Here is a 61286-nt window from a genome sequence, read left to right as displayed (position 1 = left end):
AAAATCTGGTGATAACATATTCACATGATGCCCCAGACCGTATATGCTATGTTCACAGCTCGCAAACCATCCACACCACGGGAAGTCAATAAATGGATGAAAGAAACTCGTACCTTTATAGTGTTGTTGTTGTAACCAAGGGTTTTTTGTGTACTCATCGAATGTAGTGCCTTATTTAGTAGCAACAACTGAAATTCATGTAACCAGAGATTTGAAACCTTGATGACATTGGGACTCAAAGTGCAGATTGTTGCGTCAGTAGAGTATTTTCCCCACAAGGGTGACTTGAGGGTTATATCGAACTCTCAGGAAATTGAGTAAAGAGTTATGTCTCTTTCTCTTCTTCTAACAATCCTGCAAAGTAAAATAAAGCCTTGTGTCCTCAACTCCACCGTGTGGTTGTCAAGCACAAAGTTTCTTATTAGTAATAGTAAACAAAAGTAGTAACACAAGTAAAGTAAACTAGACAAGGAAAATAAACTAAGTAAAATCAGTAAAGGAATGATTGTTTTTGGGTTTTGTGTGTGACTAAGAGAACTAAATATTTTTGTATTTTCAGATTAAAATAGTGCTGCAAATAGAAAGTAAGATAAATGCAATGTACATGTGTTTCTTATAATTAAAATTGGACCGAGATTAATGGGTTCACTTGTCTACTCTCGCTTTTAAGTTGTAGTGGATAATAATAATTCATCAATGGGATAATAAGAATAGAACTTCAATATGTGTAAGATACGCATTCATATGGGCATCATGTTCTAACATAGAGATGATGCAACACATCTCTCTTATACTCCACAAGAAAAATAAAACTCCATGCAATCTTGTATTAAGAATTAGCAGAGCATAGCCACAAGTACTTTGACATGATGTTTAAATATCAAATATGCTACCTTGACCAAATAAGATCATCACTTTTGTCACGTGACGAGCATAGCACATGCATTCACTTTATCCCTAGTGAGGTAGCAAAAGAAAAGGCAAAGCCATAATAAATCATGAATTTGTTGTCACTATCCAATCACTAAAACCTTGCTACTCCATCTAACACACACATCTCACCACACATGTTCTTGCATACAAGTTGGATCAGAACCAATACTTAAGAACGTGGTACATAATATGCATCTATCAATACATCTTGCACAAAATAGAGTCAAGTCTCATATCACAATATCATAGAATAAAGATCAACCACATAGGAATTACATATATGACCAAAATCATGTTAGGCAGCTCATATGATACTAAGATCTATGAAGAACAAGAGAGAAATATATCAAGCTACTGCCACAAAACCGTAGTCCAGAGGTGGAGTACTCCCCCTTGATCATGGTGTTGATGAGGAAGTCATTGGAGAAGGTGGAGATCCCTCCGGCGGCTGCTCCGACAGAGCTTCCCCCTCCAATCTTCACTGTTGCAGCCTCTGTTTTCGTGTTTATGTCTCTCTGCGGTCCTCTCCTCCAGAGAACCCTTGGGGGGAGGGTCATATATATAGGGTTTTTAGGTCAAAAGAAGTCGGTTCGCGAAAGAATCAAGTGAATCGGACGATCGATGACGAAAAGAGGGCAGGTGGCGCCCCCTGCTGGGCGCGCCACCTGGTCTCTTTTGGGCCTCAAGGCTCTCCAGGTCTGGTCCAAGTTCCCATGCTTCTTCTCTTGATGAAAAGATGACGTCCCCGAAAATCTTGCTCAATTTAACTCTGTATAGTTCTCTGAAAGTGAAAAATACACAAAATAGGGGTTTATTGTTCTGATGAGTTATAACCCAAATAAAGATGATCATTGGTAAATTACTATAAATCAATATAAAACATGGAAATAACATCATCTATGTTGCAAATATGTGAGAAAATGTGTTAATAAAGTACAAATTTCATGTATGCACACTTACATGCATCATACATGCAGAGCAAAACTTGAATTAATGGAACCATGTAGAGAGATGTGATGATGTCATGTGTGGGACAGTTCGACTATGATGATCTTCATGGACAAGATTCTTGCATATCTGCTCCTCGAAGCTCATCATCAGAATTAAAAGTTATCAGTCTTCTGCACGAAAGATCGATTGTTTGGCATGGACCGACATGAGCTTCACGAGACCACCATGGAAGCGGCCGTGTTCCATGATGGATGGTGAGTGAGGGTGTGTATAGATTTTAGACCCGTTTTTCGGCTAATTTGACATATGTGTGTCTCGTAAAGGTGGAGTATTCATTCAGTGGGAGGCGATGTTCCCGTCGACAGCGAGGCACCTGTGGTGACTTCGTCAATTTCAAGATCCAATTCGCTGGCTCAGTCTTCTGAGGTGCTCAGGGCATCTCCAACGGGGCGACGCAAATCGGATGCCAAAATCGACCAACTGAGTTCGTTTGCGTCGGTTCGCGGACACTGAAATGGTCGTCAGGCCAAGATTGTCCGTTTGCATCGGGAGCAGCCCTAGCGGGCCGACGCATTTCGTCCGGCGAGGCCGGCATGTTCTCTATTTCTAGGTACAGAGAAAAAAATGTTCACCATGGTATTTCTAGGTAGAATCGGAGGTTCATACGGGTGAGTGTATAAGCGTTACGTTTATAGTGTGTTTTTTTTTAAATTAAAACTAAATAAAAGGATGCGATATAGCCTGCCAGTTTTGTCAAAAATATTCAATCGGAAAGGCGTGGTCGCCCGTGCATCGATATTTCAAATTTGGTGCGTCCCGTTTGTTCCCGTGACACGAGACCACGGTACAGGCACACCCTACATGCTCGCACGGCCGCACACACCATGAGCGCCGCTCCCCTCCCCGTACTCCCACCACCGTGGCTTTTGGCGAAGGCGCCGGTGATGGCGGTGCGGGTGGCGGGCGCTCGCTCCTCCTCCTCCTCCTCCTCCCCCACACACTCCATGCCCCCAGTGCCAAAAATAGATGGGATTCGCCTCGCCTCTGGTTCGCGCCCCACCACGCTCCCCCCTCCGGCTCCGGCTCGCCGCCCTCCGCCCGCGCGCTGGCTTCTGGTGCCGGCATTGCGCGCCTCCCCGCACGCGCGCGCGCGCACCGTCGATCGGGGCGTAACGCGCCGGGCTCGGGCTGTTCCACGCTGCCGCGAGGCGATCGGCGAGCGGCCCAAGGCAAGGAGACACCGCCGCCGCCCCGCCTCCGGCCGCCGCCGACACCGGAGAGGACGATTCGGTTCTTCACCACCGATCGTGCATGATCCGGCTCTCCCGTGCGTGACCCCATGGTGAGCTTGTATATGCCCTGTTGCTGTGTATGCCCTGTTGTTGTAGGATTGTTGCAAAATTTATTTTATGGAAATGTGAAAATGTAGTTACAGGGCTGCATCCCCTTGATTTGTTGGGATTTTTTTTGGTTGGTTTGGTGCTATGCGCGGTGCATGCGCCTCGCTATCCGCAGTTTGCCTGGTCGGACATGTTTATTGGGCTGGAATTCAGGAATTGTGTGGTGTTGGTGCGTGGAAAACTCAGGTGCACGCTGATCAGTTTCGCGGCTTCTGCCTCACAAGAGGGGCAAAGGGTTCCGGTTCGCAGGTTTGCCTAGTGTACTAGTGTGTACTCGGTGAATGGAACGATTTTGTGTTGTTTTTTAGGATAACTAAAGTGTTTGATATGCGGGGAACAGTTCAAAGCTGCAGGAAGCAGAGTTGTTTGCTGAAATGCACTTCTGGCTGATCAACGCTCAGTTCCCTTTGCTCGTACAGAAAGTGTATTATGTTGCCAGGCTCAACTTAAGCACGTTGGACAGAGTTTTAGCTGAAATCCAGTTTGGTGAATTGATGATATAGTTCGTATGGTCTTGCAAACAAGTAGCACTGGGCAAGATAAATGTTGCAGAAATAATTAAAGAACTGAGTGCTACTGTCTTCTGTTGCTGACTATGCTGTTAGTGTTAGTGTTAGTGTACTGGACAGTTCCAGATTGAATGCGTTGGTTCAGTCTCATCATTTGACAGGTCATTGTTAGGTTTACTGCACAAAGGATGCCAATTCAATAATGACCCGCCTCATGCTATTTTGTTTTTCATATGCAATCCGTGTCTCTAATGGTGTTTTGAGATTTTCTTTTGCAATGCCAACTTAGACAAATACACATCCATCTTACCTTTGAACTAGTTGATTTTTTTCTGACCCTACCTGCCACATGTGCAGGCTGGCGCATTAAACATTGTTGTAGGTTCCCATATATGGCTGGAGGATAAAGATTTAGCTTGGATTGCTGGCGAGGTCTTCCGAATTGAAGGTCGAAATGCCCATGTCCGCACTACCAACGGAAAGACGGTATGTGTGAGCGTGAGGTTGATGTCAGTTATTACCTATCTTCTCCAGTAATGATTCTCTCTCTGTGCTGCCCAAATGTGCCCTTTTCTTGTTCATAATGGACTACATTTCTAGTTTTTTTTCACCTCAGGCACTCATCATTTTTATGTATTATAGATTTTAGCCTTTTAGGTATCCTTATACAACACTTATATACCTGTGGTGTATATTTGCCCACAGCCTATGTACAGATATCTATCGTAACTATTGTAGCAGCTACAACGTACCTAAAATACTTAATGCATATCTATAATGTGCCCTTTGTATTGCGGTTTCATATTATGATTTATATTGATATGCTTCTAGTCCTGAAAGCTTCAATTTTCTGAGACCAGGTTACCGCGAACATATCAGACATTCATCCAAAGGACACAGAAGTTGTACCTGATGGAATTGATGACATGACACGACTATCATACTTGCATGAGCCTGGTGTTTTAGACAATCTCGCTGTGCGATATGCCAAAAATATAATTTATGTGAGTGTTTGCTATTCATCACTTGTATAACCAGAGAAATGTTCAAATTGAAAACGGGTTTACTTTTTCTAATGCAATATTTTTTTGAGTTCCAGACCTATACTGGTAATATTTTGATTGCAATAAATCCATTCCAAAGTCTGCCTCATATTGCTGAACCCCGTACTATGGAGAAATACAAAGGTGCAAATTTTGGTGAGCTTGATCCTCATGTATTTGCAATTGCGGATGTTTCTTACAGGTGAATGCCTATAACAATATTGATGGATAGTTTCTTTACATAAATACTGCACGGGCAGTACCAATATTGATGGTACCTCTTGTGACATTGTTTTGAATAAGGAAACAGGCAGATGATTAATGAAGGAAAGAGCAACTCCATTTTGGTGAGTGGTGAAAGTGGTGCTGGTAAAACTGAAACCACAAAGTTGCTTATGAGATATCTTGCATTTTTGGGTGGACGATCTAAAACTGGAGCGAGGACAGTTGAACAACAAGTTCTAGAAGTAAGTTACATATCATAATATTCCTTACAGTTCTTTTTTTTTTGTTCACGGAAAAATTATGTCTGTTCAAAAATGCAGTGAAGGGAGTAAAGTTATATGCCATATGTAGTACTTTCAACTGCAACTAATCTCTTGCATCTAATTTTGCCTTATTGCAGTCTAATCCAGTCCTTGAAGCATTTGGCAATGCAAAAACTGTTCGGAACAACAACTCAAGGTATTTTTTATACACAGACAGTTCATTAAGAGCTATCCAGGTAGCATATTTAAGTCTATAAGCAAGGAATATAGCTAATTCTTCCTTATTTCCTCCTCAACATTTCTCATGGACATAAATGGAATGTAACCAATGCATCATTTTTGCCCCTTTTCACTCATACTATATGCTTACTGACCTGTTTACATTTTTTATAACATGGTAAAGTCGATTTGGAAAATTTGTTGAAATCCAATTCGACAAGAGCGGGAAGATATCTGGTGCAGCCATTAGGACATATTTGCTTGAGAGATCTCGCGTTTGCCAAATCAATAGCCCGGAGAGAAATTATCATTGTTTTTACTTCCTATGTTCAGCACCATCAGAGGTATTTTTCCTAACTCAATGTGATTGATCAGCTGAGTCTCCACATCATTTCTTGATAAACAAACCCTAATGACAGGATATTAAAAGGTATAAGCTGAGTGATCCTTCATCATTTCACTATCTCAACCAATCCGCTTGCATTAAAGTTGACGGAATTAGTGATGCTGAGGAGTATCTTGCGACAAGAAGTGCCATGAATACAGTTGGCATAACTGAGCAGGAACAGGTTTTTGGCCTTCAGTTTATAAACCTTTCAATTATTGATATTCTATGTGGATATCTATGTAACATTTTCATGTAACATATAACGCAGGAGGCTACATTTCGGGTTGTTGCTGTTGTACTTCACCTTGGCAACATAAATTTTGTTAAAGGGAGAGATGTGGATTCATCTGTATTAAAGGATGAGAAAGCTAGGTTCCATCTGAATGCAGCAGCAGAGCTCTTGATGTATGCTTAATGTCTGCCCTGCTGTTTTTTATAATTATTATTCCCAATATTCTGTTTGAATGTTCATACTGTATACATTGTGGAATTCTTACTGCAGGTGTGACTGTGAGAAGCTGGAGAATGCACTGATAAAGAGGAAAATAAATACACCGGAAGGAGTGATTACCACAACAGTTGATCCTAATTCTGCTACTGTTAGTAGGGATGGCTTAGCAAAACAAATATACTGTAGACTATTTGACTGGTAATGAATATGGCGCTGTATTTCATTTCCCAGTTACATGTCGGTCTTTGTAAGTATATATGGTTGTACCTTGTGCAGGCTTGTAAACAGGCTAAATGCATCAATAGGACAAGATGCAAGCTCAGAACATTTAATTGGGGTGCTTGACATATATGGTTTTGAAAGTTTCAAGACTAACAGGTAAAGTTCTTAAAGTAAAATCCAATATCCATTGAACACCGTTTATAGAAGTTTCATACTCTCATGTCTTTATAATAATTCTCTTGATGGAAACAGCTTTGAACAATTATGCATCAATTTCACCAACGAAAAACTTCAACAGCATTTTAATCAGGTACATGTGTAACACTTGCTTGGTAGTCTATGATATTGCATTTATCTTTGCTTGTGTTTGGTAAATTAGGTAATGTTATGTTTGCAGAATGTCTTCAAAATGGAGCAGGAAGAGTATAATAGAGAGCAGATCGACTGGAGTTACATAGAATTTGTTGACAACCAAGATGTGCTGGACTTGATCGAGCGGGTATGTGGACATATGGAATTTATTTTATCTAGGGTGCTTAACTAGCCTGTATATGTGTTGCAGTCTTGCAATGGTCGTGTCAGTAAGCCAAAATACTGGGTTTTAAGATTTATTCGTCGCGGTATTCTGATACTAGTTGACTTATATATTGACCATTTGTTGTTTCTTGAATGTAAAGTGGGAATAAACATATAATTTTCTCACTGAGTGTCAGTCGAAGTACCAAATAGGTGTAGTGTAATACATTGTGCACTATTTCTCTTCAAACACTGCTACTGCACTTTGATTTTGAGGCTGCTAATGTGCTCTGATTTCAAGGCTTGGAGCTGCTGCTGGTTGTAGTATGTCAGAGTTTCTAACTTATTATGATCAGCTTCTTATCATAAGAACCAGTAGTCTTGTGCAAGATAAGTGGTTTAGGAATAGCCGTGGTGTGTAGAGTCACTGGGCAACGTATTTGTGTATGCTTGATAGTTGTGTGTCATCATCTTTTTTCAATTAACTCAATGATATTTTCTTTTCAGAAACCTGGTGGGATTATTGCACTTCTTGATGAAGCTTGGTGAGTTTGCTGTATTCTTTATTGCACTACATGCAACCAGAAACTTGTAAATAGTTGATTTCTTGTTATGATCAACATTACTTGTTTCTATATCTGATTTATGCAAATAAATATCTGAATTGATGCTTCTAACAATGGTTCTTTTGTTTCTCTATCCTGTATGCATCAGTATGTTCCCGAAATGCACGCATGAATCATTTTGTCAGAAGCTGTATGAGAAGTTCAAGAACAACAAAAGGTTTAGCAAACCAAAGCTTTCTCGTACTGCATTTACAATCCAACATTACGCGGGAGATGTAAGCATTTGTTGGAATGAATCATTCTTTGCTTCTGCATTAATTTGAATAAACTCCTTTCAACCTTATGGTTTTCTTTACAGGTAACATATCAGTCTGATCATTTCCTGGACAAAAACAGAGATTATGTGGTGGTAGAACATGAAGAATTGCTTAATGCTTCCAAGTGTTCCTTTGTGTCAGGGTTATTCCCATCAGTACCAGAGGAGAACACGAAATCCTCAAAGTCATCAATTGCTAATCGCTTTAAGGTATCATTCTGCTAGCTGTTTCTTATGTATATGTTTCCTCATTGTTCTTTAGACACCAAGTTTAGCTAAATTCCTATTTTAGTCCTTGAGGTTTTATGCACGTAACTTTTTGATAGATTTTTAGGGCGTGTTTGGTGGCTCGGGCCAACCGAGAAATTCCCATCCCACCCGAGATATTCAGGGGAGAAGTTGTTTGTTAGACTGGCCCGGGTCTTCTCAGCAGTGCTCCACTCATACGAAAAACGCTCCAGAGCCTGGTTGAGGAGGGAAGTCCAAATCGAGCTTCTCTCCTCATCCCGGGCGAGCTCATCCCGCAAAGTACTGTAGCCCACTAGCCCGTGACCCCCAGACCCTACCCGGCTGGCTCATTCCTCCCACCCCACGCTCTCATCTCTCTTCGCTCCTCATCCCGTGCAGCGCCTCCTCGCGCCTCCATGGCCGCCCACCTCGTCGTCGACCGGCCGCCCACCTCCTTCGACCTCCCGCCTCCGGTCGACCGGCCGCTAAAAGCTCCGCCCACACACGAAGCTCCGCCGGCCACGGGATGCGCCGCCGCGGCCTAGCTCCGCCGGCCACGGGATGCGCCGCCGCGGCCTAGCACCGCCACGGAATCGCGCCGCCACGGCCTCAGCACGCGCGGAGCAGGACTGGAGGAGGGCCTCGAACTTCCGGCGGCCGCTTCTCTCGCCGGCGGCCGCTCCTCTCGCCGGCGGAAGCTTCTCAGGGACCCGATTGCTTTTTTATTTTTCCTTTTAGGGACCTGATTGGTTTTTCGTTTTGGCTGTCAGGGACCTGGTTGCTTTTTCGTTTTGTATGGCATGGCTGAAGTCATACGTGGGAACCAAACAGCTTCTCAGCTGAGAAACTCTGAACAAGAAATGGCTGCCAAACATGCAAAATATCTCAACTCAACATAGTTGAGGGGAGCATAGCTGAGGGGAGAAGGAGATGTTGAGGAGAGCCGACCTACCAAACAGGCCCTTACACTCCCTATGCAGAATGTACAATTGGGGCATACTAGCGCAAATTCGTAGCTAGGGCAATCATGTAACTACCTTGGTTCTCTTCGCGCATTAAATCAACATGCAAATATTGACTTGATTATGATTTAGCCGCAGGTAGAAAGAATATTCATGTCATCTGAGTTTTTGCAACAAGTTGAATAACCAATGTATTGAGTATAATGGCAAACACATACATGTCTCCAAAAAGGATGAAGTACATTTTAGGATGTGAACGAATATTACTTGATACATACTAAAGTGATCATGACCATTGCTCGATCATGCTTCTATCTTCATGTAAATGTTTGGTATGATTGCAATGTGTAATTATTCCATTTAATTCTCAGGGGCAACTCCACGAACTAATGGAGACTTTGAGTTCTACAGAACCTCACTACATTAGATGTGTTAAGCCCAATAATCTTCTCAAGCCTGCTACTTTTGAGAACATCAACGTTCTGCAGCAACTTCGATGTTCGGTAAGGAACATGATTCATCACAAAGTTTCACAGAAGCTCGGTACCACTGTATATCCCTAACGATCCTTCACCCTTTCAGGGTGTTCTTGAAGCTATCAGAATCAGCTGTGCTGGATACCCTACACGAAAATTATTTCATGATTTTCTTCACCGGTTTCACATCCTTGCGCCTGAACTTTCGAAAGGAAGGTGTGTAAACTATTTGATATAAAAAAAAGCCATAATGCCTGCTAACTATCACCTTTGACCTGCGTCTATAACTGTTTTCATGATATATGATAGAACCGATGAAAAAGTAATCTGCCAAAAGATTTTGGACAAAATGGGACTCCAGGGTTATCAGGTGAAGCATGTTTTTACCAGAATGAATCCTTATTTATGTATGCGGTGCATCACATTTTTATTTATTCTGCATCTTGTAAAATAGACAGGGAACTGAAAAAGAGATGCTTGTTCTTATTGAATAGTTTAGCATTTGTGACCGAGGAGATAAATGATGGGGGAATGTCGGTGAAAACATACCATCATGTATTAAACTTAAAACCTTTTTTTAAATATGAGAGCATAACTCAGCTTTCTGGGAAAAGAACATGTAGATCTAGACCACTTGGCACTCAAACTTATGAATTACTCGATTTGTTTTTAGATTTTCACTAGATTACTTCCATGCATGGCGAGAATAAACAGATACAACATAAATGACTATTTTTCACATTCTTTTGGATCATGATCTGTTTTCCTGATATTGCATGGAAAGATTATATGCATGCATCATACCGAGAGGATATTTCAGACACTGTTTAGTCATGATCTTTGTCAAAATATTTCAAATAATTTCTGTTTGGCAGATAGGAAGAACTAAGGTTTTCTTGAGAGCTGGTCAGATGGCTGAACTGGATGCTAGAAGAACTGAAGTCCGAAGCAAAGCAGCTAGAGCTGTTCAGAGTAGATTTCGCACTCATGTTGCTCGTCAGAGATTCCTTATAGTGCGCAACAAATCTGTAGATATGCAATCTATTGTTAGAGGTAAGATCGCACTATATGATGTCTCTATTGGGAGACAGTGCTTGCAGCAGTATAGCACTGGTGAATATGTGGAGCACTACTTACAAAGAGTTCCATTCTCATTTGCAGCATTATTGGCTTTTAAGCAACGTGTATTCCTGAGAAAGCAAGCTTCGGCCGTGACAGTACAGAAAAGTGTCCGCTGCTATTTTGCTTTGAAGTCTTATTCTGAATTGCGACGTTCAGCCATTACGTTGCAGACAGGATTGAGGGCTTTTGGTGCTTACAAGGAATATGTTCTCAAAAAACAGGAGAAAGCTTCTATCAATATCCAGGTAGACTATTGATTCATTCTCTTTCTGTTTTACTTACTCTGTCCCACAATCTGAGGGAGAATCATTTAAGCATATTTACACATCTATCTTATGATGGATGATTTCATAATCAGTCCTTAGTAAGGAAAAAAATTAAAAAATCAGTCTTCTGAAACTCTATAAACTTTTTCTGTTTGTCTTTTGGCTGTAATAACATCACTCTGTACACTGACAATTGTTGTCTGCAGGCTCGATGGCGTTGTCACAGAGATAATTCAAATTATCTTAAACTGAAGAGATCAGTATTGATTTATCAGTGTGCATGGCGAAGACGTGTCGCTAGAGCAGAACTCAGAAAGCTCAAAATGGTACATAAGCATTCATGCTACTTTTGTTAATTTATGTTGGTTATTACTTATGCGGCCTTTTATTTTCTGTTGCATCTTTTTCGTAGGCTGCAAGAGATACAGAAGCTCTGAAGGTGGAGAAGGAGAAACTTGAGGAACAGGTGGAAGAGCTAACAAACCGTTTAGGTTTGGAAAAGAAACTACGGGTAAATAGCGTCTCTTGAATTAAGGCATATTTAGATAAGAAAATATGATGCTGACTTGCTGAGTTATCTGGTCACGCTTTATTGATGCACATATGTCTATTTTCAGACTGATTTAGAGAAGAACAAAGCAGGAGAAATTGCCAAATTACAGGCTGCCCTGTGTGAGATGGAGCATCGAGTAGAAGAAGCCACCTCAATGCAGGAAAGAGAATCGGCCAAAAGGGCTGTTGAAGAAGCTCTAGCTCAAGAAAGAGAAAAAATCAGTATATTGACTAATGAAGTTGAAGAGATGAAGGTACGTCCCCCATGCTCAACTTATGTATCATTGGAAGTTTGGAACAGTACAAAATTGGATGGGTTTAAGGATTGCATCATTCATTGTTTACGTTAAATTAAATATGTATGGCTATAAATTTTTTTAATCTTGCTCAAAAAAAATTTGTTAACAAAGTATGACCAAAGTATTTCCCCTTTTTTTTGCGGGGAAGTATTTACCTGATTCAACAGAGACTGTTATAATTAACTTATTTTTTTGCGGGTAATAATTAACTTATTTAGTTATGTCATGATATTTGATTGGCCGATGATTGGGCCTTTGACAGGGACTACTATCAAGAGAGCGAGAAGAAAACATTGCAGCAAAGAGTGAACTTTCCATCGCTCAGGAAAGATGTGAAGACCTGAATAGGAAAATCGAGGTTGCGGATGAAAACATCAAGCAGCTTCGAGATACTGGCAAAAGGTTAGTTGCTGGGTGACTAGATCTTAGTAGACTAAGTTCCAGGTGCTTTTGGTTCCAACCAAAGCTGGTTGAAACGGAAAGCAACGTGCATATGATCGATACCCATGGATGGATGGTGATGCCCTAATATGCTTCATGGAGCTGTAAAAGACATTTTTCTCCCACAATTATTATTATTTTTACGCGCTGGCATTTGATACCTTTTTTAATGTACAAAATTATATTTCATGCCACAGGAAGTGACCATAAGTCTAATCAAGTAAATCCACTTACATTCAGTCCTATTGTTTGGAATAAGAGCTTACTCCATTTCTGTTCCATACAGATTTGAAGAGAATGTGACAGAACTGGAGTCATCACTGATGATGGAGAAGCAACATAACGAAGCAACCAGAAGGGAACTTGGTGAAGCACACCAGAGAATTGAAGAACTACTGGGACAAGTTGTAGATGCTAATGGAAAATCCGCAGTGCTTCAGACTACCGTGCAAAGGTCATTTTCGTTTTGCAAGACATAACAATCCTCGTCCAACAGACAATCTTATAACTGGCCAACTTTTTAGTACTCCCTCTACCCCGAAAACGATGTCGCAGATTGTTCTAAATTTGGATGTATTTATACACTAAATCGTGTCTAGATACATCCAAATTTAGACAAATCTGCGACATCCTTTTCAGGACGGAAGGAGTACTATTATTGGTGTGATATTTCTTGGCTACCAGGTTGTTAATTTATTTCATTATCTTATTGTTGTGGTATTTTCTTCTTCATGGGCACAGGCTGGAAGAAAGTCTAACTGAGAGAGAGGGCACTCTGCTTTTGGAAAGGCAAGAAAGCGAGGCAATCAAGAAATTACTTACCGAAGCTCGTGGAGAAAATGAGGAATTGGTCCATAATATTGAAGTTGCTGAAAGGAACATTGCTAAGTTTCAAAACAATATTGAAAGGTCTATTGCCGGATGCCCTGCATTAGCTTTTGCTATGCTTCGATGGCATTGCTAGTCATCCAAGTTTTCATCCATTATTGACTATCGTAATCTTAGGGATGGAAAATGCTGATTATTCTTCTCAACTGGCAATTTGACAGATTTGAAGAAACTACAAGAACATTGGAGACTTCATTGCTAGCTGAAAAGCAACACAGTACTGGAATCATGTCCCAATTAGCTGAAACAAAGGAGGAAATTGGAGAACTGCAAACGAAGTTTACAGATGCCAGTAGGACAAATGATATGCTTCAAGATTCTTTGAAGAGGTTTAGCTCTCATGCCGCATTAATTACTCAATGTAATCATACTTCTACTACTGATATGAGTATCATTTTGATGTTCCAGTTAGCAATATATATCACCCACATTCATCCAAGCTCTAATCTTTATGTTTCTTTCTGCCAATATATGTTCTTTTGGGCGAACATTATGGTGTTCTTCGTTTCATTCCAATTAACATCGGGTGTTATTTGTGTATAAACTACCAATGACTTTCATCTGCAATACCTCTTTGGGAATAAATGCATAAAATTAAGACATGGTTGTAAAGATGCAAAAGAATAGTCATGGCACTGAATCCTTGGTTTGTACCTGTTTGTTTAGGACATCCGTCGGATTGGTCATTGCTTGGGATAGGGTGCTATGTCTATGCAACTTTTTTCTTATCAGCTCTTTGGCAATGTGGCATCAGTCATTGTTTATACCTTTACTCCTGTCCTCAATACTCGAGCTAACCAGTGTTAACATTTTCTTCACTGGATATAGATTTGAAGAAAATGCAACCACAAAGGATGCCTTGTACGTAGCAGAAAAGCAAGAGCATGATCAAACCAAACAGGCACTTTCTAACTATCAGGAGAAAAACTGGGAATTGCTTAAGAAAGTCGACGAATCTGAGAAAAGTATAAATAAGCTGCTGGAGAATGTTCAGAGGTTCTGGTCTCACTTCCATCATTAGCTTTCTGAAAACTCTAGAGCCACTCGCCTTTTCGAATTTATGAGCTAACACACTTCTTTTCTTCAATCAATTTAGACTTGAGAAACATGCAACATCAAGGGAGTCATTGCTACTGAAGACCAAGCAAAATCAGGACTGCACCACAAAAGCACTAGCTGAAGCTGAAAAGAGAAACCGAGAGTTAATGAAAAGCTTTGAAGATTCAGATAAGAAAATCAGTCTGCTTGAGGATTCAGTTAACAGGTTTGATTTTATTGCCTTACAAATGTTTATAACCTTTAAACAGCTTAGCAACTAATTTTTGTCCAACTGGAGTTTTCTGCCCGTTTCTCCGACTACCTCTTATTGAGTGACTCCGACGATAATGTTTCTTTTTCTTATGCATAGACTAGAAGAATGCACCGCAGAGAAAGACTCTCAATTGATAATAGAAAGACAAGAAAACAGTGCTACCAAGGAAGAACTAGCCAATGCCCAAAAAAGGATAAAAGAATTAGTAAACGAGTTACAACATTGCCAAGAAACCAGAAAACAACTCGAAGATATCATTAAGAGGTCTGACACTTCTCAGTGGATACAGTGTCCCATATTTTCTCAACGTTTTATTACAATGTGATATTGAATTCTCATTTAATGATCTCAGACTTGAACAAGATGCTACTACCAGAGATGCTTTATTGGTATCAGAAAAACAAACACATGAGGCGACCAAGAACACTCTGACTGAAACTTTGGGGAGAAATGAAGAGTTAATCAAGAAAATTCAGGATTCTGATAAGCATAATCTTCAGCTTCAGCTAACTGTTGAGAGGTTGATAATCATTCTTGGCAGTATGTTCTTATTTAAGAAACTTTCTGAGATCCTATCAAGTAAATCATTCATATGCTCTATCCCTCTTTATCAACTTTCTCTGCCATGATTACAGACTTCAAGAAAATGCATCTACAAAGGAAGCTTTACTGTTGAGGGAACGAGAGCAAAACAATGCAACAGTGAAGGCACAAGAAGAAAGTCAAGAAAGAAATTCTCAGTTAATAAAGAAATTTGAGGACGTTGACAAGAAAATCGATCTTCTTCAAGGCACCATACAAAGGTACTTTATGCACCCATGTGTCTGTTTGCATGTGTTGATGCTTAATACATCTTCACATCTGTAGATGCAAATTCTAATAATGACATTTCTTTCTTATTTTAATTCAGGCTTGGTGATCATACAGAGAAAGACACTTTGCTGCTATCTGAGAGACGAGAGAAGGATGAATTGAAGAAAGCACTCACTGAGACTGAACACAAAAATGAAGATTTAATGATAAAGATTGGTGAAACCAACAAAAAGACTGAGCATCTGCAGAACACTATACATATGTATGTAACTTTGACAAAGGGTTTGCGATACAAGCTCATTATCTCTTATGTTTACGTTCCAGTTTGATTTCTTTTCATTTCTTGAAGAAAACATAAATGCGGAGTTCTGCAATACATTGTGACCTTAAGTGCAGTTCTGCAGAACTATTTCTTAATTATTTAGTCTGCCATAGTTTATAGTACAACATGTGTATATTTTTGAATTTAACTCTATTGGTTGTCAAACCCATGAAATTTAACAGTTGCCTCTGTCAAAAAAAAAAAACAGGCTTGAACAAGACATAGCAGCAAAAGTTGCTTCTTTGGAAGCTGAAAAACAAGAAAATGATTCAATCAGGAAATCTCTTGTTGAAGCTCAGGAGAGAAATGATGAGCTATTTAAGAAAGTTAGAGACAGTGAATACAAGGCCCACCAGCTTCAAGATACTGTGCAAAAGTTGGTATTTTAACTTCCTTTCCGGCTTTGTACAGTTTTTTGCACTAAGTACAATACCATTGTTATCTATCATCATTTTCTCCTTTTGGAGACTAACGCCTTCACCAATTAGGCTTCAAGTAGATGCCATATCAAGACTGTCTTCCTTTGTACTGGAGAAACAAGAAAGTGATGCTGTGAAGAAAGCGCTCAATGAGGCTCGTGGAAGAAATGAAGATCTGATAAAGAGAAATGAAGACCTCCTCGATAGAAATGATGACCTTATCACAAAAATGGAAGATTCCGCTAGAACTGTTACTCAGCTTCAGGAGACCGTACAAAGGTATTCATTTAGAATAATCCAGCTTTATTAATTCATCTGTCCAAATCATGCCCTTTATCGTGCTTAACTGTTCATTGAACAACTGTAACTCAACACAGGTTAGAAGGAAAAGCAGCTAACTTAGAGGCTGAAAATCACGCTCTTCGTCAGCAATCGATTGCGACGACTCCATCTACTGCCAAATCTCAAGCTGCATACTCAGCCGCGACTCCATCTACCGCCAAATCTCAAGCTGCATACTCAAAAATCAGTATGATCCATGTAATGTGTCTTCAATAGAGCTTACATTTGCATGACTATTGAATGTTCTCATCTGAATTATTAGATGCATTTCAACAGAGAAGTCCAGAAAATGGTCATATTTTAAATGGCACCATACCATATGCTGAAACCAAGTCGTCGATTGGTCCAGCAGAATCAAGACCCTATATGGTAGTTTAACCAAGCATATGGCTGCATATCAATTCTTATTTTCGTATATAGTTTGATCAAGCTTTCATGACTTTGACCAAAACAATATGGCAGGGCTCTGCCCCTGATTTGACTACCTACAAGGACTATGATAATGGGGAGAAAATGCAAAGGGTACTCAGTGAAGCATATCAGGTAGGCTGGTTGATACTTGCTTAATTTACGTACCACTCCCTCCATATTAGCTGAAATGTTTTCTAACTCTTCTCAGCGTCAGCAGCCCCAGGATGATCAGAAGTTATTACTTAAGTACATTACCCAACATCTTGGGTTCTCCGGGAGCAAACCTGTTGCTGCTCTTCTTATATACCAATATCTTCTTCAGTCGAGATCGTTTGAAGTTGCAAAAACAGGTGTCTTTGACAGTATCCTACAAGCTATAAACTCAGCAACAGAGGTTTGTAGCACTCTGTTGATTTGTTTTTCCTTTTTAAACTTTATATTGTCGTGGACTCGTGGTACTTGAGAAGCATATTTCCCGAACCTTGTAACATGATAGATGACAGCTTTATGCAGCCAACTTTTCAATAGCTGAAATCCAAAATCACTGCATTGTTCTTATATTAACTCACATTCTTCTTTACTTCAAGGTTCAACATGATACAAGAAGCTTGGCCTATTGGTTATCAAACTTGTCAACGTTATCAGTTCTCCTGCAGCGCTCTTTCAGAACCACTAGGGCGGCAACCTCAACTCCATACAGACGGAAAATTTCGTACGACAGGATTTTTCAAGCTAGTCAAGCGTCAAATAGTGGGCTTGCTTATTTCAGTGGTCAATCGTTGGATGAACCTAGTGGAGCTCATCAAATTGATGCAAAATATCCGGCTCTGCTCTTCAAGCAGCAGCTCGTGGATCTGATTGAAAAGGTGTATGGCTTGATAAGTGACAAACTGAAGAAGGAACTAAATCCATTACTTGAGCTGTGCATTCAGGTAAATCCTCTCTCAACGAAAAGTAATCATCAGATGTGAAACTTACCCTGTAAATGTCGTAATATTTAGGATCCAAGAACTTCCCAAGCAAAGGCCTCAACTGCTAGTGGCTTGGGCCAACACAACCAACTTACACATTGGCTGGGCATCGTGAAAATCCTCAACAACTACTTGTATCTGCTAATAGCTAACCATGTAAGTACTGCATGAATACAACCATCAGTACATTATCCACTTGCAAAGTTATGAAATTTGAGTGCAAGTCCAATCTGTAAATTTGAAGGTCCCAACAATTTTGGTCCACAAGTTGCTAACCCAAATATTTTCTATGGTGAACGTGCAGTTATTTAACAGGTAAACATATTTGTGCCCTCTACTGGCATTTTTTCAAACTTCTAAGTGTATGATGTTCTAATTTATTTTTCTCTTATTTTGGAAACAGACTCCTTTTACGACGTGAGTGCTGTTCATTTACCAACGGTGAACATATAAGAGCTGGATTAGCTCAATTAAAACATTGGTGCAATGATGTTGCTCAAGAGGTTGTCCATTGTCCTTTTCTTATTATGGAAGCTATTTTCAGATTCTATCAGCTTATGTTTTAGTACAGCTTGCAGATTCAGCCTGGGAAGCACTGAGGCATATAAGACAAGCGGCTGATTTCCTGGTTCGTATTTCCATCTTTCCCATTAGAAAAAGCAACCTTGGTGGCCCTTATAGTGAAATTAAATCGCAGGTAACTTAATTTTCTGACATTTTTGTTTGTTCTTTTCATTCATCAGGTCATTTCCCTCAAACCAATAAGGACATGGAGAGAGATACGCAATGATGTTTGTCCGGTAAGTGTTGTTTGCTCTGACCAAGGATCTTGTTTTGCTAATGCTCGATTTTGCGTCCCTAATCGTTTTACCATATGTGCAGGCTCTTAGCTTACAGCAGCTAGAAAGAATAGTTGGTATGTACTGGGACGACATGAACGGCACAAACATAATCTCGGCAGAGGTGTGTTGATAGGCTGAAACGGTGTAATCAATACTGTTTACACACTTACATAATTTGATTTTCTGCTCCCGTCTGAAGTGTAAATTTCAGCGTTATTTCCTTAATGTTTGTAGTTCACATCAAGCATGAGAGCAACGATGCATGAAGAATCTAAAAGCCTCTCCAGCTTTTCAGTCCTGCTGGATGATGATTCCAGGTCTGTACCATGCCAAAGAAAGGAAAATGTGCATCCATTGTTCCTGCCTCATTTGAACAACAGTTGCTCCTTTTCTCACCTCTTGTTTCATTTCTCTTTGCAGCATACCCTTTTCGCTTGATGACATCGCTAAGTCGATGCCGAACATTGAGGAGACGGTGGAGAGTGATCTGCTGCCCTTTATTCATGAAAACCAAATCCTTTCATTTATATTGCAAAGGAGGGAATGAGTAGCTCTCTCACCGCCAAGCCTTACCGGGAATGAGTAGTTCTCTCTTTGTGGAGCTCCTCCGGAAATGAGTAGGAGTGTATCTGCTGTAGGCTGTACATATTCTTTGTATATTCTAGTTGTATAGTAGATAGGAAGCTATGCAATGTAAGAGAATTCTCACCTCTAAAGTTGGTTAAGCAGTTGCGCTTCTCCTCCCTAGGTATCTTTGCCTACACCAATCACTTCTGCATTCTTTGAGTGGTATAAGCTAATATAGACAGTTTGTTAGGTAGCAACAATTGATACGAAGGTTTAATTCAGGAAGGTGATACGAGTACGTTAATCTTAGTGCCATACTAGGAAACTTTAAGCACTTGTCACTTGGCTCTTTACAGGTCAGCTTCACATCTTGTACAGGCAAAGCACTGAACATGTCAGGGCTGAAGACTGAAGCCGTCTAGAGAATATTTTGACCACATGAATGCAAAATGGGGATACAATTAATCATAACCCCTAGGTTGAAAATACATCTACCATATACATGTACAATTCTTGGAACCCAACAAAAAAATGTGGGTCAAGTCTCTAGACAAAGATAAGGGTCCAGGTGTATTTAAGCAATGTTAGGAATTGTTCTTGGCTTTTCTCCGTGGTTTCAAGTCAACCACAATTACACTGATATTATCCTGACTTCCTTTCTTCAGTGCGAGCCTTGCAAGGTAATCAGCAGCTGCTTGGGCAGCAGGATCAGTAGATCCATCACCTCCATCTGATGATGATGTCGTAACACTGTTATTTTTGTGCCACTGCTGGATTTGCCGACGTGCAACTTTGCATGCCTCTTCATTCGACACGACATCCCACAGCCCATCACTGGCCAGAATGAGACAGTCATCATCTTTAGCCCGAGCAACAACTGCAACTTCTGGTTTCGGGATGATGTACGGCTTCAAGTATCGGTCACCTGCAGCATCAGCAATTTTTGGTTCAAGTTAGCAGGGATCGCAACTGGTTTGGACAAATGTTTACCCAATTGACAGAGAAAACAGCTGACTATCATTGGTTTAACAAAATTTTCAGTTGATATTGGAGGAACAATGTTATACAAGTGTTAATTATGCATCAGATTTGAATGCCACAAGAGATGTGAACAGATGGTCCAAGCTGCAAGCGCCACTTGCATTAAGGTACCTGTGTTGCTTCGATAAAAGATGGCTTTTCTACGTTGGCAGGCGACTTCTTTTCTTAATCACATCTAGGCATCTTCTTTTCTTAATCACATCTTCATACTTGATTCTATCACAGCTACATCTAACCTCATTTTGCAAGTTTAACAGCAAGATTAGTGGAAACATCCAGGCAGTCAACAAGTAACATGATTGCATAAGAGTTAAGCCCGGCATGGTTTATATCCAGATACTGTCAAACTAAAACTGCCGATGCTTTGAAGTGATCTTTTTTTCATACATATATAACCTAATAAAACGAGAAAAAGGAAATATCTACCGTACAAATAAAGCAAATGTTAATATAGCATTAAAAATAACCTACTAGTACAGAATTTCAAGAATAATACAAGGGTCTTTTGGGGCATGTCAACATAAACAGTGAAACGTTTTGTTGCTTATAGTGGTCGATATGAGATTCTTTAGGTCTATATGAGACAGCCATTTGACTTCCATATGCTTTCCTAAATGATCGAAACTACGACAAGCTACACCCAAGAAATGGGGACGGCAGGCTCCATAAATGAGGAATCTAGAAATGGTAATAACGGTATCAAGAATCAGATCCCAAGACACTCTACGGATTTCCTGGATTTCAAAAGGAAGCACAAACGCGCCAAGAAGTTCGCCTCTAACACGCTGGGCCAATTAATTCTGCATCACACTCTCCGGTTGCTACGACCACAATTTCAAACTCCAGGCATAGGTGTTTGTATGACACGTATCGTATAATTCATTCTAAAAAACAGTGGCATGTGCTTCAAGATAAGGCACGTACCAATTGATCGAGACATAGCTAGTATGCCGGACACCCGGTGACCGTTCCACTGGATGACCTTGCCTCCGGCAGCCTCGATCCTCGCGCGCTCATCCTTCCTGTCAGGCTGAAACAAACAAGGCATGATGAGATTAACCCCAAACCATCAGATCATGCACCATGAATGAAGCTCATCATAAAAACGTTGTGTACCTTCTGATCAATGGAGAGCGGCACGGGCTCCTTCCCGCGCGAGAGCACGATGCGCGAGTCCCCGCAGTTGGCCACGATCACGTGGGAGGAGCACACGAGCACGGCGACCGCCGTGGAGCCCACGTTCTCGGCCGTGATGGGCTCGAGCCGGGGCTCCCCGTCGACGAGCCTGGTGGAGAGCCCTGAGACCTCGTCGTCGACGAGCTGGAAGCACCGGGCGAAGAGGTCCTCCCAGTGCTCCTTCATGTCCACGTCGCTCATCTCGCCGAGTTCTGTAGTGGGCCGCCTCAGCTCCTTGCTCAGGAGGACGTGGAGCCTCTCCCGGCAGTAGTTGGACACCTGCAAGACAGGGCAAAAAAAGGTCAGATCACGAGGGCGGGCTAGGCTTCACATCGTGGTAGGAATTCTGATGGTGGTTTTTGTTGGGAGATCCGTGCGTGCGTGCGTTAGCGTACCTCGGCCCCGCCGTGTCCGTCGAATACGGCGAAGAGGTGCGAGGGCAGGCGTAGCGCGTCGGCGTCGATGCCGAGGCCGTCGAGGTCGCGGCGCCTGGCGAGGAGGCGCACGGGCACGTCGGCGAAGCGCGGCAGCGCGGCGCAGGCGTCCTCCATCTCCCCGCCGCGGCCGGGCGTGGCGACGCAGCCCCAGACGGGCTCGCAGTCCATGAGGTAGACGCTCCGCTTCCCGCCCGCCACCAGCGCCGCCCGCCCGTCGCCGAGATCCAGCCGCTCGATCCCGCCGCCCGCCGCGGCCGTTTCCGCGCATTCGGCCGCCGGGTCCCCGCGCGGGGCCGGCTCGTCCTCGCCGCAGATCGCCTCCGCCGCCGCCATCAAGAGAAGAGGAGAAGAAAGAACACCTCCGCCCGTCCGCCCGCCGGAACCGAAACGGCTCGTCGGGCCAAGAAACGCAGCACGGAAGCAGCTGGCGAGACGCACCGCCACAGGAGTAGCTGCGGCGGCGTGGAGGTATGGGGCTAGGTTGGGGAGGAGTGGTGGGTGGGGGAAGGGAAGAAGGAAGGAAGGAAGAGGATGATGGTGTGGTGCGCGTGTCCGGGAGGGGAAAGGAAAGGAGGAGGGAGGAGGGGATTGGAGGGGCGCGCCGTATGGGACAGGTCTTCTTCCTCTTCCCCGTCTCTGCTCTGCTGTGCTGTGCTGCGGGAGGGGTCCGCGTGGCCACCCTTGTGAGTTGTGATTAATTTCTTTCTCCTTCTTGTCGTCCCGGGGATGGTTTCTGCTACCCACACGCCACCCCCGGTGTACACTTGTTGAGCGGCGGTGCTCTCCGTGGCACGCACACTCCTGCTGATTTGTCACTTGGTTTTTGGTGGTCGAGAAATTGGTGGTTTTATGGAAGAGAAATGCATGGAGTACGAGTAGCCAGAAAAGCTATGTATCTCCATGGCTTCTTTATCCTCCCCGCACACCACCTCGCCAGAGCCGGCGATGGCGCGGCGGAGAAGACGACTGCGAGCCTGGACCGAGATGGCGCCGCGCAAGAAACTTAGGATTTGGGAGGAGGGGGTGTTTGTTGATACACAGGGAAGAAATTAGGGTTTTCGAGGAAGGGTTGTTGTCGGTACAAGGAGAAGAAATTAGGGGTTTCGAGGAAGGGGGTGTTGTCGATATGCGGAGAAGAGAAATGCATGGAGTACAAGTAGCCTAGCGATCTCTCAGTCGGTCCTCGCGCAACACCTTGCTAGCCCCCGTGATGGCGACGGAAAAGACGTCGGCTAGCCTGGAGCTAGCAAGGTGACGCCGAGCAAGAAACTTAGGGTTTGGAGGAGGAGGGGTGTCGATACGTATATAAGAAATTAGGGTTTTGCATGCGCGGAGGAGGGGTGTTGTCGGTACGTGGAAAAGAAATTAGGGTTTCGGAGGACGAGGGGTGTTGTCGACATGCGGAGAAGGAACTAGGGTTTCAGAGGAGGAGTGGTGTTGTCGGTACGCGGAGAAGAAATTAGGGTTTTGGAGGAGAAGGGGGAGCCTTGTGGAAGGGCGGGGACGCTAGGTGCGCATATAGAAAGGTAGACAGTTCAACCAATGACGGTTGGCAGGGAGAGCAGGTGGAGTCGAGGAAGAAGACACCGAAGTCCGGGAAAAGGTAGGGTTAGGGAATGGCAGCGCCTTTGTCGCCTTGCTGTCTTAAACGACGCCATGCTCGCTAACTAGCAATCGGCACAAATAGCGCATACATGGAGCGGAGAATGCCTCGCTACGCGTGTCATCATAAAATCTCACGGCAAATACAACGCCGTGTCGCTAACAAGGTAACAAGCGTCAACTATGGAAAGGCGATAGTATCGCCCTCTAGTATTTAGTAGCCGAGACAAAAACGGAAAAAAAAAATTTCTAAATAAGCAGTCATGTTCAAAACTAGCATTTTAATATGTCGCACCTAGAGTTTTTTTCTTCTCCGTTTTGCAATTCAAATGCAACCTAGAAAATTTAGCAGATTGATGATCAATCTTGCGGAGTTGCTGGCACATAATGGCGTGCAGTGCTTACCCATGCTTGTTCTATCGCAAACGTACACGGCCATCATACACTTACAACATACGCTCTCAATCAATCATTCAAACACTACAATAATACATCCGATATAGATCTTCCTATAATTTCCTACGTAAACTGAAAAAAATCTCAATCGTATCTTGCGATCGATGCTGATGAGACGACCCTTTCCGGGATGGGCGACACGAACACACTAAATAATTCTCCTAGAGCTAACAGACAAGAGGAAATTAACGAGTTAAGAAGAAGAGTGTGCTGCCGGGAGGGACCATGTGTCGTGTCCATCGAGGGTCCATTCCAACAGGTGTTCGTTGCGTTTTCCTCCCAAACTTGCCATCCTTTCTTCCCTTTCTCTTTCTGGGGGGCCCACCGTGAGGGACACGTCGCCGCGTTTGGGTGTCGGAGCTCGTGGCCTTTCTCGGATCTGGGCCCGGGGCGTGCGCCAGCCAATGGGATCGCGCCACCTGACGAGCGCAGGACAGAGAGATGTATAGCTACAGGAGATACCGTCTGGGCGGGCGCGTGCCAAGTGTCGCGCGCTTTGTGCAAAGCTCCGAGGATAGCATTTGCGTGTCCCAGGTCGCACGTAGCCGGTCGCTAGCCTAGCCAAGCTAGAGAGTAGAGACCATATGCGTGCGTTTGGTTTTGATTTCTCACAAAACGAGGGATGAAATGTGGTATTCCATTTCCTTGCTTCTTCCTTCTTGTATCACATTTCCTTATTTTCACTTTTTTCTCTAGTGGCAGTCGTCCTTTTTTTTTACAAAGAGCATATATATCGATATCGTGAAGATACTAATTACATTAAAGTTCTGCAATAACGCGTTGTCCTATTGACATTACCGTCCATTTAATGATATTGTTTGGTTGTAGCTGAGGTGGATGACCATCAGAGGAGAATGTTCTTTGGAAAACACGGATCAACCAATATGTGTAAATTGGCCAGCCCTCTTGTCTACATTTTGCTAATCGAGTGGACTCCTCCTAATCTCTCGCAAAAGAATATGTCGACGACTGTCCTCGCTGCACCTAGCCATAAAAAAGGATATCGCTGCCAAGTCCACCATCTTCGCTCGCAGACGTTGCCTGCCTCGAGCCCGCCTGACGCCCCCCCCCCCCAAACACCATCATAGGCGGTTCAATCTACATGGCATCAGTAGATCGAGCAAGAAACTTGGAGTTTGGAGGGGGTGAGGGTTGTTGTCGACACACGTAGAAAAAATTAGGGTTTTTTGAGGATGATGAGGACTAGTGTCGATACGCAGAGAAGATATTAGGGTTTTGGAGGAGAAAGGTAGCTTGTGGCACAACGGGTGGCGAGGTGCGTAGTAGCAAGCCGGCTGTGGATAGGGAGGCCATCAGTTTGCCGTTCCCATTTTTATTAAGCTAATTGCAAACTACTAACATATTTTAACCAAGGGCTATAAAATATCCCAAGCTAAACAGGTTTCATTCCAAATCCTTGTAACCAAACAACTACTGGAATCACCCTACCAAGAAATCTAGACCATCCCATCTCATAAACAATTGTGGGTTAGCCGAAGATATTGTTTAGCTGAGGGCAGAGCACGTCGTCACTAGTGAGGAGGAGGCGTACAAGCCTACAAGGATCGCGACGGCACGAAAAGTGGCTGCGCGTGTACGTCACATTCACTCACAGGTAACTACAATGGATGTGCTTTTCTGTACGTACGTACGTGGGTGGATGGATGAAACCTCTCCGCTCGATTTGATCCAATCCAGTGGAGATTCGTCTCGTTTCTCTTTCTCGGTTCATCGAAAGCTGATTCCATCGTGGAGGTTCAGGCCCGACCAGATCGGCGGACAGGCGTGGCCGCGAGCACATGCGTGGCGCATGGGCGCGTACGTGCGCCGCGCCGGCACGGCACGGCGGGCGCCGGGCGGCGACGTGGCGGGAGATTCATCAAGGCGCTCCAATCTGGAATCTGCTGACAGGGGATGAAATGCAGCAGCAGAAAATAAAAGTACTGAAGCTTCAACATACGAAAGAAATGATACTCAGCAAGTTAATTCTACAACATAAGTTATGTCGACTCTCACACAAAATCCCTTGAAACGTGATTGGTAGCATGCATCCTTTTCCCCGTCTCCGGCTGACAGTGCTGAGTTGAGCAAGTCAAGATAAAAACGAGAATTTTGCAAAATCTGCATTTCGTTTGGTAGGCTCAATCGGCATAATTTGCACGAGTCGAGAAGCAGATGGAAGTTATTTGGTTCTATGCACTCAATTTTGTTGCCCGTTATTAGAGGCACATAAACCAGCATTAGCGGACAAATAAGCCACTAGTGTGGCTCCTCGGGTGGCGACCACCACGCCGAGCGACGGTGTACTTCACTGGTGTCTCCACCAAAACCGCGGCAAAGCCGCCGCGCTCGCTCGGATGCACACCACCGACAAGGCGGTGGCGCCATAGAGCGCGCCCACGGTCGCCAGGAATCTGATTCCGTCGTCCTCAGCCACGAGCGTCGGCGGCAGGCCACCTCGTCTTCACGAGTACTCCAGCCGTGTTGTTGCGCTCACCCGGATGCACACCAACATCACGACGATAGTGCCGCCGTGCACGCCGAAAGTCGCCAAGAATTGGTGGCCGTTGTCCTCGGCCAAGAGCACCGGTGGCAGGCCACCTCATCTTCACGAGAACCATGGCCGTGCCTTCGCGCTCGCCCGGATTAACACCAGCGACATGGCGGCGCAACCCAGACGTAGCTGGGGCCCACCTAATAGTCGTGTGCCCGCTTGTCAGTGTACACTGCTAGTATGGCCATGCTGGTCGTGCCCTATTTGCGCACGCGACAAACAATAGCAACCACATGTGTTTTAGAGGGCCTGCTGCCAATAGTGAGTCTGCCATTACTAGAATTGATACCTCCGCCGCCATAACATTCTCTGCCACTGCCTTCTTCATGGAAATCTAAAACCATATGTCCCATGATGGCAAAAGATAGCGAAGCTCTGCGTCACTCCCTCCTGAAGCCGCACGATCAAAATATGGGTGTGCACGACCGAATTACATCCGATCCAGCAATCTATAGGCATCATGCGCCCAAAGGAGATCGTCGGCGAAGCCTTCCAGAACTCATCACCTCCCATATCAATGAGGGTCGGCATCAAGCAGAACACCATCTTGGCGCGATAAGAACCCAAGCAACGCCACCTTTATTAGGCATATCAGCAGCCCCCCACGCCACCGCCCGCCAGCTTTCAATAGCAGACCGGAGATCTTAGCGGGCACCTCCACCACCACAAGCTCACTACGCGGAGATGAGGGGCTGAGCCATACTTAGTCTCCCGAGCCAGACATCGTGATTGCCAAGGTCGCCGAAGAAGTGCGAGGCCATCGCCCCGTCGTCCATGTCCGTCGGACTAGCCACGTCATGCAAGGCCGCCGCGAATACTGGGTGAAGATCCCACCACGTGAGGAGGAGGAAGCCCTCGCCACTGCTAGACGCGGTCAGAGATAGGAGCCTGCCACCATCGTGATCCGGGAGGGGCTTTTCCCCCTGGCTTCCTCCGGTGGTGGCAAGGAGATGTGGTAGACAAGGGGTATGGGTGGACAGGGCTAGGTTTTCGCTCGAGCTGTTCCGTTGGAGCGACACGAGCTAGGATGGTGGCGGCTAGGGTTTCGCTCCCAAAAAAATTCACTCTTCTATCATCTTCGTTATCATAAGTTCAAGCTTGACAACACTTGGGCTTCAACCACATGTTCTCACCTTGTTCGGAACTGCTGCAAACGAAGTCTTTCTGTAATTGTGGTTGCCACTTAATCAACGGAATTGGAGCAAAACAAAAATTGAACAAGTTGAGGTGTCGGAGACACCAAATTTCATTAAACTCATAGGCAGTTTACAACGTGTAGTAGAAGAAGACCCATTGGAGCAAATATGACAGTGTCCTACCAAAAACAAGAAGATGCAGTCGATTTCAGAGGTTGCAACTGTTTTGTAGTGTGTTTATTGTGTACAGCAATGTACCATTAAGCTGCAATTACTAGCCAACAACGGTGACGTGTTACCAACAATATGTTTTTGCTTACTAGGAGTACAACAATCGTGACATGGTGTGCATTTGCGTTTTCCCCCCAAACTCTTCCTTCTCCTTTGTCTTTCCGGCGGCCCCACCGTGAGAGACAAGTAGCCGTGTTTGGCTGCGCGCCCGAGCTCGTGGCCTTTCTCGGAAGCTTGGCCCAGACACGCTGCAGCCAATGGGATGGCGCCACTTGACGTCGTCCGGGATGCGGCGCAGGAGAGGAGAAAAGAAAGGACACCGCGTGCACGTGTCGCTTGCTTTGTGAGGAATTCCGAGGATAGCATTTGCGTGTCCCAGATCGCGCGTAGCTAATTAAAGCTAAACCTAGCTAGAGAGCAGCCTTTTTTATAGGTTAGCTAGCGAGTAAGTTAATCATCGAACGGGTTTGTTTAGCTGAGAGCAGAACACGTCGTGGTAATGGTGAGGCCGACGCGTGCAAGCGTAGCTAGAAGGATGGCGACGTGTTTTTGTTTACGAAAAGGAGGTGCGCGCGCGTGTGCGTCCCAGTCGCTCACAGGAGTCACAGGTAGTGTAATTGCGACGGATGAGTTTTTGTTTAGGTTTATGTACGCAGTACGTGGGTGGATGGGAGTTTGTCCAGCGGTGGCGAGCCTCCGCCTGATCCAATCCACAATCCAGAATCCAGTCGAGGAGGTTCATCGAAGGTGACTGTGATTCGATCGTCATTCGCAAGAGGAGGGTTCGGGCCCGACCGGATCGGCGGACAGGCGTGGGCGCGTGCACATGCGCGCCGTGGGCACCGGCGGCACGGCGCGGCGGGCGCGGGCAGCGACGTGACCATCGCTAGGCCGGCCGGCGCGTGGCGACGACTCCATCCACGTACGGTTTGGAGCGCTCGTGGGTACCGGCAAAGCACGACAGCGCGCGGACGCCGGCCGGTCCAGGGACCATGCATGCAGACAGTGCGACGTGCGCGAGCGAGCAGCGGCGGCGCACGGGAGGAGGGTGCGTGGACAGTGTCTCCATGCAGTCCTCCGAGAATTAATGGGGAGATACGGCGCGCTCCTGCCGTGGCCGTTTTTACAAGTAACGTGGCGCAAGAACAACATCGCAAAATGGGAGTTCATCGGTGCATATCTAGGGTGTGCCTATGTCCCAGTTGACAGAGATTTTGTTAAGTCTCAGTCACCTGAGAAAAGTCTGAACTGCAGTTCAAAAAAAAGTGCAACTCGGTTCTCAAGCACATTTCTGTAAGTGACTTAGACTTAAGAAAATCTCAGTTAACTGAGACATAGCAACGGACCGATTTAAAAGAGCATACATAATAACATCTTCCCAGCGAGGGAATTTAAATGGTCTTAGCGCATTTAAATCTAAATCAGCCCACACGCATAGACGGATCAACGTGCATGCTCCAGCGAAGTGATTTAAACGGATCGGCCTATCCGGTGTGACTCATCAGTCCACCAAATTTAGAGCATCAGTGCGAAAAGCCTGCATGCCCTCCCGTGTTCACCCATGTGGATCAAAGACCTGCACGGCATTGGCACAACGACCTTCTTCCTATTGTCGTGAATGGGGGTAGGCTGACTTCAAAGCTGCATGCATCGCCCGAGTTTTGAGATAGCCGCCTGCCTTCATCAACACAAGCGTTTCGTCTTTCACCCTGGCATCTTGGCACCCTGGCATCCAATGCCTTGGCATTTTTAGCAGCCCAGTGACAAGTATTTTCTTCCACAAACTGATATTCATCCATTCCCTACCACTACCATAGATATCACATGCAGGAGCCACGGTTGACAACACCGAATCAAGGGAAGGCCGCCTAGGATGGGCTTTTCCTCTGCCGAGCCGGCCATGTGGTAGATTTTTAGGCCGATGGGCTGGTCAGGCCTGGGTCTAGAATTTATGTGCCGAGCTTTGTTTGACCTAGCCCTAGAAACAGCCAGGTATAGTTTTAACCAGATATTTATATTTATATATGTGTCTGATCGTGGACACGACTGATTTGTGTTGTCACTTTGTTCCAATCACTACTAGAAAAATTATTATAGGTAGAAATATATTCTGTGCCGCATCTAGAAGTGTGTGCGCCACAAAATTATTTCTGTGACGCCACAAAAAAATATGCTCCACGGAAATTTCTAATTTCTATGGCGCATGTAGGACTGGTGCATCACCGAACTTTACCTTTCTGTGGCACATGTGGACGGATGCGCCACTCTTCATGGGCCCACGTGGGGTCCAGCACTTGACATGGGCAAAGGAAATTCTGTGGCGCATCTGCCCACATGCGCCACAGAAAGTCAAAATTATGTGGCGCATATGGGCATATGCACCACATAATTTCATCATTGTGTGGCGCATGTAGACACATGCGCCATAGAATTTTCTGGCTTTTTTTTTGCTTCCCATGCAACTCCACACCCCTCCAATGGATCGCCTTTTTAGTCTTGTGAAATACAAAAGAAATAGATAGAAAATGTAAAAAATAAAATCCTTCGAGATGCTCATGTATTATATCATTTAGTACCATTGAGAGTTAACAACCGTGAATTTTGACTTTTTTTCTGCAAAATTGCGTTGCAAAATAATAAAACTAAATTTCTGGTTGCATACGAACTTGAAGAAAAACGCATAATATATCAAAATGTACCCACGAAAATTCTACATCCGAAATCATCATGGGTTTACCTAGTTAGCAAATTTTTAGAATTCCCAAATTCGAAAAGAGCAAAATGTTACGGCAAAGTAAAAAAAAATTCCTGCAAAAATAAAAAAAATTGAATTTTTCCTGTGGCGCACGATATGCCCCATGCGCCACAGAAATTTTGAAGCCTCCTCCTCCTCCACTTCTCCTAATTTTCCCTTCCCCTCCTCCCACTCCTCCACTTCACCTCCTTCTCCCTTTTTCTCCCTTCTCCTCTTTCTCTTCCCTTCTTCTCCCTCCTCCTCCACCCACTCCCGATGACCTTCTCCTACTCTGGCGACCACCTCCTCCTTCTCCGGTGACCACCTCCTTCGGCGACCTCCTCCTCCTCCCCCGGTGACCTCCTCCAGCGACCTCCTCCGACGACCACTACCACCACCTCCTCCTCATCCTCCACCCACCACCACCATCTTCTCCTCCTCCTCCTCCGGTGACCACCACCACCTCCACCTTCACCTCCTCCTCCACCACCACCACCACCTCCTACTCCTTCTACTCCACCACCAGCTCCTCCTCGGCCTCCTCCTCCACCACCACCTCCTCCTCCTCAGCCTCATCCTTCACCCACCCACCCACACACCCAACCAACCACCCACCTCCGGTGAAATTTGAAAAAAAACCCGGAGAAATTCCGGTGGCCCCAAATCTAGATCTAGATCTGGCCACCATTTTTAAAACTTTTAGAAAAATTCTATGGTACACCACTGCTGAGTGCACCACAGGCGCATAACTACCTGGTGCGCCACAAAAGTTTTAAAATTTCTGTGGCGCATGTAGATATGCGCCATAGAATTCAAATATGTATCACGTGACAAATATGGTGCAAGGAATATGCGCCACAGAAATCTAAAATAGTGTGCCACAAAAAAGAGATTTCCTAGTAGTGAATTTTCCTATCAAGCACTTACACCTCACACACGAGCCTATATGTGCGAGCTATAGCTTAGTGCATCTCCAGCGGCGCGACGCATTTCGGACGCCCAAAAGTGGTCGCGAGCGTCCGTTTGCGTCGCCCCGCGGACATATGTTGTCCGCGCGTCCGTTTGCGTCTGGGTGTGCTCCCACCGGGGTGACCCATTTTTTGAATTGCAACATAGTTAAAAACATTCAAAGTAGCACATAAAAATGCATAAAAACTATACAAAGTAGATCTATAGGCCTAGACTACTTGCTTCCTGACGGGCCGGCACCGTCGTTGCGTCGCTCCGTCGCCTGCTTCTCCGCCGCCTCCCGCGCGGCCGCTATGGCTCGGTGCGCCGCCGCGTCCTGGCTCAGTGCCTGCTCCAGCCTCGCGTTGGCGGCGTCATCCTTGAGCGTCTCGAAAGACTCGACGATGGCCCTCTGCTCCGCCGCCCTCTCCTCCGGCGTCGGCGCATCAGGGTCATCGGAGGACCAAGATATCTCTGAGTCGGAGTCCTCTGCTGCAGCGGCGGCCGCCAGCCTGCGTTGTCCAGCTCGGCGTCCAACGCCGCGTGGCCCGCCAGCTCCTCCTGTGCTTCTGATACGTCCAAAACGTATCCACTTTCCCGAACACTTTTGCTATTGTTTTGCCTCTAATTTGTGTATTTTGGATACAACTAACACGGACTAACGCTGTTTTCAGCAGAACTGTTCTGGTGTCTCGTTTTTGTGCAGAAATCCAACTTTCAGGAAAAACCTCGGAATTTATACAGAAGGCCCTATTTTCCCAGAAGACTCACGGAGCCAGAAGGGCAAGTCAGGTGGAGGCCCGAGGGCCCCACACCCTAGGGCGGCGCGGCCCAGGAGGGGGGCGCGCGGCCCTAGCGTGTGGCCCCCTCGGCCGGCCTCCGACGCCCTTCTTCGGACTACTTATCGCCCTCGACCTAAAAACGCACGGAGAGAAGTCGAAGTCGCCAGAAACCCTCCAGAACACCGCCACATCGCGAAACTCCGTCTCGGGAGCCAGAAGTCTCCGTTCTGGCACTCCGCCGGGACGGGGAATTGGAGGAGATCATCGCCATCATCACCACCGACGCCTCTCCATCGACCAGCCATGTTTCCCCCATCCATGTGTGAGTAATTCCCCCGCTGTAGGCTGAAGGGGATGGTAGGGATTGGATGAGATTGGTCATGTAATAGTATAAGATTGTTAGGACATAGTGCCTAGTGTCCGTAATCGGTACTTTGATGATATTGTTGCAACTTGTTATGCTTAATGCTTGTCACTAGCGCCCGAGTGCCATGATCTCAGATCTGAACATGTTATTATTTCATCATGATATTCATTGTTTATGGTCTTACCTGCAAGTTGTATACACATGTCGCTGTCCGGAACCAATGGCCCCGAAGTGAGAGAAATCGGGACAACCGAAGGGGGTGGTAGTGATGTGAGGATCACATGTGTTCATGGAGTGTTAATGCTTTGCTCCGGTGCTCTATTAAAAGGAGTACCTTAATATCCAGTAGATTCCCTTGAGGCCCGGCTGCCACCGGCTGGTAGGACAAAAGATGTTGTGCACGTTTCTCATTGCGAGCACGTACGACTATAATTGGAACACATGCCTATTGATTGCTTTGTACTTAGACACCGTTTTATTATTATCTGCAAATGCTCTGCTTGATTGTTACATGAGTTTCTCTCATCCATGCAACGCCCGTTATCCGTCCCCGTGCCTACAGTATTTTAATCCTGCTGTTTACTATAATCACTACTGTTGTCTCTGTTACTCTGCTGCTGTTATTTCACTACTGCTACTGCTATAAAACTGTTACTACTGATAAACTCTTGCGAGCAAGTCTGTTTCCAGGTGCAGCTGAATTGACAACTCCGATGTTAAGGCTTTCAAGTATTCTTTGTCTCCCCTTGTGTCGAATCAATAAATTGGGTTTTACTACTCGCGAAGACTGCTGCGATCCCCTATACTTGTGGGTTATCAGCTTCCTTCTCCGCTTCAGCCAGGGCCGCGGCGTCCCTGACCGAGTGGAGGAGGTCGGTGTTGTCTTCGGAGTCGAACTCCTCGGAGGAGCTCGAGGCCGGAGGAGGTGGAGTGGGAGGTGGAGGTGGAGGTGGATGCGCGACAGCCTGGCCGCGTCCGGCGCTGCTCATGGTGGATCTGCTGGAGGCTGAGAGGAAGCGGCGCTACGACATCGGCGGCTAGGGTTTACTGGGGAGGAGATGAGATGCTCGCGTCCCTGTATATATAGGTCGGAGGCAGGGCAACGGCCACGCCACGCGTGGCATCACCATTACTACGTGCGCAGAGGTAGGCGACGGCCGCGCGCCACGCAAGGCATCGCCATTTACGTGGCCGCAGACTGCCGAAGCGAGGCCTCGCTGCCAATAGTGGCGGACAAGACGCATCGACGTTGTGTCACTGCCAGGCGAGCCCGACGAAACGTCCGCAGACGCGAGCGGACACTTTCCGCGTCCGCCGAGCGTCCACCAGAGACGCATCCCAGGCGCATATTTGGGCCAGGTTTGCGTCTCCGCGGACAGCCCAATCACTTTGTGTCGCCCCATTGGAGGTTGTACCAGACGCATTTCCGGTCACAGCGGACGAAAACGGTCGCTGAGCGACCGTTTCGTTGCGCCACTGGAGATGCCCTTACGTTACTCCTTATGGGTATGAATGGATGAAGTCACTAATCAGGATCTCGAATGTTACGTGGAGATTTTCTCTCAGGACATGCATCCATGCTAAGCGGCCGTGATATCCATTAGTCATGGCAACTCAAGGGCGAAGCTTTCAGTAGGGCAAGGTTGAGCAGATCTTGATTTTGGTGAATAAAATTATATGGGTGTACTTATTCTGAAAATTTTAAATGGTCATACCTCGAAAATAGATTTTGTATGAAAAATTTATTCTTGTTCCAGTGAATACTGCGCAAAATCGATTAGAGCATCTCCAGCCGTCTCCCCGACGAGGCCTCCGGCAGCCGTTTTCTACATCCGGACGGTGTCATTTGGCCCAGCCGCGTCCTCGGCTCCTCATTTCCCCCTGGATTTGGCCTTTCATCCGTCCGGAGAGCCCAGGACATCCCCCCCCCCCGGGGTGCGCTCGGGGACTCCGGTCGAGAGAAAAGCGGGGACGGGCACGCTCTGTCGGCGAGAGAACACACGAATCCCACCACTTTGTCGTCGCAAATCCCCCTTCCCCTCCCGTTGCTCTGTCGCCGCTGGCACCACCCCTCGCCAATCCGCCGGCCGGTTGCCTCAACTCCACCGTTCCTCCACCCAACAGCCTATATATCACCGCCCGTCCTGCCCTCTGCGTATTTTCCGCCCTCCAAAATCCCCCTCGCGTCGCTCCTTGTCGCCACGCCCGGCAGGTGTTCGTCCAATTGCCTGACCGGACATGGACTCCGACGAGAAGGAGGAGCAGATGTTCGTCGAGCTTTTTGAATAAGAAATGGCAGCCGCCGCCCAAGACGAGGAGCACATATGGATGCTTCGAGGCAACACCAACTAGTTTCCATTTGTTTTATTTGAAAACTTGTCTTGTTTTGTTGAACTGTAACGTTTATTTGTAAAAATAAGCTAAATGTTGGCAAACTGGTCAAATTCACCGAATTATGCTGCATATTTGAGATTGTGGTCGTTTCCAGGACGTTTTTTCTTAAAAACACCGAACATCGGGTGTCTACCGGGGAGACAGCTGGAACTTCGGCGCTCCCCGGGTCAAACTTTCGTCCAAACCGGCGCAAAATAGCGTCGGATTTCGGCTTGGGGAGTCCCAACGACTGGAAATGTTCTTACAAACCAAAAACATAGACTATTTACCTCCAAGCATAGACTCCTATTCTAGGTTCAATGTGAATAGTATTGCTTGTATTGCAGAGATTTATCATTGACTGAACCTTAGTATATATACAAGGTAAGCTCGAATTATTCATTATTCATACTCACGAAATTGGAGACTTTAGATATTTCTAAATTTCTAAATATTTGAAAGGCACATCATAATTTCTCTAACCAAATTATCACCCAATTAAGATAACATTGGTTCTACCAATGGCAACATCAACCATTGAAAGAATATTTTCAGCAACAAAGATAATCAAGATCGACTTGCACATTGAAAAAGGGGTAATCAAACGTTCTAATTGTTTAAATTGCATTAAAAGAGGTAAAGCTTTGCCATTGAGTTAGCATTACTAGCATTTTTTTTTGTTTTACTTATAACTAAATATATTTTTATTGTATTAAGTGATTGTGTTTGAACCATATACACCACTACCACTTTAGGACTATTTCGGTATTTGTATCATTCAAGGTTTGCCTACCTCAATTTTTTTTCGTCGTACGCCACTGTGGCAACTGATGGATGGACTCATCGGGTGCCTCGAATGTCTTAGCCTATTTTTGTCAGCGCGGTGTTGAAGTGTTATGTTTGGAGTGTTTATTTATGTGGCGTTGTGGTTTCTTGTGTTGTCTAGAGTGGATGCGACTCTGCTATTAGGGTCCTTGTTATGCTTGGTTGTGAACTATTTGTGTGAGATTGAGCCTGTTATTGTAGATTTTTGTTTATTTTTCACCGAAAAACATAACACTTTTTTTAATTAATAGATGAGGCATGTTTTACATCTACTTTTTTTTCTAGAAATGACAACCTCGATCGGTCTAGGAGAGTAGATAGCTTGGGGGTTGGGGCTATGCCATGTGTCGCAGGCTTCATGAAAAATTCCAAGGATAGCATTTGCGTGTCTCAGGTCGCACGTAAAAGGTAGCGAAGCATAGCCAAGCTAGGAAGAGATATTTATCGTGACGGAAGAGGAGGACGCGTACAAGGCATGATCGTGATGGTACGCGCACACGAAAAGGAGATGCGTACATCACAGAAAGGTAGGGTTTAGTTAACGACGAAGATGTGCTCTTGTTTTTTAACATAGGTACCCTCTTCGTTCTCTTTTAATAGATTTTTATTTAGTACAACTCCATCTACTCTCTTCTAATTGATTTTATTAGTATAACTTTGTATTAAATAAGAATCAATTAAAGACAAACCGGAGGAGTGTTGGTCCTGTGCGTGAGAATTTCGGTCGATCCAATCCAGCCGAGCATGCGAGGCCAGTCACTTGCCCGTTCTCTACGGAAATGCACTTTTGATCCAGTTGTAGATGCTTCCTTTATTCAAAAAATAAATTTAAAATTTTCAGAAAATTCAGGAACAAAATTGTGCTCATATATCTCCACATTCTACATGATCACTTACAGTTTCATAACAAATTGATATTTTTCGTGGTATGTGCAAAAAAGACAAACAAATGCCTCTCACAATATTTTATTTTAGCACCAAATTTTGTCTTATATGCACAAGACACATAACAATTCGGTTTTTCATGAAACAACTTTGTGAACACGTAAGATGTAAAGATGCATGCTCAACATTTTCTTTTGAAATATTTTGAAATTATTTAGTATATTTAAAATGCATTTTAAATATAGGGAGCATATGCACCCAGGAGCAAAAACACCATGTCCGTTCTTCTATGGGTATTTTATTGGAGTAGAGCTTCAGCCGTGCATGCCTGAAATTTTATGATGTGTTGTCCGGCGTGTGCGCGCGTTGTCCACTGCTTCAAGTGTTCCTTCGGTGGAGAACCAATATGAGGTTGGGTGGTTTGAAGGGTGGTTGTACCCCTGATACGTCTCCGACGTATCGATAATTTCTTATGTTTCATGCCATATTATTGATGATATCTACATGTTTTATGCATACTTTATGTCATATTTATGCATTTTACGGCACTAACCTATTAACGAGATGCCGAAGAGCCAGTTGCTGTTTTATGCTGTTTTTGGTTTCAGAAATCTTAGTAAGGAAATATTCTCGGAATTGGATGAAATCAACGCCCAGGGTCCTATTTTTGCACGAAGCTTCTAGAAGTCCGAGGAGTAAATGAAGTGGGGCCACGAGGCGACGACACGCCAGGGCGGCGCGGCCCTGTTGTGTGGGTCCCTCGTGACCCTCCCGACTCTGCCCTTCCGCCTACATATAGTCTTCGTCGCGAAAACCCCAGTACCGAGAGCCACGATACGGAAAACCTTACTGAGACGCCGCCGCCGCCAATCCCATCTCGGGGGATTCAGGAGATCGCCTCCGGCACCCTGCCGGAGAGGGGAATCATCTCCCGGAGGACTCTTCACCGCCATGGTCGCCTCCGGAGTGATGAGTGAGTTGTTCACCCCTGGACTATGGGTCCATAGCAGTAGCTAGATGGTCGTCTTCTCCTTATGTGCTTCATTGTCGGATCTTGTGAGCTGCCTAACATGATCAAGATCATCTATCTGTAATGCTATATGTTGTGTTTGTTGGGATCCGATGGATAGAGAATACTATGTTATGTTGATTATCAATCTATTACCTATGTGTTGTTTATGATCTTGCATGCTCTCCGTTATTAGTAGAGGCTCTGGCCAAGTTTTTACTCTTAACTCCAAGAGGGAGTATTTATGCTCGATAGTGGGTTCATGCCTCCATTAAATCTGGGACGAGTGACAGAAAGTTCTAAGGTTGTGGATGTGCTGTTGTCACTAGGGATAAAACATTGATGCTATGTCCGAGGATGTAGTTATTGATTACATTACGCACCATACTTAATGCAATTGTCTGTTGTTTGCAACTTAATACTGGAAGGGGTTCGGATGATAACCTGAAGGTGGACTTTTTAGGCATAGATGCATGCTTGGATAGCGGTCTATGTACTTTGTCGTGATGCCCAATTAAATCTCACTATACTCATTATATCATGTATGTGCATGGTCATGCCCTCTCTATTTGTCAATTGCCCAACTGTAATTTGTTCACCCAACATGCTATTTATCTTATGGGAGAGACACCTCTAGTGAACTGTGGACCCCAGTCCATTCTTTTACATCAAATACAATCTACTGCAATACTTGTTCTATTGTTTTCTGCAAACAATCATCATCCACACTATACATCTAATCCTTTGTTACAGCAAGCCGGTGAGATTGACAACCTCACTGTTTCGTTGGGGCAAAGTACTTTGGTTGTGTTGTGCAGGTTCCACGTTGGCGCCGAAATCCCTGGTGTTGCGCCGCACTACACTCCGCCACCAACAACCTTCAACGTGCTTCTTGACTCCTACTGGTTCGATTAAACCTTGGTTTCTTACTGAGGGAAAACTTGCTACTGTACGCATCACACCTTCCTCTTGGGGTTCCCAACGGACGTGTCGACTGCACGCATCAAGACTGTTTTCTGGCGCCTTTGCCGGGGAGATCAAGACACGCTGCAAGGGGAGTCTCCACAATCCAATCTCTTTACTTTGTTTTTGTCTTGCTTTATTTTATTTACTACTTTGTTTGCTGCATTATATCAAAACACAAAAAAATTAGTTGCTAGCTTTACTTTATTTACTGACTTGCACTTTATATCAAAAACACAAAAAAATTAGTTACTTGCATTTATTTTATCTAGTTTGCTTTATTTACTACTATTAAAATGAATACTCCTGAGAACAATAAGTTGTGTGATTTCACTAGTTAGGCTTAATGGAAAACAACAAAAATATTAGAGATCTTTATAGTATTTATCTTGAGTTAGGACATGGGGTGTTTGAAGAGAAAATTAAAAAACCTATGGAACTTTATATGCATGATAATGCCAATGTTATTAGTATGAATGCTTTGAACACCATTGTTGCTAATGCTATGGAAGAATTTAAGCTTGGGGAAGCTGGTTTTGATGAGCATGATATTTTAGTCCCCCAAGCATGGAGGAGAAAATTTACTTTGATGATACTTTACCTCCTATATATGATGATTACAATGATGACTATCATCCACCTACTATTGAGGAGAAAATTAATTATGATTATACTATGCCTCCTATATTTGATGATTATGGTGATAATAATAGCTACCTTGTTGAATTTGCTCCCACTACAATTAATAAGAATGACTATGCTTATATGGAGAGTAATGATACTTTTATGCATGTGAATAAGAATGCTTTATGTGATAGTTATACTGTTGAGTTTGTTCATGATGCCACTGAAATTTATTATGAGAGAGGGAAACATGGTTATATGCGTCTTAATAATATTAAGTTTCCCCTCTCTATGTTGAGAATCTTGAAGTTACTCGTGTTTTATCTTCGTATGCTTGTCACTTTGCTCCTCATGAATTTATTTGTGTACAAGATTCCTTCCCATAGAAAGTGGGTTAGGCTTAAATTTGTTTCGTACTTGCTTTTGATGCTCTCTTTTGCTTCAACTCTTGTTTCTTGCGAGTGCATCATTAAAATTGCTGAGCCCATCTTAATGGCTATAAAGAAAGCACTTCTTGGGAGATAACCCATGTTTTATTTTGCTACTGTTTTGTTGTGTCTTGGAAGTTGTTACTACTGTAGCAACCTCTCCTTATCTTAGTTTTGTGCATTGTTGTGCCAAGTAAAGTCATTGATAGTAAGGTTCATACTAGATTTGGATTACTGCGCAGAAACAGATTTCTTTGCTGTCACGAATCTGGGCCTAATTCTCTGTAGGTAACTCAGAAAATTATGCCAATTTACGTGAGTGATCCTCAGATATGTACGCAACTTTCATTCAATTTGAGAATTTTCATCTGAGCAAGTCTGGTGCCTCAATAAAATTCGTCTTTACGAACTGTTCTGTTTTGACAGATTCTGCCTTTTATTTCGCATTGCCTGTTTTGCTATGCTTGATGGATTTTTCTATTCCATTGACTTTCAGTAGCTTTGTGCAATGTCCAGAAGTGTTAAGAATGATTATGTCACCTCTGAACATGTAAATTTTAATTGTGCACTAACCCTCTAATGAGTTGTTTTGAGTTTGGTGTGGAGGAAGTTTTCAAGGATCAAGAGAGGGAGATGATACAATATGATCAAGGAGAGTGAAAGCTCTAAGCTTGGGGATGCCCGGTGGTCCGCCCCTGCATATTTTAAGAAGACTCAAGCGTCTAAGCTTGGGGATGCCCAAGGCATCCCCTTCTTCATCGACAACATTATCAGGTTCCTCCCCTGAAACTATATTTTTATTCCATCACATCTTATGTGCTTTGCTTGGAGCGTCGGTTTGTTTTTGTTTTTGTTTGAATAAAATGGATCCTAGCATTCATTGTGTGGGAGAGAGACACGCTCCGCTGTTGCATATGGACAAATATGTCCTTAGGCTTTACTCATAGTATTCATGGCGAAGGTTGAATCTTTTTCGTTAAATTGTTATATGGTTGGAATCGGGAAATGCTACATGTAGTAATTCTAAAATGTCTTGAATAATTTGATACTTGGCAATTGTTGTGCTCATGTTTAAGCTCTTGCATCATATACTTTGCACCTATTAATGAAGAAATACATAGAGCTTGCTAAAATTTGGTTTGCATAATTGGTCTCTCTAAAGTCTAGATAATTTCTAGTATAGAGTTTGAACAACAAGGAAGACGGTGTAGAGTCTTATAATGTTTCCAATATGTCTTTTATGTGAGTTTTGCTGCACCGTTTCATCCTTGTGTTTGTTTCAAATAACCTTGCTAGCCTAAACCTTGTATCGAGAGGGAATACTTCTCATGCATCCAAAATCCTTGAGCCAACCACTATGCCATTTGTGTCCACCATACCTACCTACTACATGGTATTTCTCTGCCATTCCAAAGTAAATTGCTTGAGTGCTACCTTTAAAATTTCTATCCTTTACCTTTGCAATATATAGCTTATGTCACAAATAGCTTAAAAACTATTGTGGTATTGAATATGTACTTATGCACTTTATCTCTTATTAAGTTGTTTGTTGTGCGGTAACCATGTTTCCTGGGGACGCCATCAACTACTCTTTGTTGAATATCATGTGAGTTGCTATGCATGTCCGTCTTGTCTGAAGTAAGGGAGATTTACCACTCATTTAATGGTTAGAGCATGCAGAATGTTAGAGAAGAACATTGGGCCGCTAACTAAAGCCATGATCCATGGTGGAAGTTTCAGTTTTGGACATATATCCTCAATCTCATATGAGAACATTAATTGTTGCTACATGCTTATGCATTAAAGAGGAGTCCATTATCTGTTGTCTATGTTGTCCCGGTATGGATGTCTAAGTTGAGAATAATCAAAAGCGAGAAATCCAATGCGAGCTTTCTCCTTAGACCTTTGTACGAGCGGCATAGAGGTACCCCTTTGTGACACTTGGTTAAAACATGTGTATTGCGATGACAATCCTGGTAATCCAAGCTAATTAGGACAAGGTGCGGGCACTATTAGTAAACTATGCATGAGGCTTGCAACTTGTAAGATATAATTTACATAACACATATGCTTTATTACTACCGTTGACAAAATTGTTTCTTGTTTCCAAAACCAAAGCTCTAGCACAAATATAGCAATCAATGCTTCCCTCTGCGAAGGGCCTTTCTTTTACTTTTATGTTGAGTCAGTTCACCTATCTCTCTCTCCACCTCAAGAAGAAAACACTTGTGTGAACTGTGCATTGATTCCTACATACTTGCATATTGCACTTGTTATATTACTTTACATTGACAATATCCATGAGATATACATGTTATAAGTTGAAAGCGACCGCTGAAACTTAATCTTCCTTTGTGTTGCTTCAATACCTTTACTTTGATTTATTGCTTTATGAGTTAACTCTTATGCAAGACTTATTGATGCTTGTCTTGAAAGTACTATTCATGAAAAGTCTTTGCTTTATGATTCATTTGTTTACTCATGTCATTACCATTGTTTTGATCGCTGCATTCATTACATATGCTTACAATAGTATGATCAAGGTTATGATGGCATGTCACTCCAGAAATTATCTTTGTTATCGTTCACCTGCTCGGGACGAGCAGGAACTAAGCTTGGGGATGCTGATACGTCTCCGACGTATCGATAATATCTTATGTTCCATGCCACATTATTGATGATATCTACATGTTTTATGCATACTTTATGTCATATTTATGCATTTTCCGGCACTAATCTATTAACGAGATGCCGAAGAGCCAGTTGCTGTTTTCTGCTGTTTTTGGTTTCAGAAATCCTAGTAAGGAAATATTCTCGAAATTGGACGAAATCAACGCCCAGGGTCCTATTTTTGCATGAAGCTTCCAGAAGTCCGAGGATTAAACGAAGTGGGGCCACGAGGCGACGACACGCCAGGGCGGCGCGGCCCAGGTGCTGGCAGCGCGGCCCTGTTGTGTGGGTCCCTCGTGACCCTCCCGACTCTGCCCTTCCGCCTACATATAGTCTTCGTCGCGAAAACCCCAGTACCGAGAGCCACGATACGGAAAACCTTACAGAGACGCCGCCGCCGCCAATCCCATCTCGGGGGATTCAGGAAATCGCCTCCGGCACCCTGCCGGAGAGGGGAATCATCTCCCGGAGGACTCTTCACCGCCATGGTCGCCTCCGGAGTGATGAGTGAGTTGTTCACCCCTGGACTATGGGTCCATAGCAGTAGCTAGATGGTCGTCTTCTCCTTATGTGCTTCATTGTCGGATCTTGTGAGCTGCCTAACATGATCAAGATCATCTATCTGTAATGCTATATGTTGTGTTTGTTGGGATCCGATGGATAGAGAATACTATGTTATGTTGATTATCAATCTATTACCTATGTGTTGTTTATGATCTTGCATGCTCTCCGTTATTAGTAGAGGCTCGGCCAAGTTTTTACTCTTAACTCCAAGAGGGAGTATTTATGCTCGATAGTGGGTTCATGCCTCCATTAAATGCTGGGACGGTGACGGAAAGTTCTAAGGTTGTGGATGTGCTTGTTGCCACTAGGGATAAAATATTGATGCTATGTCCGAGGATGTAGTTATTGATTACATTACGCACCATACTTAATGCAATTGTCCGTTGTTTGCAACTTAATACTTGGAAGGGGTTCGGATGATAACCTCGAAGGTGGACTTTTTAGGCATAGATGCATGCTGGATAGCGGTCTATGTACTTTGTCGTAATGCCCAATTAAATCTCACTATACTCATTATATCATGTATGTGCATGGTCATGCCCTCTCTATTTGTCAATTGCCCAACTGTAATTTGTTCACCCAACATGCTATTTATCTTATGGGAGAGACACCTCTAGTGAACTGTGGACCCCAGTCCATTCTTTTACATCAAATACAATCTACTGCAATACTTGTTCTACTGTTTTCTGCAAACAATCATCATCCACACTATACATCTAATCCTTTGTTACAGCAAGCCGGTGATATTGACAACCTCACTGTTTCGTTGGGGCAAAGTACTTTGGTTGTGTTGTGCAGGTTCCACGTTGGCGCCGGAATCCCTGGTGTTGCGCCGCACTACACTCCGCCACCAACAACCTTCAACGTGCTTCTTGACTCCTACTGGTTCGATTAAACCTTGGTTTCTTACTGAGGGAAAACTTGCTACTGTACGCATCACACCTTCCTCTTGGGGTTCCCAACGAACATGTCGACTGCACGCATCAACCCCCAGCTCATCAGAGTTTAAATCCCAGGTTTGATATCTGTGTGTCTCATAAATGTGGAATATTCATTCAGTGGGAGGAGACGATGTTTCCATCGATAGCGAGGCGCCTATGGTGACTTCATCAATTTCAAGATCCAATCCGCCAGCTCAGACTTCTGTAGGTATTCGTAGAGGTAGAGTGTGCGTGTGTGAGTTCATAGGGGTGAGTGGATACATGTGTATGTGAATATCTGCGTTTGAATTGTGTTTCTCAAAAAAGTGTTCCTTCGGTGGATCATTCTACGTGTCGGGCCGGGTTGATGTTGCCCGACTTTAACACTCGAGATCTTTTTCTTTTTTGCGGGTAACACTCGAGATCTATTAGAGAACTGAGAACATCAGTTACTAGAAATCAAACTCAAAAGAAGAAGCGCACTAATCGAGCTAAAGCTGAAGAGCTTATGGATGGTTAAGAAAATTGCCACTGCCTTTTCCTTTTTACTAAAGCTTGTAAGCAACAAACTTGCGATTCTTCGAATGGAATCATTTGGTAAAAAAGAAAAAGTGCTTCACATTAGAGTTCACAGTAGCACACACACCCCTGTATCTCTCACCTTCATTGGCTGAACCTAGCAATGGTGGTGTTTTAGACAAATTTTCCTTGTTACCGGCATTTACTGTACTTTGCTCATATTTCTCTTTGTGTGGAAACCGATGATCGATCTGGCCCCAATAGTTGGACCCAACGATACTGGCATTGTGCATCGTTACCCTGGTGTTCCCATCATTGGTGGTTCACAATGTAGTGTGAATGTGTGTTACATCTATTTTGCTGATCGATATTTCTAAATGAATTTATTGTGTGCATCCTCGATATCTTGGATACTAGCTCTTGGTATCGTGTTAGTGCAGAAATTGGGTATGATAGACACTGTCTTCATATCAACATAGTTCCTCTATCGTGAGACGGGTGGTGTTCACGGTTGTGTTCTCACAGAGGCTGGTTTTTTTTTTTTGAGAATTAATCACAGAGGCTGGTGTATTAACATAGTTAACTAGATTTAGATGTGCGCCTTGGCGCACGACCCCGTGAAGCTCGTACCGATATTTATTATGTACATGGATAATAAAAATTAACTGCCAGTATGTCAGATAAATAGTGTACTAAGTTATTCTTGTTGCAACGACCAAATAACTGCGACAAATACTATGATTGTGCTATTTAGCACACAATGCTCCGAACCAAGGGATTCTAATGAAAAAGGTCATTATGAAAATCACGATAGAACAATAAGAGAAAAAGGCCAAAACCCCCCCCCAAAAAAGGATCATATTAGGTGCAGATATTATGTTGGGACGGGCCTCGGCCTGCGGGCCCAACATTCGCACTGATAAACGTTTTATATAATGACATAGCAAACATGTGGTACATGGCTAATTTATCTCCTAGTTGGGTTGTACTTAAAAATTAAAATGTAACATATATCGAACCACCATTCAGTGAATATTTGAGAGGTTTCATCGTGAACTGTTGGATGATTAACAAATGGTGTGGAATGAAGGTGGGATCTAAAACCAGTAACTTAACCCTATTTTTGAAGATTCCTCTTTGGCTCAATAAATAATAAATTCATTTATGTTATCTCCTCCGGCGACATGATGCTGCACCCACGCAATGGATGGGCTACCACGGCGTTGTCCCATGTGACAGAGAATCAAAGGCCATGGATGTGCCCCACGCAATGGAGACTCAGCTGGCATGGCGCTGTCCCCATTCGACAGCGAGATGACAACTTGGCATGCTAGTAGGATGATCGACCGCCCCTAGGATGGTGACTAAGGGCAGGATGCTTTTATAAAGAAATAGCAATTTAGCCGTTGTACATAATTTTGTCTCTTGTAATCTATCCTTCTATTTTTATTTAGTTTACTCAGCAGTGTGAACCTGCTAAGAAAATTTGTTGCTGAACTGAGCTCTTTTCATCTTTTGTAAGTGACAACAAAGGGCATGATTGCTGGAGTATTTTATAGCTTGGTTTGGACGAAATGAGATGATGCGTAGAGCAAAACAGAAACACAAAAGGATAAGATAATACTCAATGCCATCTTGCAAACACATGATTCAAGCAATCTGGAGTTTTCCATAATTTCTGTTTGACAAAAGAAAAAGCTAACAACTCCCAATATTCAGAGATACAGACAATAGTAATATAGTTCTCCAAAGAACATCAATATTCATCTAAAAATTGCAACCCATGAACTTCTTGTAGTGCACCAAAACAGGCATAATAATAGGCTAAACTGCCCCTCAAAGCAAGCAATATAGATTGATCAGGGGAGGATGTATTTCCGTGTCATGGTGCCCTCCATCATTACAATCGTGGTTTTGGTAATCCAAGTCACAGTTATGCTGAGGCTCCATCCGTAAGGGACCATGTTACTCACCAGGATTCACTTGCAAAAAAATAAGAACCTGAAAGGAGGTAGGCAATTGGTCAAATGGTAGGAGCCCCGTGCAAGTATAATTATTCCAGCTTATGTCTAATCCAGAATCTTCGCATCATACAAGGCTAAGCTATACCTTTTTGAACCTATAAACAAAAGAGAAAAATCCTCAACATACATGCTCAACTAATTTGTGAAATAATGATATTTTTTCAGTAGTAATGAGTACTGATAGTCCAAATACTAACTGAACCAGATCCATTTGAGTTGCAGTGCAACAACTTCCTTTTCGGGCTATGAAACAAAGCATTCACATTATTGGAAATGGTCATGCTTCGAGGAGAAAGAGAGGAAGCAGAAATTAACCACAACAGTTCAATACTTGGAACCCACATATTTTCCTTGGAGCTTACTCATATATTTCATCAAATATATCATGCACGAGGCGAGTCACGCAACGGAGCTAAATTTGACACTTATATATTTTCCTATTTCATTAATATTTAGTTTACTTACTAAATTCCTGAAATTAATAGCAGGTTTTCAAGTAAGAAAAAAAGAAAATATTTTGTTCAAACCAAAAGAACATGGTAATCTAATCTAATATAAGCCCATATAAAAATAGCAACCCCATATGCGACCCATATGCCGATAGGCCAGCCACAAAAGCAGGGCCCCCACTTGGAATAACCACGGCTTCCCATTCCTAGGGAGCTTAATGTTTTGAGGAGACCTTATTGTCAGGCAATAGATAATAGTCGGTGTTGTGTGTGTAGTGTGTACAACAGAGCTCCGCAACTGTGAATCTGAATTTACTTCATTAATATGAGATGATAACATATAATTTGGATTTTCATATGTAGTCCATTTTATATGAAATTCAATGGGAATAACAGAGGAGAATGATGAAGAACCCAATAACTGTTACATTTTCAAATTTTAGTTTATGGCAACAATCATAAATATTACTGACTAAATTGCAAACTATTAGCTTTCATGAGCATTGTGAAGTGGTTTGATGAAGATGACCAGTCCCTTCATGGATTTGCTAATAATATAACATGTTTATACTTGCAAGCTGCACTAATAAATATATACTTCCCTAACTAACCAGCAAAATTTCTAGCTTTTCTTCTTTCGAAGTGATATCCCAGAACCATCTTGGCTGAAATTTAACTGAAAACATGGTGATATTACTTCCATTTTCAAGAACAATGCAATGCAAAGTAAGTTTGTGCAGACATTTTTTTACTGGATCACCTCATGATGTGTTATTATTACGGATAATCCTTTTTTTTGTGGTGATCAAACTACAACAAAGTTCTGGTATCACCTGTAAATATATTTGTATGACAGCAAGGCCGAATCTAGAAAAATATGCAAATTGTTGTCGTCACTGATGTGAACCATGTGTTGCTCCACCGCAAACCTGTGAGAAAGGCATGTGACCATCCACGTGCGACAACTCATTCTTAAGCATGTTGATATCAATCAGTCAATCAGAATAAGAACACAAATAATGGAAACAATTAGATAAATTTTCAGCAAGAGGATGAAAACCACAAACTGAAAGGCAGATATACATAAGCGACTGGTTCACAAATAAATTTACCGTGATGTTTAAGATGTTGTTGACAAGGGTGGAGTTTGCAGTGGTGTAATCCCGGCGGATAAAAGCTTGGCTTGTAAACAGCCTCGTCGGTCCTGATGCCGATAGGAAACTGGGTGATTCCTTTGGAGCAATGCGTGAAGTTGGGGTTCAGCCTCCCCCAGTGCTTGGGGCCGAGAGAGCCGAAGTACCCAAACTCCACGACGTCTGCTTAAATCAGTCAAGAGTGAACATATCATCGATGACGGCATAGTAAATGAAACGACAAGCAAGCGATGAGCATTGAAAATTTGGCCGTAAGTTAACGGGATTTGCTCTGGCATAGCTAACAAGCCAATAATGACAACCCAACGACGACGACATACCAGATGAGAAACATCAAACTGTAGCAAAATTATGAACTCACTCCTAGTGAAAAATAACATTAAGTAGATGCCGCTTAAAACTGGCAAGAAAGAACAAATACCGTTTTTCCTTGGTGTCTCCCTGCATTTGAATAGAGAACCACAGATTTTTTTACATAAAGTGTACTTAGTATGTTAGAGTAACATGAACTCCAAACCTATCCTATGAATCCAGTATGAGATGCAGGCTTTCATCACAAGCCATGGAAACAAATTTGTGAAATTCAAATTAGTAAATGTAGGGATCACATCAGCATGGGGGCAGAGTGGCCTGGTTTACCTCAGGATGGTGCAGAGAAAGCAATATTGCTAGTGCCAACGCCCAACTCAGGCCGAGAATATCAAACCCTTCTTGCCTACAGGAAAAGAAAACAAAGCAGTTCTTTTCGAAAATTAAAGCTACAAAGATTTTTTACAACTCACGCATCTTCAGCGGCCCAACGCAAACGGACGTTATCCGCACAGATGTAAGATGGATCTGCACCCTGCTCAGCGACCCGATGAATAATGACCGGCATGTCCACGTGGATGCAAACGCGGCCTAAATTTGCGATGTGAATGCGTCTGCCCAAACTACACCTGGGCATTCCTCGGGCTGGGCCAGGTTTCAGGCCAGGCCTGAAAAAGCATGACCTGAAATTCCCAGGCCTGAGCTCGGCCCTGCCCGACCTTTAGCTTACAAATAGGCCCGAACCCGCTCGAACTGCCGAAATCCCGGCTTGACCCAACAAGCCCGGCCCAAATTAGGCTTAAATTGTGTTTGAGCAGAAGTGGCACATACCTCCAAAATCATGTTCATCAAGAATTTAAGAGGAATGCCTACACTTCAAATGTAGGCAAGATATAAGAGGTGGTTCTTGGAAAAATATCACCATATAAGACCGGAAGGGCCAACAAAATACCATGATCTCCAGAGAGGTCCTTCTAAGCGGCAGAGCAAAATGACAGTTGCTATCGGTACAACCTGTATAAAGATTGGAAAATGAGTAAGTATCTCCACTCACCCATATATTGAAATAAAATTTTGGTGCTTTTGAAGCTGAACCATCTGAGTATCGATTAAAAGAGAGGCTTTTAAAGATGCAAAATATAGCCAACATGTACGATTAGAGAAGCATATCATGTTCTATGGTGCTCTAAAAGATAAACAAAATCACACTGGTAGACAAAATTGCAGTACTGGAAATCAGGTTTGAGCTACTGGTACCTGGAGGATTTGTTGAAGAACATATAGCACATCTTGGCGTCCATGTATATCCATACAAAGGCAGTGTCTGCAAAGTGCTATGTATTCAAATTTATGTATATTGCTGACGACAAATACATGTTAGTGTTTTGGATAAGTGCCACCTCACCATTTCAAAAGCTAAACTTGCAGGAGCACGTGCACATACAATTTCTTTCTAGGGTATACCTAAGCTACATAGAATAAATAAACTATTGGCAGGTAGTAAACAAAAATTCCAAACTGCACAGGGAACTGGTTTACGTGACTGAAGTTTTTATATTTGCAGCTATTCTTGTCATGCTTCTTCAACCACTGAGTGTAACTGGTAAGATTATTGTTGCTCAAAATTTATGTATATTGCTGACAACTAATACATGTTAGTGATTTGGATCGGTGCCACGGTTAATTTCAAAAGATAAAATTGCAGGAGCACACGCACATACAATTTCAGAAACTAAAACTGCCAAATGGGAACTTCTATGACACCATACAGGCGAAGCAATTCTCACCAATTACAAAATAATGGAGACAATGTAGCAGGGTATAGAGAAAGATAGAGCAGATACAACTTACTTGGCATAGGCTCTTCCATCAAGGAGAATATCATCATTGTGGTCCCTGAATGGCCTAATCTGCCATATCTGGTTCATCTCAATCTGCAAGGATGTAACAGGCTGGATCAAGCAGCCCCGGAAGGGACATATGACACCACTAGTAAGGAGAGGTGCTCACCTCTGGTCCTAGGAGTCTCACTCCGATAGAGTTTGGCGGCTGCTCATTTTCCTCCCGTCGAGCATGACGAAGTACAAACCATGCCAGGTCTTGAGCATGTCAGTTGTTACCTATAAATACGATGCCAGGTCCTGAAATATAAATACCATCCGCTTTACTATATAAAAGTTAGGACAACAATATCATGAGCATGTCTTGTAAAAAGGAAACATATTGGCATTGGCATATCATATGGTGAAGGGAAACATTGGACTGAAAATGTCAATGGTGAACCAATATCCGTCAACAAAACTAAATCAATGTGTGATCCTTGCAGGTAAAAGGTGCATCGAGTACACATGAGTCTGTCACTTTTTGCTGCATAATTCCAAGGAGGGCCTCAGCCTCTCGTTTTCACATAGATTGACCCAATCCTAGTGCACCAAATCTTGGAGCATGCCAAATAAGTTTAATTAAAAACATTGTTTACCTTGTTGGGATTCCGCATGTCAAAAGTAGGGTAACACATCAAAGTTTGAACATTGGCTACATTTCCATGAATGTTGGGTAGCTTGTAGAGGAAACCACTATTTACAACCTATTCGGAATATGGACATGTATAAGGAGGTGGCAATTTGGCTCATAGGAGCAAATGCTCTCATTATATAAAATAATTAAAAAACAATTTTAAAAATGTTAAAAAATTCTGATATAAATTTTTTGGTGTACATCTTGACATTCTATGTTAGTGCACAAATTTTCGTGGAGAAACAATATTTTATATGGCGTGTACAAAAAAGACAAAAAAATATCCTATACGTAGTCGTGTTATAGCATCAAAACTTGTCTTTTTTACAGGAGCCACAATTATTTTTAGTTTTTTTTGAAAACTTGTGTACGAACATAAAATGTCTAGATGTACATGTAAAAATTTAGTTTAGAATTTTTTGACACTTTGAAATATGGATTCACATAATGAGAGCATATGCTCCTATGAGCCAAAGTGCATTTCCCCATGTATAAGCTCATATGTCATAAAACTGATCTCTACTTCCGTGGCACAATAAGATTGTTCTCAAAAAGCAATAATTCTACAAGTAGCAATCAACTTACCAAATAGTCATTACACCACTTGTTATAGAACTCCAAAAGGTCATCGTCCCAAACTTGAAATGAGTTTTGAGTGATGATGTTAAGGTAGCAAACGGATCGATCATATTAGTAGCAGAGTTGTATTCACTCACTGTAAGATCAGTGACCAGATAACTTACAAAAATTTCTCGAGAATATATTAAGATACATTGCCTGGAACATAACCCACATGCTGGAGCATGCTTTTGAAAATTAGAACATACCAAGACATTTACTTTTCAATGCACCGCCCGCTGCACTATCATGGTTAAATGTGTAAGCTACAGAATTTCTATCGCTTGTTAGCTAAGATGAACAAAAATAGTTAAGAAAAGAAAACATACCATCCTCATCCTCATATCCAAGCTGGGATCATGCCAAGATGAATTTCACGCCTCCGAGCATCCACATCAATGGAAGACCGAGCACGTGGAATAATCTCTCGCATGCAAAACAAAAGACATGCCAATTGGCAAGTCCGCAAGTGAGATGGAAAAAAGCAATCCCATCATCTACCAGGAAGATAAAAAGCATTAAGTGAAATCACATAGTGAGAAACGGAAAGAACGCGAAGGCGTAGACAATTTTATGTAAAGAAAACGGAGAAACCCTTCTTTATAGTAGTCCGAAATTAAATATAAAGTAAGTGTGTGAACAATATTTTTCAGCGGAAATACCTGAACACATGAAAAATTGGAGAACAGAGGCTTATATCACTCAGCATAGAATTCACAGGGATGTATAGTTTACTGCTGGCATAGACTTGCATTTTGTTGGCCTTCCCATGGTTTGACCACTTACAGCTTCAGCCCATCTCCACCTGTGCAAAAAATGCTAGTGCTCAAACCTGCGTGGAGTATGCAAAAATGCTAGTTTACTGCTGGCATAGACTTGAATTCCCTGTAGCAAAAAGACATTCAATATCCAAATAATCCGAGTCACCAAAATCATAACAACTATGCAATTGACTGCGTGGAGTATATGAGGATCCCAACTTATTCTAGTAAAGTATATTCCTGTGACATATAAATGGCCTTCACCAGCACACAATATTTTGGTACACAAAACATGATTTTTTGCATTGAATAGTAGGCAGCCGCCACCGAGAATTCCTATTAAATTGTTTTTTGGATCAAATAATTAGCTGGCATCACCGAGAGTAACCCAGGTGCACAACAACACCTGCATGAGAAAACAAAATGTCCAATATCAAACAATGACAAAGTATGGATGTGGTACGAATGGAATGCCAAAGAAACCAGTGAGGAAAATTTAAAAGACAGAGATTAAACGTTAGCTAAACGACCACTGGTAACCGAGAAATCCAATATATTGTCATCTTATTTAACTTGGAGATGAAACATGAGCTAATTGACCACTTTATCAAGCACTATATAAGCAGTAGAAAAGGATCCACACAAACCAAAACGTGATGGCGGCTAGGGTTTTCGGAGCGGGTCGCCGGCCCGCACTTGACCTGCGCCGATGAAGATGGTGAGCCCGGAAGTGGTTGTCCCCTCGTCGCTGCTGGCCTCCATGGCAGGCTGATAGGTGAGTTTGGAGGTGGCGACGACCCGTATTCTTGCTCCTTGCCACCATCTATCTTCGGCGACCTCAATCCCCTTCGCGCCACCTCAGTCTCCGGCGGCCTCCGAAGAGTCTCCCGCTGCTGAGCCCCTCTCTGGCACCTCCTCCTCCACCTCCTCCTCTCTTGGGCGGCGCGCTGCTCCTGCAAACGCACGCCCCCATCCGCTCTCTGCCTAGCGAGCGGCGGAGGGGATCCTCGCCGGCCGCCCCGGGCACAACGGAGTTGAGGAGGACGGGCGAGGCGGAGGCGCGGGGTATGGCGCGAGGTGAGAGAGGAGGGCGGGCGAGGATGGGAGAGAGGAGGACGAGCGAGGCGATGGCGGCGATGGGAGAGGAGGACGGGCGAGATGGGGGAGGGCGCGGCGTTTGGGGGAGCGTGGGGATAGGGTTGAGGATTTTGTCTCACGTTGGGCTCAGCCCAGCCAATCAAATGGCGACACATGGCCCACTCGGTGGAGTAAGAAAAGAGGAAAACTGCCCAGCCGGGGCGCGCGACGTGCCTTACGTGGATGCGCTGTGAGAGCTCCATGGGAATGCAGCAATCATACCTTTAGATTACTCATAGAGACTGGTTTTTTTTTTTGAGAATTACTCACAGCGGCTGGTTTTTTTTATCTAAAAAAAATCACAGAATTTAGATCAAATTAATAAGGTCATGATTATGATGGAAACGAAGGAGGCCCATTACTCAACATGCTAATCATGAGCCGGCCATTGTGTGTGGATAATATGCTATGCTTTGCAGCCTTGCTGGCACACGGAGGCGTCCCCAAGGCAGCTCCGATAATTGATAGTAGGATCGAGATTTGTGAATCGATTGCAATCACTTTATCCCCGAACGGAAACACATGGCTTGTGACATCTGTTATATATAGCTGTCACTTCGTTCCAATTTCTCTGTCAAACATTTTAAAGCCATACACGTAGAAGTAGCTATATATGCGAGCTCCAGCCTACGTGACTCGCCTAACGTGGGCAGGAAGAAATCACTCAGTCAGGATCTCGATTGGTACGTACGAACCTGTCACAGATATCTCCGGCCGCATGGCAACGGAGGATGGACCGAATCAGATGGATCTCAGTACTGCAGTAGTAAAATGACAGCCTCGATTTAAGCTCGGAAGCAACCGAAGGAAAAACTGCCGTTAAAGTAGGGATAATTAATCTCGGCTCGGCAGCGCATCGTTTTCGTTTCACCGGTCGATGGTTACGTGTTATCTTCCAAGCGGAGCGCTCCCATTGGTCCACCTCTCAGGGCGAGCTTTTGCGCGCGTGTGAACGCAACTGGCACGACAAGCATCTTCCTCCGCATGAATCATGGATTTTCATTATGGAGCTAGGATCGATCATGTGTAGCTTTCAGGATCTAGATAGCCAGGAGCCCGGGATATATACGTACTTATCTGAATATATATACGTACGTGTTGCTCGAGTAGTTGCATGTTCTTGGAAGGTTTCATATGCGTCGCGCAAATAATTGATGTGTAGCACGCGTGAATAAATATACGCATGGTAAGAATTTAATGGAGAGGGAAAACGAGAGATGCCGTGCGTCTATATATGCTTACGTACGCGTCAACGCATTGCGAATGCTCTCGTTGGAGAAGTACTAATAAACCGGCCGATACGTATGGCTCGGGAGAAAGAAGACATGCGACTTATAAAACCTATTTAGGGTTTTCGTCCCCTTGCCAACGATGTTGTTGTTGGTATGCTCCATCTTCAGTGGCTTTGAGATCTTAGAGGTGTCGTGGGCCACTACCCCTTGCCGGTGGACAAGTTTCCATTATTTGAGATCTCGGAATAGTGAAGCGGCAGCTGCATCTTGAAAGCAGATTAAGGTCGTCTCGTCATATTTATGCTTGCGCCGGTGGTTTGTCTAGCGCCGTCCTTGGATGCGTGGAGTTGTGTGTCTGGCAGATCTCTTTGGATCCAGTATGTTCTGATGTTCGTCGGTGTGGTTACAGGTTTGACTTTTTAATCTACGATTTTCATCACTGGCGACAGGTGCGGCTCTACCGTGTTGGTCCTTTCGAGCTTTCGCATGGACGATTTCTCGTCCGCCTACTATGACAAGCTCTACTTCGACAAGCTTTAGGCAGCATCGATGATGAAGGGGTGATTGTCTTCGACTCGAGCTCGAGTGCTCGTAATTTTTGCTAGTTGGTCAAAAAACCAATTTATATTCTTATTATTATTTTTAATGTTGTTTATACTGTATATGTTGATGATCATTAGTAGACCGGCTGTCATTTTTCAAAAATATTCTCGGACGAATGTCGGCTGCATGAAACTGTTGTGATATCGGTCAAGCTCGCTCAGTGGGTTGGAAGTTGGAACCGTGGAACCTACGTGATGGGCTTCGTTCTCTCCACGCCATGCTCCAGAACTAATTAAAATGGGCCGTGAACTCTTTACTTTTGGGCTATCAACAAATTTTGGATATGAGTGATTCGGATCCTAGGATACCAAGTTCAACACTTTGGTCATCTCAAAAAAAAAGTTCAACACTTTGGAGAACCAGACCGTCGTGAAGGAAAATTTTGTTCCGCACAACCTATATACGGTTAACATGTGTCAGTCCCGCGTGGCACATTCGCCCGTGCGAGTACGAACTAGAGAAGCTCTACTACTTACATTCCCGCGCGTACAACTGCGTCCGTCTGGCCGTAACAAGCAAAACAGAAGTAGAGTCACACACGAGAAAGTACAGATATAGTTGTACCAGCGAGCAAGTACAAATACATAAGTATAGTCACGCACACCAGTAAGTACATATACAGAAGTATAACCATGTACATGAGCAAATACAGGTACATAAGTACAGTCTCGCACACCAGCAAGTACATGTACAAAAGGACAACCACGCACATGAGCAAGTATAGATACAATCGTGCACACGAGCACGTACATGTACACAAGTACAAGTACAGATACAGTCGTGCACATGAGCAAATCGGTGCAATTACAGGTTTGCCTATTCCGAGTTACGGTTTTCATCATTGGGGACAGTTGGTGCTCTACTGCATTGGTCCTTTTGGGCATTCGCACATTGACTTCTCGTCCATTTACTACGACAAGTTCTACTTCGAAAACGCTTTGCGTGGCTTCGACGATGGAGGTGCGATCACGTTCGACGCCCTCCAGTGCTCTCGTAATCATCGCTAGTTGGTCCCAAAAAACTAATTTATATTTATTTATTTATTTTTAGCGTTGTTTATATTGCTGTTGATGATTATTAATAGATTGGTTGTTATTATTTTCTAAAAAGGAAATGCTCGGATGGATGTTCGGTTGGAGGAAACCGTTGTGAGATCGGTTGAACTCGCTCAAGCTAGCCATAGTGTTAGTATCATAGCTAGTATCATGCATATTGGTCCCACAAAAATGATGACGTGACAACTAATTAAAGAGGAGAGAAGAGATTAGTGTAACATAGGTGGATACTGTATCATAGCGCATATCACGAAAACAATTAATGTCAAACAAATTTTGCACACACATTTATATTGAGATTCTAAAAAGCAATAAATATAGCATGACTATGATACTACATGATACAATCCACTCTAAAGATAATATCATATAAAAATATCATATATGCATAATAGTACTACATGGTACTTACCACTATGACTAGCCTTAGTGGGCTGGACGTGCAGCCTAGGTGATGTGCATCGCCATGCTCCAAGAACTAATTAAAGTGGACGGTAACTCTTTACTTTTGAGCTATCAACCAGTTTTGGACCCCTCTCCTCTCCCGACCCCAACCCCAACCCTAACCGCCGCCGCCGCCGATAGCGCCACCGGGGCAAAGTCCCATGGGGCGTGGCGGCGGCGGGGGATCTTCCTCGTCGACGTGGGTGACGGCGGACGGGATCTCCTCCTCGACGCAAACGGTGGATCGGCCGGCGCGGGTGATGGGCGGCGGTGGCTCTGCGCTGCGGACCCCTCCCCCGTAGGCTCTCCCCCGCAGCAGACCGGCAGGGGCTGGTGGTGGGCGGCGGCCAGACCCATGGCCTGCGCCATCCTCTCCCCCCCGCCTCTCGCCGATGAGTGGAGGCGATCTCGGGCTTCTTCCGCGACACGGGTCGCCCAGGGCAGCAGCCTTGGGTACGACGGTGGAGGTGGCCCTCTTCTTTGCCGGAGAGGGTTGTCCTGCGGTTGGTGGGGGTGGATCTTGTAATATCCCAGGTATCGGGGTTACAAAAATAGAAGAAACAGATGTGTGCATTGCATTCATGCATAGAAAATCTGGGGAATTTTCGCGCTTTAAAGTAAAACATGTCACAGTAACTGAAGTTTCACTTGACCTTGATGGAATTGATGTAGCTCATCAAGTCAAGTGTTATAAACCTCAATGTGACTTTGTTAAAACCTTGTTTTGGGTTGAGATGATTTGATCTAAGGGGTTAGATCAAATGGAATTAAAACCAACACAAGAACCTATTAATCAAGGATCCACTACTTGATCTTATTAAAGATCATAATATGGTATTTCTTGAACCAAACCTTTGAATTTAACACCAACACAAGCTTATCATTAAACCCTAGAGATGGGAGAGGTATATAACCATTAAAGAGATAAGAAGCACACTCTAAATTATTAACACTTAAAAGTTAAGCAACTACCTTGAGGTACCATTGAATTCACTTTAAAACTAAATACCAAATATAGCAAAACACAAGGACCTAACTGCATAAAAGCCACACCTTCTGATTTCAATCATAACTTATTAAATATGTGGAATATCACAAAACTAAATTCGTTTACATTACGAATTATAGTTCAAACTATTTGAATAAAATAAACTATGAGTATTTTGAAACTCATATGTTCATGCCTTGTTGAAATCAAACATCACCATTCAAAATTGGGGCATAATCCTTATCTTTGACATTATGATCCCAATAATAATATAAATACAATCACATATGATATAGTGACTCAACCACAAGCATAAAATCATTCACAAGATATTTTGTAACAAAAGCCACTTGGCTATCCAAAAATAAATCACATGAGAGGATAATATCAATGCCACATAGGATGAAAATATCTACATAGCTTGAATCCTAAGCTATGCCACCTCATGCTTAAAGGATTGCTATGGATGAGAGCATGACAACCAAGCACCTTACTCATCAAATTAAAGCAAGAGTCATCCACCCATGTGTCATGTTACTAGAGCATGCCCAAGCCTATAAAAGGAGCCTCACACTTCATCCATTTCATCATCTTGCACTTTGATGCAAGAAGACCAACACATTGAGCCACTCCATAAAATAGTTAGGATCAAGATGAAGCAGCTAGGAGGTGGAGGCATACCACAAGAGGCAGGTTTATCGGAATTCTCGAAGAACAAGCTACGGAAGATAGCAAGGTAGAATTCTTAGGCGAGACCACATGCTTAGATGATCATATCATCATTCCTTGAGTAGAAACCTAGATTATAGTCCAAGTCCTTGTGGAGTGAGAAGGGTAATTGGTATAACCATATCCAAATACTTTTAGTAATACATCAGGAAGCCAAACCTTTGATCATCACAACTTGTTAATGATCCTAAACCCTAAGAACATTAAGTAAAGAGCTATTAAGAATAATATGCTAATGATAATGCCATGATTATGCTTGTGAGAAATAGAAGAATAAGTCATAGGTTAAAACCTATATGATAATTAGATATCATTCACCACATGAAATTATAGGAAGATCATTAGTAAGCAACCCTAGGTTATATCTCAACCCTAGCTTATGAATCACTTGGTGATCATAAGTAGAAACCTACCACATCTATATTTCATAAATTAAAGAACCTAAGTAAACCTTAGAGTTAATTCTATACTTTATATGGTGAGAAACCATTCATCATTAGAACCAAAGTTAACTATAAAAAAGAACCATAGCCACTTTAATTACTTTAATGATGGATTAGGATAATAATAGAAGTCCATTGGAATCAGATAAAACCAATTCTTAAGTCCTTAGTAACTAAAGGAGAACATGAAGTATTAAGCAAGTAAACCATTTTATCATGCATTGGGGAGAGTAAACCTAGCCAATGCAATATGGTGGCATCTCATCTCTATAACCATAATTGCATCCTCATTAATATCTTATGCTTTAATTCATGAACACAAGAAACCCTTGTGCTATATTTTATAATTAAAAAACCATAAGTGGTGATCCATCACTTATCCTTATAACCAAGACCAAACCATGATGAGAGTAGTACCTACTCTAGGTATTTCAAGGTGTTACTAAACTATAATAAAAGTACTAAACTTGGAAGGAGTTCTAGTAGAAGTTCCAATTCATCAGCACATAGTTATGCACATAAGATAATAGGCAAGTGACAACATTCTCGAATAGGAGATCAAGTCCTTAGAAATATTCAGGTATAGGAAATCATGTCACTAGATCGTCTCCTTAACTTATAAAATTTAGGGCACATGAAATCACACCTTTGAAATCCTATTTCAAGATAAGAAACTAAGTCTTAAGATCAAAATTCATTAATAAATTCTTGCTAGATAAAGCAAAGTCAATATATCACCTATTATTAAAAAGTGCTATAAGTACTATAAAAATATTTGGAATTTTAAAAGAAAGAGAATGGAAGATTATAATTAATAACATACATATTTGAAATATTGTGAATGTTGAAACTATCATTATATTAAAAATCAAAATAGTATGTCTCAAGTAGAATCATCACTTAAGAGGTAATTGCAAAGTTAATAGTATTTACAAATATCTGCAAACAGATTTGAATTCAAAACTAAATTCAAAAATAGAAATTGAAAACAGAAAATAAAAACAGAAAAAGGAAAAGAAGGGAAAAACTCACTTGGACTTACCTTACCACGCAGCAGCCCAGCAGTAGCCCACCAACGCGGCCCAAGCCACCACCCAGGAGCAGCCCACGTACCCCTTCGTCAAAATAACGACGAGGAGATCATCCTCATCCTCTCCGTGTACTGGAGGCCAGCACGACGACGTGCTCGTCTTTCCCCTCTCGCTGGCGGCCTCCCCTTGCTCGCTGGAGTGACGAGGCACACGCACAATCACCGTATAAATACCTCTGGGCGAAAACCAGTCCCTTTTCTTTTTCCTCTGTTCGATTCCCTCTCCACACCAAACCCTGGCCGCACCGGTGACTTCAATCGCCGGCGAATGGAGCCCCCCTAGGACCAGCCGTGGCCACCATAAGCATCGACGTCCTCGACTTGCTTCGCCTGCGAAAGGAATTGAGCCAAATCGCCCGCAATCGAGCACGCTAGATCGTCTTCCCCGATGACGGGAGCGACCAATTCCAGCGATGCCGCCCGCCATGGACCTCGCCGTCACGCTCTACGTCCTCCTGGTGAGCCGCTGACCATCCTGGCATGCTTATATTGCTCCCTAGCATGTTGTAGCGTTGCTGTACCGTGATCCTTTGTCCGCCGCCGCAGCACCTCATCGCCGGCCGTGCTCCGGTGGTCATTAGCGGGTGGCGCGACCACCATTCGACGTCCCTTAACGCACTGAGTCGAATAGACATAGTATTCCGTCCGCGCGTGCCTCGAATCGCCGGCGTCATCGCCGTCTGGCCACCGGCCGGCAACCCCAGCGACACCTTGCCAATTTTGACCCAGTCTATGCCATGTGGCAGCTGACATGGCCTAAGGCCCACTGGTCAGTGACTAGATGGGTAGTTTAACCGGGTAGCTCTAGCATTCTTAGTTAAAATTCAATTCCAGAAAATTGCTGCAACTTTGCCGAATTATAGAAAAATCATATTAACTCAGAAAAATAAAAATAAGACATCAAAATTCTTATAAAAGTAAATTCTATCCAATAAAAATATAATATGAAATTTTTATTTTTAATAAAAAAATTAATTGCTTAATTGTTGTTATTTAAACCTTTTCTTGTATTCTAAATTCAATCAAAATTCAATAATTAAGAAAAACTTCTAAATTTAATAAAAACCAGTAAGTAAATCAGGAAAATACTAAAACTAATTATCCTTTACTTATAACTTATTAAATCCTTAATAAGAGGATTTAAACCCTAACTAATAGTTGTCTTAGTTATTAATTCTTTAAAAATAAGATAAAGTCAAATCCAACATTATTTTTTATACAAAGTTATTAATAACTTCAAACTTTATAATGAAG

At 43.4% G+C, this 61286-nt stretch overlaps 2 protein-coding genes across 2 annotated transcripts; one reads left to right on the top strand and one right to left on the bottom strand.

Annotated features, from left to right (window-relative positions):
* Positions 1-3184: 3184 nt before the first annotated feature.
* Positions 3185-19469, top strand: LOC124649743 (myosin-11-like). The gene is made up of 49 exons (XM_047189330.1): positions 3185-3226; positions 4151-4279; positions 4654-4797; positions 4893-5038; positions 5147-5303; positions 5462-5520; positions 5728-5887; positions 5963-6112; positions 6200-6336; positions 6434-6580; positions 6659-6760; positions 6857-6914; positions 7002-7103; positions 7628-7665; positions 7835-7961; positions 8045-8212; positions 9564-9695; positions 9775-9884; positions 9978-10038; positions 10544-10721; positions 10830-11035; positions 11263-11382; positions 11469-11567; positions 11674-11862; positions 12170-12309; positions 12635-12802; positions 13090-13257; positions 13398-13565; positions 14065-14232; positions 14333-14500; positions 14645-14812; positions 14901-15068; positions 15184-15351; positions 15459-15623; positions 15892-16059; positions 16172-16381; positions 16480-16642; positions 16721-16813; positions 16907-16987; positions 17064-17249; positions 17443-17787; positions 17857-17982; positions 18071-18141; positions 18230-18329; positions 18398-18454; positions 18570-18626; positions 18709-18789; positions 18903-18985; positions 19089-19469. The coding sequence occupies exons 1-49, from the start codon at positions 3224-3226 to the stop codon at positions 19213-19215; spliced, it is 6519 nt and encodes a 2172-aa protein (XP_047045286.1). The 5' UTR covers positions 3185-3223; the 3' UTR covers positions 19216-19469.
* Positions 19470-19678: 209 nt separating this feature from the next.
* LOC124707232 (protein phosphatase 2C 50-like) lies at positions 19679-22222 on the bottom strand. Its single transcript, XM_047238898.1, has 4 exons — positions 21848-22222; positions 21393-21731; positions 21201-21306; positions 19679-20160 (listed from the first exon to the last, which is right to left on the bottom strand). The coding sequence occupies exons 1-4, from the start codon at positions 22220-22222 to the stop codon at positions 19820-19822; spliced, it is 1161 nt and encodes a 386-aa protein (XP_047094854.1). The 3' UTR covers positions 19679-19819.
* Between the last annotated feature and the right edge of the window lie 39064 nt (positions 22223-61286).

Source organism: Lolium rigidum, chromosome 4, assembly GCF_022539505.1.
Source record: "Lolium rigidum isolate FL_2022 chromosome 4, APGP_CSIRO_Lrig_0.1, whole genome shotgun sequence".
NCBI lineage: Eukaryota > Viridiplantae > Streptophyta > Magnoliopsida > Poales > Poaceae > Lolium > Lolium rigidum.
This window is presented reverse-complemented; position numbering and strand designations above follow the sequence as displayed.

Coding starts and splice junctions, on each gene's coding strand:
- LOC124649743 (XM_047189330.1), top strand. Junction 7,104..7,627: donor TGCTGGACTTGATCGAGCGG/GTATGTGGACAT, acceptor TTTTCTTTTCAG/AAACCTGGTGGGATTATTGC. Junction 14,501..14,644: donor CTTGAGGATTCAGTTAACAG/GTTTGATTTTAT, acceptor TCTTATGCATAG/ACTAGAAGAATGCACCGCAG.
- LOC124707232 (XM_047238898.1), bottom strand. CDS start 22,222: ATGGCGGCGGCGGAGGCGATCTGCGGCGAGGACGAGCCGGCCCCGCGC. Junction 21,732..21,847: donor ACGGACACGGCGGGGCCGAG/GTACGCTAACGC, acceptor CCTGTCTTGCAG/GTGTCCAACTACTGCCGGGA. Junction 20,161..21,200: donor AGCTATGTCTCGATCAATTG/GTACGTGCCTTA, acceptor CTGATGCTGCAG/GTGACCGATACTTGAAGCCG.